General features: G+C 43.7%; 4 protein-coding genes across 4 annotated transcripts; all 4 read right to left on the bottom strand.

Moving 5' to 3' along the window:
- Window positions 1-2,793: 2,793 nt before the first annotated feature.
- On the bottom strand, window positions 2,794-4,421 carry LOC116358559 (C-C motif chemokine 20-like). The gene is made up of 4 exons (XM_031809715.1): window positions 4,155-4,421; window positions 3,919-4,030; window positions 3,562-3,639; window positions 2,794-3,411 (listed from the first exon to the last, which is right to left on the bottom strand). Exons 1-4 carry the CDS (start codon window positions 4,240-4,242, stop codon window positions 3,375-3,377), a joined length of 315 nt encoding a protein of 104 aa, XP_031665575.1. The 5' UTR covers window positions 4,243-4,421; the 3' UTR covers window positions 2,794-3,374.
- Window positions 4,422-11,543: 7,122 nt separating this feature from the next.
- Window positions 11,544-13,013, bottom strand: LOC109885582 (C-C motif chemokine 4). The gene is made up of 4 exons (XM_020477418.2): window positions 12,844-13,013; window positions 12,584-12,698; window positions 12,350-12,427; window positions 11,544-12,109 (listed from the first exon to the last, which is right to left on the bottom strand). The coding sequence occupies exons 1-4, from the start codon at window positions 12,929-12,931 to the stop codon at window positions 12,073-12,075; spliced, it is 318 nt and encodes a 105-aa protein (XP_020333007.2). The 5' UTR covers window positions 12,932-13,013; the 3' UTR covers window positions 11,544-12,072.
- A 7,304-nt stretch (window positions 13,014-20,317) lies between these two features.
- Window positions 20,318-21,815, bottom strand: LOC116358627 (C-C motif chemokine 4). The gene is made up of 4 exons (XM_031810531.1): window positions 21,635-21,815; window positions 21,375-21,489; window positions 21,136-21,213; window positions 20,318-20,895 (listed from the first exon to the last, which is right to left on the bottom strand). Exons 1-4 carry the CDS (start codon window positions 21,720-21,722, stop codon window positions 20,859-20,861), a joined length of 318 nt encoding a protein of 105 aa, XP_031666391.1. The 5' UTR covers window positions 21,723-21,815; the 3' UTR covers window positions 20,318-20,858.
- A 14,884-nt stretch (window positions 21,816-36,699) lies between these two features.
- On the bottom strand, window positions 36,700-43,726 carry chrng (cholinergic receptor, nicotinic, gamma). The gene is made up of 11 exons (XM_031810504.1): window positions 43,369-43,726; window positions 43,202-43,246; window positions 42,953-43,077; window positions 42,677-42,832; window positions 41,889-41,986; window positions 41,341-41,541; window positions 40,725-40,839; window positions 39,852-39,966; window positions 39,046-39,319; window positions 38,236-38,369; window positions 36,700-38,096 (listed from the first exon to the last, which is right to left on the bottom strand). Exons 1-11 carry the CDS (start codon window positions 43,462-43,464, stop codon window positions 37,872-37,874), a joined length of 1,584 nt encoding a protein of 527 aa, XP_031666364.1. The 5' UTR covers window positions 43,465-43,726; the 3' UTR covers window positions 36,700-37,871.
- Between the last annotated feature and the right edge of the window lie 28,363 nt (window positions 43,727-72,089).

Here is a 72,089-nt window from a genome sequence, read left to right on the forward strand (position 1 = left end):
AAATGGAGGGAAGGCATTCAATGGAACATGGAGCTTTCAAAATAGAGGCCACTTCCCGGTTGAATTTTCCTCAGGTTTTAGCCTGCAATATGGGTTCCGTTATACTCACAGACAATATTTTGACAGTTTTGGAAACTTTAGTGTTTTCTGTCCTAATCTGACAATTATATGCATATTCTAGATATTGGGCCTGAGAAATAGGCAGTTAAATTTGCATACGTTTTTCCTCCAAAAATCAAAATACTGCCCCCTTCACTCAACAGGTTAACTAAATCAGAGGACCGCCCATGAGCACAGTTAGGACCTGGCGCCATGAGACAGCTTTTTCTGCTCTTCTGAATATAACCCCCACCTTGAGAATTTCTCAACAGACCATGTTGTTCTCAATTACGAGAGGACAAAGGTTGCAGACCAGCTTACCTCGATAACGAGAGGGCCAAGGTTTGAGACCAGACTGCTGAATCTTTTAACCATTCCACGTGGTTAAACTCTTAGACTATCGATACCGACAGAATAAGAACAAGTCTTTGATATTAATTACTAGTCTGCACCTAGGAATTCGGTATCATTGAACGGGAAGATCGACAACGCCAAAACATCTAATCTATAACGACCTGAATGAATGTCACTCTGAACTATCCATTCTAACCACAACACACACAGAGAGAGAGAGAGAGAGAGAGAGAGAGAGAGAGAGAGAGAGAGAGAGAGGTCGGACACTCTCCAACAGAACAAACTTTTCAACAGAGATCCCGACGACACACTGAGCGGAAATATATATATTGATTGCAATTGTTCCTGAATGAGTGAGCGTTCATGTGCAAAGGATTAGCATTTCAATTGTTATAATCATCAACTCTGTAGTGACTTCTCAGCTGACCCCCACTCCCCTTTTGTCTAACAAGCCGCAATGCCTATTTAGCCCACTAGGGTACATTCCCCTATCATTTCTTGTAACCACATTTACTTTGTTTGTTTGTGTGTGCACTTCTGTGATTGTTTAGTTAGTTAATAAATAAATGATTTAAGACAATTGATGTATGGATGACTCATAGTGAAGACTGGGTTCGTGCAGATAACAAACCATTTACAACGTTTGGAATGAGACTAACGTAAAATAAATAAGTCATTAATCAGAAGACTAATTGATCAGATATTAAAATATCTGAAAAGTTATATTAGGAAAATTATAAGTTTGTAATCTGAATATTTTCCTTTCCCCCTGACTTCCTAGTTAATTCCATTTGCCTGATTAGTTAATCACGAAATGCTAATTACAGAGAATCTTTGATAAAAACTAAAACTTTTCAGTTAATGATAGTAAAAACACCACACCTCTCATTGTGTAGTGTCCTCTACAGTTACTACATCCACCCACTGGTGACCTGGTTTATGGTTTATTGTCCTCCACAGTTACTATACGATATTTTCTCTGTCTGTCTGCTTCATCAGTTAGTATCTGTCATTGTGCTGTCCCAAAAAAATTAACCTTTATTTAACTAGGCAAGTCAGTTAAACCACTTTGGGATAGGCGGGACGCAAATGTCTCAACTGGCCAATTGCCAGGGAAAATGCAGAGCGCCAGATTCAAATAAAATACTATACAATTCGAACTTTCATTAATCACACATGTAAGATACTCAATTAAAGCTACACTCGTGAATCCAGCCAACATGCCAGATTTTAAAAATGCTTTTCGGCGAAAGCATAAGAAGCTATTATCTGATAGCCTGCACCATCTGCACCAGCAGTAAACAAAGGAGTTAGCATATTTCAACCCTACAGGCGCTACACAAAACGCTGAAATAAAATATAAAACATGAATTACCTTTGACAAGCTTCTTTTGTTGGCACTCCAATATGTCCCATAAATATCAAAATTGGTCCTTTTGTTCGATTAATTCCATCCATATATATCCAAAATGTCCATTTATAAAGCACATTTGATCCAGAAAAAAACAGCTTACAAAAAACGCAACGTCACTACAAAATATTTCAAACGTTGCCTATAAACGTTGCCAAAATATTTCAAACTACTTTTGTAATACAAATTTTGCTATTTTTAAACGTTAATAATCGATCAAATTGTAGACGGGTCTTTCTGTGTTCAATACAGGAATGAAAACAAACCAGCGCTGCTTTTCACGTCTTGCACAACTCACAAAAGTGTCCCCAGTTCCTAGTTGGCCTACTTATTCATTGCACAAAGGAATAACCTCAACCAAATTCCAAAGACTGGTGAAATCCAGGGGAAGTGGTAGGAACTGTAAACAGGTTCCTATGAAATATCCCTTGGCAAAGACAACCCAGGGAACGGAGAGGGCTAAAAAAAATACTAATCTGAACAGTTAGTCCTCGGGATTTTGCCTGCTACATAAGTTCTGATATACTCACAGACATGATTCAACAGTTTTAGAAACTTCAGAGTGTTTTCTATCCAAATCTATGAATAATATGCATATCTTATATTCTTGGCATGAGTAGCAGGAAGTTGAAATTGGGCACGCTATTTATCCAAAAGTGAAAATTCTGCCCCCTAGCCCCAAGAGGTTTTAAGAACAAATTCTTATTTGTAATGACGGCCTAAACCGGCCAAACCTGGACGATGCTGGGCCAATTGTGCGCCGCCCTATGGGACTCCCAATCACGGCCGGTTGTGATACAGCCTGGATTCAAACCAGGGATGTCTGTAGTGACACCTCAAGCACTGAGATGCAGTGTCTTAGACCGCTGTGGCACTCAGGAGCCCCCCTCATACCACACAAGATGAATACACAAAAGAAGTGAGAATTCTTAGTAAAATATACATTATTTATTATAGATATAAAATGTAACAGTAACTGTTAAATATAACAGATGTGATCAATGATCTGATCATACACAAGACCTTTATGAATAAAAGGGTTAAAACGTGATTTCTGATGCTCATACAACAAGATTATACCATTAAACTCTGCCAACACAGATGATTTCATATACAAATAGGTTATGTAAAATAATAAACAGAGGTTCCAGCCCTGAATGCTGATTGGCTGACAGCTGTAGTATGTCAGACCATATACTATCGGTATGACAATAAATAATATGTTTACTGCTCTACTTATGTTTGTAACCAGTTTATAATAGCAATAAGGCTCCTCAGGGGTTTGTCATATGTGGCCAATATACAATGTCTCAGGGCTGTGTCCAGGTGCTCCGCGTTGTGTATATCCTTCATTTATTATACTTTTCAGCAGAGAGAAATGTCTGATAAAATTCAGGTAGTTGGATAAACTTAGAGATAGCAGGGTTCCAGCATGTTTGCATTCTCCTCCGTCATTGAAGATAGCAACACAAACTCTTCGTCCTGTGTACCCTTGTGATGACAACTATTCCTATGACCTTTTCTTGTTCAATTGTTCCGCTCTCTCCCTGTAGAGAAGAAATAAAATTATGTCATCCATTTCTTATACCATCATTTTACCTAATATCCTTATGATAAACCGTACACACACTGTCAGTATAATTCAATTCCATGGAACCAAATCATTTTATCCTGAATAAATATGAATGATTTCTTACCTCAGCTTGCGAACAGCTTTCATAACCCAGCCCTTGGTGGGATCCATACATGGGAATCTCCCTCTGACAGTGTGGAAACTGGAAGAGAACATGTTGAAGAGACAACATCAGTCAATCATCAGTGCTTTATAGGCTTACATCTCTATAATATCACAATGCAATATCACATCGCAAATGAATCAATGCAACTAACAACCAAGTTATCAAGTTATCAAATTGTTTTACTTCTGTTGTAAAGTTATTTTATACTTAATGATATACTTAAATTGAAGAAATACTACATGTGTTACAATTAACGTAATCATTTTACTTGCAATTTGTCCCAGTTCTACTGTTAGGCCTTCCAGAGTCACTCACATGATAGCATCAATGTTGCACCCGTCTTTCACTGTCTGTATGGAAAAGCCAAGGATGAGACGAATGTCCATCCTACCCTGGGAGTAACTCGTACAACAGCCTCTAGGAAAACCTATTGAGCAAAAAGACAAGAAACTTTATCTTGTATAGCAATTAAAAAACACCATTTGCAAAAAACAAAGAGGCAGGCAGACAGACAGACGGACTGAGACAAAACGTTCACATCCAATATTGACCTTGTTTAGCTGCAGAAACCTCGGCAGCAAACAGCCCCACAGCCAGGAGCACGAGCAGCACAATAACAGGGGCTCTGATCAGGGCCATCTCTTCTTCAGTGGTGCTGTGATGTGATGAGCTGCTGTCTTCAGACAAAGAGCTTCAGTGGCTGTGTGAGGTCCTATTCCTCACCAGAGCCATATATATACTCCTGGTGCAGGTAGAGGCTTATTCTCTGAGAGGGAGAAATGGGCTTTCCTACCCACGCCTTAAAACCAAAGTTCCACAGCAGAATTTCCCCATCACATTCCCCAATGAACAAAAAAGGGAAACAAGATTCTTGAACAGAACAAGAGGGAGGATGTTTGAACAGCTTTTACGTGTATATTTATATACAGCATTTATTCTGAGCTGATTGAAATGCATGACAATATTAGTGTACCTAAATTATTGTACCTTTGTTGAAGTCTCCTGGGTTAAGGAATACATTTTGGGATTATGTTAAGTGAGTTTGTGTTTTATATTATATCTCAGTATTTCATTATTCTGGTGCTGGGGACCCAAAGGGTTTAGTTTTGCCCCAAACGCTACACACCTGATTCCACTAATTACCTCATCATCAAAACCCTGCTCAGACGACGGATGCATCAACCAATGGTTGTGTGGGATGTCATCGACCGTGCTGTCAAGCACCAGATTGCTAATAGAACATTAGAACATACCTAAAATACCTATCCAGGCATTGTAAGATCTAGCATGCATCAGCAATTCCTTATATTACCTATCCAGGCATTGTAAGATCTAGCATGCATCAGCAACGCCTAGGCAGAGTAACACTCCCAATGTTTAGTGGAATCAGGTGTCTCGTGCTACGGCAATAACAGAAAAGTGCACACCTTTTGGGTCCCCATTAAGAAACACCGTTCTATCCTATGATCCCATATGAACTAGTTATAAATACAGTGTAGGGTGAATTACATGCCAACCACTGTACCTCAATTGAACAATATATCAATTCTACAGTATATTGTCCTTTAACCCTCATAACCAAAGGATGTGGGGATGTGTCAATCACATAAAAACCTTTGTATTTTGATTCAGACAGAGAATAACTGTGGTCTCAAATGAATAGCCTGTTTATGCACCCATTCATCAATCTAAGTGACAGTAAATACAATCCCCATCAAAATACGTCAGTTTAAATTAGAGATATCAGATTTTTGAATGAGCTGCTTCTCAATCCACCACATCCACATATGCAGTGAAAGATGTCAGACCATGAGAATTCCCCAAAATCTGTCTTCTCACAAAAACGTCTGTAGCGTCTGAATGGTTCTCCAGATCTCTGTTTTGATCTCCGTCCCCCACAAGTAACACTGATGTGTCAACTTCTGTCTGTAGTGTCTGAACCGTTTGGACTAGAAACTAATACTCCACTAATACCACACTGACTCTCACCAACACGATGGTGTTCTCCGTTTTTCTCTACGAGCCCCACAAGTGTCACGGGACTCGTCTGAAGGTCCCAACACAAATGAATAGACGTGGAGGTAGTTTTGTGCCACCAAAAACATGGGGATAAATATGTATCCCAAAAAACCTAAATATTTCCTGAGTTCTCTTATATGTCCTAGATATAGGACAGAAGCTTTTAGAGGTTTTAACATCTTTGCTGTGGTTATGTGTGTATGTGTAACCATGTACCCACATCAGTGAAACCACCACAGATCATATCATAGAACATACTGTATGTACAGTTATCAGATGTATCAGTTGGTCTAGGAGGAAACACAGTGCATTGTGCGCCACACAGAGGAGGCTGATGGAAGGAGCTATAGGAGGACGGGCTCATTCTAATGGCCAAAATGGAATTGATGAAATGGTCCCAAACACATCAAACACATGGAAACAACGTGTTTGACTCTTTTCCATTGATTCCATTCCAGCCATTACAATGAGCCTGTCCTCCTAAAGCCCCTCTCACCAGCCTCCTCTAGCGCCACAGTGATAAAGTCTATTGAGTCAAACCATGGAACTGCCCCTGTTTATGTCCTATGAAGCTGTGAAAGGGCACATTTGGGGTGGTGGTATTTTTTAAATTTAAATGTGATGAGTTAGATATCAACCAAACCAGAGAATCACCACAGAACCAGTAAAGAACTTTAATTTCACCACAGGGTGTTGCACTGAGGATGAGCAAGAACTTTTCTTACAAGACGTATTACAACTATGATGACATAGGCAGAGTGACTCCACCTCAAGTGTAGTATTTGGCGAAAGGCTTGGCATACGCATACTCAAGCTCACTGGCTATCATTCTGGCAAATGAGAAATAAGTGCACTCAGGCTATCCGGAAGGCCAAAGGTAGTTACTTTAAGGAGCAGTACTCTCTCTGTGGGTCTAACCCCAAAAAGTTCTGGAAAATGGTTCAAGACAAGGAGAATAAACCCTCCTCCTCCCAGCTGCCCATGTCCCTTAATATTGATAATGTGGCTGTTACTGACAAGAAGCACATGGCTGAGCTCTATAATCACCACTTCATTAAGTCAGGATTCCTCAATTTAATTCTCAATTTACTTCAACAACATAGCTCAGGCAGTAGGAAGCTCTCTCATCCATTTATATGCAGATGATACAGTCTTATACTCAGCTGGCCCCTCCCCGGATTTTGTGCAAAATGCTCTACAACAAAGCTTTCTTAGTGTCCAACAAGCTTTCTCTACCCTTAACCTTGTTCTGAACACCTCCAAAACAAAGGTCTTGTTTGGTAAGGGGAATGCCCTTCTTCCCACAGGTGTTATTACTACCTCTGAGGGTTTAGAGCTGGAGGTAGTCACCTCATACAAGCACTTGGGAGTATGGCTAGACTGTGCACTGTCCTTCTCTCAGCGCATATCAAAGCTGCAGGCTAAGGTTAAATCTAGACTTGGTTTCCTGTATTGTAATCGCTCCTCTTTTACCTCAGCTGCCAAACTAACCCTGATTCAGATGACCATCCTACCCATGCTAGATTACGGAGACATAATTTATAGATCGGCAGGTAAGGGTGCTCTCGAGCAACTAGACGTTCTTAACCATTCGGCCATCAGATTTGCCACCAATGCTCCTTATAGGACACATCACTGCACTTTATACTCCTCTGTAAACTGGTCATCTCTATATACACGTCGCAAGACCCACTGGTTGATGCTTATTAATTAAACCCTCTTAGGCCTCACTCCCCCCTATCTGAGATATCTACTGCAGCCCTCATCCTCCACATACAACACCCGTTCTGCCAGTCACATTCTGTTAAATGTCCCCAAAGCACACACATCCCTGGGTCGCTCCTCTTTTCAGTTCGCTGCAGCTAGCGACTGGAACGAGCTGCAACAAACACTCAAACTGGACTGATTTATCTCCATCTCTTCATTCAAAGTCTCAATCATGGACACTCTTACTGAGAGTTGTGGCTGCTTTGTGTGATGTTTTGTTGTCTCTACCTTCTTGCCCTTTGTGCTGTTGACTGTGACCAATAATGTTTGCACCATGTTTTGTGCTGCTGCCATGTTGTGTTGCTGCCATGTTGTGTTGCTACCATGCTGTGTTGTCATGTGTTGCTGCCTTGCTATGTTGTTGTCTTAGGTCTCTCTTTATGTAGTGTTGTGTTGTTTCTCTTGTTGTTGGTGTGATTTGTCCTATATTTATATTGTATTTATTTTATTTCTTTAATCCCAGGCCACCGTCCCAGGAGGCCTTTTGGTAGTCCGTCATTGAAAATAACTGAATTGCCTAGTTAAATAAAGGTTAAATAAATTACAGTTGGATTTTCTAAAGTTTGACAGGTTCTGCTGCCCTCTAGTTGCTAGAGTGAGACTTACAATAGATAGGATTGGGAACATCAGAGCCCTGTACTAAGAATCAGGTTTGAGGAGTTTGCGAGGTAACTTTGTTCAACTGTGAGTTCAAATCCTTAAAAGAAGAAGTTATTAAGAACCTGGTTCAAGGAGAACCCCTTTGGGTTCCATGTACAACCCTTTCCACAGAGGGTTCAACATGGAACCCAAAATGGATCTATGTGGAAATAATAAAAGGGTTCTCCCCGGAACCAAAAAGGGTCTCCTACGGGGACAGCCGATGAGCCATTTTGGAACCAATGTTTCTAAGAGGGTACTTACCCATCTAACTGCCTGTCAGATTGATTTAAGTGGGAAACACATCATGATCTACATCACACCTGGTCAATGAACAGCCCCCCTCCCCCCAAACCTCAAACCCCTGGCGGTTAGAGAGAGAGAGAGAGATAGGGCAGGGGAAGGAGGAGAGAGAGGCAGAGAGAGGGGGGAGAGAGAGAGAGGGGAGAGAGGGAGAGGGAGAGGGAGGAAGAAAGAGAGAGAGATTGAGAGAGAGAGGGAGTAGAGTTAGGGACACAGGGGGGAGAGAAAGAGAGACGGTTAGGGGGGTGAGAGCAGGGAGAGAAAGAGAGGGAGGAAGAGTGGGAGAGAGGGAAAAGGAGGTAGAGAGAGGGAAGGAGAGAGATGGTGATAGGGATGAAGAGAGAGAGAGGAAGAGAGCATTTCCATCAGCATGTTTGGCTGCATGTCTGTTATGGTTGAGTTGACACACCGGGTCAATAACAGTTGTAATTCGTTTTTTTTCATGTTTCTGAATTGATTTTGTGATTTCCATCTCAAATCAAATCAAATCAAATTTTATTTGTCACATACACATGGTTAGCAGATGTTAATGCGAGTGTAGCGAAATGCTTGTGCTTCTAGTTCCGACAATGCAGTAATACCAACAAGTAATCTAACTAACAATTCCAAAACTACTGTCTTATACACAGTGTAAGGGGATAAAGAATATGTACATAAGGATATATGAATGAGTGATGGTACAGAGCAGCATAGGCAAGATACAGTAGATGGTATCGAGTACAGTATATACATATGAGATGAATATGTAAACAAAGTGGCATAGTTAAAGTGGCTAGTGATACATGTATTACATAAGGATACAGTCGATGATATAGAGTTGTCACGCCCTGGTCTAAGTATTTTGTGTTTTTCTTCATGTATTGGGTCAGGCCAGGGTGTGGTATGGAGTTTTTGCATTGTGGTGTGTTTTGTCTTGGGGTTTTGGTGTGTATGTACTTGGGATTGTAGCTAGTGGGGTTATCTAGCAAAGTCTATGGCTGTCTGGAGTGGTTCTCAATCAGAGGCAGGTGCTTATCGTTGTCTCTGATTGGGAACCATATTTAGGCAGCCATATTCTTTGAGTTTGTCGTGGGTGATTGTCCTTAGTGTCTTTGTTCCTGTCTCTATGTTAGTTTACACTAGTATAGGCTGTTTTGGTTTAAAGTGGCTAAAGTGGCTGTTTTTGTTTAAAGTGGCTAGTGATATATTTACTCTACATCTCTATCTGAGATGCAGAGTACATGGTGTTTTCATACCTCAGACGTTTGATATTCCTATTTAATTGTCCAATGGACTTGGCCTAACAAATATATTTGGTTTAGCACATATGAAGATAACTATGTATTTACTTCCTGTAAATTGACCAATATATTAATACTAGCTGCACCCAGCCCTGTGGCAGTAAATCATTGCATCAGATTTTGCTATTCAATGCAATTGTCACGTCTGCTCCCGCTCCCCCTCCCTGGCGCTCGAAGGCACCAGGCTCCCCAGCATTACGCACTCCTGCCACCGTCAGTACGCACACCTGCCTTTCCCCATCATGTGCATCAGTGTATTATTGGACTCACCTGGACTCACCTGTTTATTACCTCCCCTATATTTGTCAGTTCCCCATCTCTGTTCCCGACTGCATTGTTTGTCGTCTGTCCATATATTTCCCGGGGCTGAGGCTGTTGCTTGTTCCTTGTCTGTTCCTATTAAATGTTGACTCCCGGTCGCTACTTCTCATCTCCAGCGTCGGCTCTTACAGCATTTGAATATTTCATGACTGTAACAACAGAATAATAACTGAATTATATGAATGAAATCACAACAACAAAGCATAAATACATGCTACTAATAATATATTGTCAACTTCCCATCTATTTGAAACATTTAGATTTCTTTATCACTGTTCATGTGTTGAGCTATTGAATTCTCACAAGAAAATAATTTGGTTAAAAATGCAGAATGAGAACTTCCAGAACTGGAATTTCACTGCTTTGGTAGCAGAGACAACAGTGTGTGTTGTGACACAGTTTGGATTTTGGGAATTTAACACTGATTGATGACTCAGTGCTGATGTCACTGGTTCCTCTTGGTTGTGCTACCTTAATAGATGATTATGAACAGCTCTTGTAAATAGTAATATATCTGAGTGTTTTGAATGAATATGCATTTGTCACAACATCAACTCTTTCCTAAAACCTCAAAAGGAACAAGAAGAAACAGTTGTATGAAACTCCTGTTGTTAGCCAGGTAGAAGTTATTGTACATGGTATACAACCATCAAGGCCGGGTCTATGTAGATTTCAATGTAATCCAAAAATAACAACTTGGAGCTTAAACACCATAGACATACAAAGTGAATATACTGTATGTCATCTCTACAAGGCCTTTGGAATAGGAGTGTTTTTTAAGAAACATTGTGAGAGTGATTCACCCTCTGCTGACCTCTCATGGTGTAGTGTCACCACGGTTACTACATCCACCCACTGGTGACCTCTCATGGTGTAGTGTCCTCTACAGTTACTACATCCACCCACTGGTGACCTCTCATGGTGTAGTGTCCTCTACAGTTACTTCATCCACCCACTGGTGACCTCTCATGGTGTAGTGTCCTCTACAGTTACTACATCAGTCCACTGGTGACCTCTCATGATGTAGTGTCCTCTACAGTTACTACATCCACCCACTGGTGACCTCTCATGGTATAGTGTCCTCTACAGTTACTTCATCAGTCCACTGGTTACCTCTCATGATGTAGTGTCCTCTACAGTTACTACATCAGTCCACTGGTGACCTCTCATGGTGTAGTGTCCTCTACAGTTACTACATCAGTCCACTGCTGACATCTCATGGTGTCGTGTCCTCTACAGTTACTACATCAGTCCACTGCTGACATCTCATGATGTAGTGTCCTCTACAGTTACTACATCCACCCACTGGTGACCTCTCATGATGTAGTGTCCTCCACAGTTACTACATCCACCCACTGGTGACCTCTCATGGTGTAGTGTCCTCCACAGTTACTACATCCACCCACTGGTGACCTCTCATGATGTAGTGTCCTCCACAGTTACTACATCCACCCACTGGTGACCTCTCATGATGTTGTCTCCTCCACAGTTACTATTTAATATCTTGTCTCTGTCTGCTTCATCAGTTAGTATCTGTCATTGTGCTGTCCAAGGTTCATCTTCCATTCACCACTCATACCACACAAGATGAACACACAAAACAAGTGAGAATTCTTAGGAAAATATATTTATTATAGACATAAAAAATTAAAGTAACAGTTTAAAGCAACAGATGTGATCAATGATATGATCATACACAATACTTTTATGAATAGAATGTTACAACGTGTACCATTTCTGATGCCCATAAAACGAGATCAAACCATTAAACTCTGCAATGACAAAGCCTATTTCATACACAAACAGGTTATAGTAAAATATATGACATTTATTATAGACATAAATTGTAACAGTGACAAAAAGTAACAAATGTTTTCATGAAAAAAAGTTTAAACATTTAGTTTCCTGTCTTACAACGAGATCTTAACCTTATTGCTCATGAAGTGTTATATTATAACTAATTTTTTTTTATTTGCTAAATATATTCATATAAAATCAGCCCAGAAAATATAGGACTAAGAAGTTATAGGTAGATGGATAGCAGATGAAACAGGATGGGATATACACTATATACACTGGGTATTAACATGTTCAGCTCCTGACTGTTACTGCTCCTCTGTATCCAGAACCCATCATCGGATTAGGACTGTGATTTACTGATGTGAACCGCCTTGTCCCTGAAATAGATTAGAAAAATTAATATTATTTTCTGTTGTTAAGGCCACTCTTATATTTCAATATCTCCAATTTAGAGGTGTATCTGTTGTAAAATCTGAAACAGGTTCAATGTGCCTACATTCAGGAGTACCATCTTTGTTTGTACCATTCATAATAAACAACTATATTCTAAATCCCTTTTAATATTCAAGTATAAATAGTATAACAGTTGTAATGTTATTTATGAGAGTCATTCTTACCTCAGTTGGTTGACATGTTGGATCACCGAGCTCTGGGAAGGGTCTGCACACACAGCTTTCCCATTTTTAGTGTGGAATCTAGAAGAGACACATACAAAACCTATAGTCTATATTCAACACATATTCAACACTTTTTACCCATATTTCTATTCAACTATAATTACACTATAATGTATTTTTTGCTGTAAAGAATCCTGAACCTCAATTCAAAAATAACTAATCAAAGATACTCACATGATGGCAGGGATTCTGCAGATTTCAGTCGTGGTCTGTAGGGTATATCCTACGATAATTGCAAAAGGTATTTCCCTACCAGTATAACTTTGACAGCAGAATCTTCTACGACGTGCTGTAAAAAATGAACAAATAAACAATTAAAGAGGACTCTTGATGAAGACTAAATATTACTCTAATTGTCCAACAGTTTAGTTCAGTGTTCCAGTAATAACACAGACAGACGGACCAAGACACAACTTTCACTGCAGAATATTGACCTTGTTTAGCTGCAGAAGCTTCAGTAGTGAACAGCCCCACAGCCAGGAGCACGAGCAGCACAATAACAGGGGCTCTGATCTGGGCCATCTCTTCTTCTGTGGTGCTGTGGTTAGTGATGTGATGAGCTGCTGTCTTGTCTTCAGACAGAAAGCTTCAGTGGCTGTGTGAGGTCCTACTCCTCACCAGAGCCATATATATACTCCTGGTGCAGGTGGAAACATTCTCTGAGAGGTGAAATGGGCTTTCCTACCCACACCTTAAAACCAAAGTTCCACAGCAGAATTTCCCCACCACTTTCGCCAATGAGCAACAAAAAGGAACAAGATTCTTCAACAGAACAAGAGGGAGAATGTTTTGGGCCCAATCTTTACTTGCTTTTTCATGATCGGCAATCATAGTATTAAGTAATAGTATTAAGTACTAAATATTTAAATGAAGAATTTGTGTTGATACTCTTTATATTTGGCCTTGTGTTTTAGAGTATTGTACTGCTGAAAGGTGAATTTGTCTCCCAGTGTCTGTTGGAAAGCAGACTAGACCAGGTTATTTTATAACGCTTCCTATTCAAGAAGTAAAGTTCATTTCTTTGAAGCATCTTTTGCAGTTTTACTTTGGTACCTTCTTGCAAACTGGATGCATGTTTGGAATATTTTTATTCTGTACAGGCTTCCTTCTTTTCATTCTGTCATGTAGGTTATGTCACGCCTGCTCCCGCTCCCCCTCTCTGGCACTCGAGGGCGCCAGGCGGTCCATCATTACGCACACCTGTCACCATCGTTACGTGCGTCAGCACTTCATGGGACTAACCTGGACTCTATTAACTTATTGACTGTCTCCCCTATATCTGTCACTTCCTCAGTTTCTTCCCCTTTCAGCATTGATGTGATTGTGTTCCTCTTGTCCAGACGCTGGCCTTGTTTTGTTTCATGTCCATTACTGATTAAATATTCACTCCCTGTACTTGCTTCCCGTCTCCCAGCGTCTGTCCTTACAGGTTAGTATTGTGGAGTAACTACAATGTTGATCCATCCTCAGTTTTCTTCTTTCACAGCCATTATTCAACTATTATTCACTATTGGCCTCATGGTGAAATCCCTGAGTGGTTTCCGTCCTCTCCGGAAACTGAGTTAGGAAGGACGCCTGTATCTCTGTGGTGACTGGGTGTATTGATACCACATCCAAAGTGTAATTAAAAACTTCACCATGCTCAAAGGGATATTCAATGTCTGCTTTTTATTTTATTTTGACCCATCCAGCAATAGGAGCTCTTCTTTGGGAGGCATTGGAAAACCTCCCTGGTCTTTGTAGTTGAATCTGTGTTTGAAAGTCACAATTCAACTGAGGGGCCTTAAGCATAATTGTATGTGTGGGGTACAGAGATGAGGTTGTCATTCAAAAATCATGTTGATCACTATTATTGCACACAGAGCGAGTCCATGCAACTTATTTTGTGAGTTGTTAAGCACAAACGTACTCCTGATCTTATTAAGGCTGGCCATAACAAAGGGGTTGAATACTTATTGACTCCTTTTCTATTCATTTGTTGAAAAAAAATCTGAAAACACAATTACACTTTGCCATTTTGGGGTATTGTGTGTAGGGCAGTGACACAAGATATCAATTTGATCCATTTTAAATGCAGGTTGTAACACAACAAAATGTGGTTAAAAATCAAGGGGGGTAGTTACTTTCTGAAGACACTGTACTTTCCATGTATCTAAGCTTACTGTAATAAGAGCTAATGATATGAAACATGAACTTCTGAATTGCAGGAATCCTTTGAGTTCCATATTATATTAAGCAAGTATCAGTGGGTGTGAGAGTTCAACTTTTACTCATCTCTTCAGCTCATTGAAGTGGTCTTCAATTGTTCTGTGAATGTAGAGGATCCTCCCACTTTGTCCCAGGTTTCACATGGTAGTTGTGTGAGGTTATACATTGCAAAAAAACAGCACCAATGTGTTAAATGTCTCAATATTCATATTAATGCATTGTGACAAACTCAAGGGGGAAAAGGTTGTGGTTGTAACAGGGACAGTTATGATGCAACAACTGAAGAGGAACAGTTAAAACCCCTTCATCATGACCTGTTTAGTTGTCACAGAAACACTTTTCCGCCTTTGACTTGACGGCATCAATACATTCTGTGTTCCTCTGACCTAGAAAATAACCATATTATCAAGACAACCTACACGTAACAGCCCACATCCATGTACTTCAGTGCACGATGTCTCAGTCACACACAAAGACACAGACACACACACACAGACATGACAATTAGATTGATCAGATAGGAGATTGAATTCCTCTTGTATTTCCCTGCTGTGTGTATTTACTACCCAAACAAAGTCACACCTGAAAGTTCCCCTTCACATTCGCCATTTGAAATTCCCTGCTCAACAGGTTAGACGAGTGTTCCTCTAGTATAGAATGTTGACCATCAGTCAGAGCTGTAGAATTACAACTAATCATGTCATTATGTCATCATTGTTGTCATACGTCTTGTAAGAAAAGTTCTTGCTCATCCTCAGTGCAACACCCTGTGGTGAAATTAAAGTTCTTTACTGGTTCTGTGGTGATTCTCTGGTTTGGTTGATCTAACTCATCACATTTAAATAAAAAAAATACCACCACCCCAAATGTGCCCTTTCACAGCTTCATAGGACATAAACAGGGGCAGTTCCATGGTTTGACTCAATATACTTTATCACTGTGGCGCTAGAGGAGGCTGGTGAGAGGGGCTTTAGGAGGACAGGCTCATTGTAATGGCTGGAATGGAATCAATGGAAAAGAGTCAAACACGTTGTTTCCATGTGTTTGATGTGTTTGGGACCATTTCATCAACTCCATTTTGGCCATTAGAATGAGCCCGTCCTCCTATAGCTCCTTCCATCAGCCTCCTTGTGTTGGTTGCCCCCCATCTATCTTCAGAGCTTGTGCTGCTAGGCGACCTAAACTGGAACATGCTTAACACCCCAGCTATCCTACAATCTAAGCATGATGCCCTCAATCTCACACAAATGATCAATGAACCTACCAGGTACCTCATCAAAGCCGTAAACACGGGCTCCCTCATAGCTATCATTCTAACCAACTTACCCTCTAAATACACCTCTGCTGTCTTGAACCAAGATCTCAGCGATCACTGCCTCTTTGCCTGCATCCGTAATGGGTCAGCGGTCAAACGACCTCCACTCATCACTGTCAAACGCTCCCTGAAACACTTCTCCGAGCAGGCCTTTCTAATCGACCTGGCCGGGGTATCCTGGAAGGATATTGATCTCATCCCGTCAGTAGTGGATGCCTGGTTATTTTTTTTCAAATGCCTTCCTAACCATCTTAAATAAGCATGCCCCATTCAAGAAATGTAGAACCAGGAAGAGATATAGCCCTAGGTTCTCCCCAGACCTGACTGCCCTTTAACAACACAAAAACATCCTATGGCGTTCTGCATTAGCATCGAACAGCCGCCGTGATATGCAGCTTTTCAGGGAAGCTAAAAACCATTATACACAGGCAGTTAGAACAGCCAAGGCTAGCTTTTTCAAGCAGAAATTTGCTTCCTGCAATACTAACTCAAAAAAGTTCTGGGACACTGTAAAGTCCATGGAGAATAAGAACACCTCCTCCCAGCTGCCCACTGCAGTGAAGATAGGAAACACTGTCACCACTGATAAATCCACTATAATTGAGAATTTCAATAATCATTTTTCTACGGCTGGCCATGCTTTCCACTTGGCTACCCCTACCCCGGTCAACAGCACTGCACCCCCCACAGCAACTCACCAAAGCCTTCCCCATTTCTCCTTCTCCCGAATCCAGTCAGGTGATGTTCTGAAAGAGCTGCAAAATCTGGACCCCAACAAATCAGCCGGGCTAGACAATCTGGACCCTTTCTTTCTAAAAGTATCTGCCCAAATTGTTGCCACCCCTATTACTAGCCTGTTCAACCTCTCTTTCGTGTCATCTGAGATTCACAAAGATTGGAAAGCAGCTGCGGTCATCCCCCCTCTTTAAGGGGGGGGGACACTCTTGACCCAAACTGCTACAGACCTATATCTATCCTACCCTGCCTTTCTAAGGTCTTCGAAAGCCAAGTCAACCAACAGATTACCGACCATTTCGAATCTCACCATACCCTCTCTGCTATGCAATCTGGTTTCAGAGCTGGTCATGGGTGCACCTCAGCCACGTTCAAGGTCCTAAACTATATCTTAACCACCATCGATAAGAAACATTACTGTGCAGCCGTATTCATTTATCTGGCCAAGGCTTTCGACTCTGTCAATCACCACATCCTCATCGGCAGACTCGACAGCCTTGGTTTCTCAAATGATTGCCCCGCCTGGTTCACCAACTACTTCTCTGAGAGAGTTCAGTGTGTCAAATCGGAGGGTCTGCTGTCTGGACCTCTGGCAGTCTCTATGGGGGTGCCACAGGATTCAATTCTCGGGCCGACTCTCTTCTCTGTATACATCAATGATGTCTCTCTTGCTGCTGGTGAGTCTCTGATCCACCTCTACGCAGACGACACCATTCTGTATACTTCTGGGCCTTCTTTGGTCACTGTGTTAACAACCCTCCAGGCAAGCTTCAATGCCATACAACTCTCCTTCCGTGGCCTCCAATTGCTCTTAAATACAAGTAAAACTAAATGCATGCTCTTCAACCGTTCGCTGCCGCACCTGCCCGCCTGTCCAACATAACTACTCTGGACGGCTCTGACTTAGAACACGTGGACAAATACCTAGGTGTCTGGTTAGACTGTAAACTCTCCTTCCAGACCCACATCAAACATCTCCAATCCAAAGTTAAATCTAGAATTGGCTTCCTATTTCGCAACAAAGCATCCTTCACTCATGCTGCCAAACATACCCTTGTAAAACTGACCATCCTACCAATCCTTGACTTCGGCGATGTCATTTACAAAATAATCTCCAACACTCTACTCAACAAATTGGATGTAGTCTATCACAGTGCAATCCGTTTTGTCACCAAAGCCCCATACACTACCCACCACTGCGACCTGTACGCTCTCGTTGGCTGGCCCTCGCTTCATACTCGTCGCAAAACCCACTGGCTCCAGGTCATCTACAAGACCCTGCTAGGTAAAGTCCCCCCTTATCTCAGCTCGCTGGTCACCATAGCATCACCCACCTGTAGCACGCGCTCCAGCAGGTATATCTCTCTAGTCACCCCCAAAACCAATTCTTTCTTTGGCCGCCTCTCCTTCCAGTTCTCTGCTGCCAATGACTGGAACAAACTACAAAAATCTCTGAAACTGGAAACACTTATCTCCCTCACTATCTTTAAGCACCAGCTGTCAGAGCAGCTCACAGATTACTGCACCTGTACATAGCCCACCTATAATTTAGCCCAAACAACTACCTCTTTCCCTACAGTATTTATTTTATTTTATTTATTTATTTATTTTGCTCCTTTGCACCCAATTATTTTTATGTCTACTTTGCATATTCTTCCACTGCAAATCTACCATTCCAGTGTTTTACTTGCTATATTGTATTTACTTTGCCACCATGGCCTTTTTTTGCCTTTACCTCCCTTAGCTCACCTCATTTGCTCACATCGTATATAGACTTGTTTCTACTGTATTATTGACTGTATGTTTGTTTTACTCCATGTGTAACTCTGTGTCGTTGTATGTGTCGAACTGCTTTGCTTTATCTTGGCCAGGTCGCAATTGTAATTGAGAACTGGTTGAATAAATGTGAAAAAAAGAAAGAAAAAGAAATGGAGGTAGTATGTACATGAATGTATAGTTAAAGTGACTATGCATATATGATAATCATTTAGATTTCTTTATCACTGTTCATGTGTTGAACTATTGAATTCTCACAAGAAAATTCTCACAAGAAAATGGTTAAAAATGCAGAATGAGAACTTCCAGAACTGGAATTTCACTGCTCTGGTGGCAGAGACAACAGTGTGTGTTGTGACACAGTTTGGAATTTGGGAATTTAACACTGATTGATGACTCAGTGCTGATGTCTTTGGTTCCTCTTGGTTGTGCTACCTTAATAAATTATTATGAACAGCTCTTGTAAATAGTCATATATCTGATTGTTTTGAATGAATATGCATTTGTCACAACATCAACTCTTTCCTAAAACCTCAAAAGGAACAAGAAGAAACAGTTGTATGAAACTCCTGTTGTTAGCCAGGTAGAAGTTATTGTACATGGTATACAACCATCAAGGCCGGGTCTATGTAGATTTCAATGTAATCCAAAATAACAACTTGGAGCTTAAACACCATAGACATACAAAGTGAATGTACTGTATGTCATCTCTACAAGGCCTTTGGAATAGGAGTGTTTTTTAAGAAACATTGTGAGAGTGATTCACCCTCTGCTGACCTCTCATGGTGTAGTGTCACCACGGTTACTACATCCACCCACTGGTGACCTCTCATGGTGTAGTGTCCTCTACAGTTACTACATCAGTCCACTGGTGACCTCTCATGGTGTAGTGTCCTCTACAGTTACTACATCAGTCCACTGGTGACCTCTCATGGTGTAGTGTCCTCTACAGTTACTACATCAGTCCACTGGTGACCTCTCATGATGTAGTGTCCTCTACAGTTACTACATCCACCCACTGGTGACCTCTCATGGTATAGTGTCCTCTACAGTTACTTCATCAGTCCACTGGTTACCTCTCATGATGTAGTGTCCTCTACAGTTACTACATCAGTCCACTGGTGACCTCTCATGGTGTAGTGTCCTCTACAGTTACTACATCAGTCCACTGGTGACCTCTCATGGTGTAGTGTCCTCTACAGTTACTACATCAGTCCACTGGTGACCTCTCATGATGTAGTGTCCTCTACAGTTACTACATCCACCCACTGGTGACCTCTCATGGTATAGTGTCCTCTACAGTTACTTCATCAGTCCACTGGTTACCTCTCATGATGTAGTGTCCTCTACAGTTACTACATCAGTCCACTGCTGACATCTCATGGTGTAGTGTCCTCTACAGTTACTACATCAGTCCACTGCTGACATCTCATGGTGTAGTGTCCTCTACAGTTACTACATCAGTCCACTGCTGACATCTCATGGTGTCGTGTCCTCTACAGTTACTACATCAGTCCACTGCTGACATCTCATGATGTAGTGTCCTCTACAGTTACTACATCCACCCACTGGTGACCTCTCATGATGTAGTGTCCTCCACAGTTACTACATCCACCCACTGGTGACCTCTCATGGTGTAGTGTCCTCCACAGTTACTACATCCACCCACTGGTGACCTCTCATGATGTAGTGTCCTCCACAGTTACTACATCCACCCACTGGTGACCTCTCATGATGTTGTCTCCTCCACAGTTACTATTTAATATCTTGTCTCTGTCTGCTTCATCAGTTAGTATCTGTCATTGTGCTGTCCAAGGTTCATCTTCCATTCACCACTCATACCACACAAGATGAACACACAAAACAAGTGAGAATTCTTAGGAAAATATATTTATTATAGACATAAAAAATTAAAGTAACAGTTTAAAGCAACAGATGTGATCAATGATATGATCATACACAATACTTTTATGAATAGAATGTTACAACGTGTACCATTTCTGATGCCCATAAAACGAGATCAAACCATTAAACTCTGCAATGACAAAGCCTATTTCATACACAAACAGGTTATAGTAAAATATATGACATTTATTATAGACATAAATTGTAACAGTGACAAAAAGTAACAAATGTTTTCATGAAAAAAAGTTTAAACATTTAGTTTCCTGTCTTACAACGAGATCTTAACCTTATTGCTCATGAAGTGTTATATTATAACTAATTTTTTTTTATTTGCTAAATATATTCATATAAAATCAGCCCAGAAAATATAGGACTAAGAAGTTATAGGTAGATGGATAGCAGATGAAACAGGATGGGATATACACTATATACACTGGGTATTAACATGTTCAGCTCCTGACTGTTACATACACATGTTCTGCTCCTCTGTATCCAGAACCCATCATCGGATTAGGACTGTGATTTACTGATGTGAACCGCCTTGTCCCTGAAATAGATTAGAAAAATTAATATTATTTTCTGTTGTTAAGGCCACTCTTATATTTCAATATCTCCAATTTAGAGGTGTATCTGTTGTAAAATCTGAAACAGGTTCAATGTGCCTACATTCAGGAGTACCATCTTTGTTTGTACCATTCATAATAAACAACTATATTCTAAATCCCTTTTAATATTCAAGTATAAATAGTATAACAGTTGTAATGTTATTTATGAGAGTCATTCTTACCTCAGTTGGTTGACATGTTGGATCACCGAGCTCTGGGAAGGGTCTGCACACACAGCTTTCCCATTTTTAGTGTGGAATCTAGAAGAGACACATACAAAACCGTAAGTCTATATTCAACACTCTGTTTTCACAGCATTTTTTACCCATATTTCTATTCAACTATAATTACACTATAATGTATTTTTTGCTGTAAAGAATCCTGAACCTCAATTCAAAAATAAATAATCAAAGATACTCACATGATGGCAGGGATTCTGCAGATTTCAGTCGTGGTCTGTAGGGTATATCCTACGATAACTGCAAAAGGTATTTCCCTACCAGTATAACTTTGACAGCAGAATCTTCTACGACGTGCTGTAAAAAATGAACAAATAAACAATTAAAGAGGACTCTTGATGAAGACTAAATATTACTCTAATTGTCCAACAGTTTAGTTCAGTGTTCCAGTAATAACACAGACAGACGGACCAAGACACAACTTTCACTGCAGAATATTGACCTTGTTTAGCTGCAGAAGCCTCAGTAGTGAACAGCCCCACAGCCAGGAGCACGAGCAGCACAATAACAGGGGCTCTGATCTGGGCCATCTCTTCTTCTGTGGTGCTGTGGTTAGTGATGTGATGAGCTGCTGTCTTGTCTTCAGACAGAAAGCTTCAGTGGCTGTGTGAGGTCCTACTCCTCACCAGAGCCATATATATACTCCTGGTGCAGGTAGAAACGTATTCTCTGAGAGGTGAAATGTGCTTTCCTACCCACGCCTTAAAACCAAAGTTCCACAGCAGAATTGTGTGTGTGTGTGTGTGTGTGTGTGTGTGTGTGTGTGTGTGTGTGTGTGTGTGTGTGTGTGTGTGTGTGTGTGTGTGTGTGTGTGTGTGTGTGTGTGTGTAGCCATGTACCCACGTCAGGGAATCCACTGCAGATCTTATCACCATTGAACATACTGTATTTACAGTTATCAGATTTATCAGTTAATTTAGGAGGAATCACAATACATTGTGAACCGCAGTGGGTAAGGTTGTACAGTCAAACCAAAGGATTGCCCCTGTTTGTAGCTTATGAAGCAGTTGACATATTTAAGATGGTGATATTGATGAGAAAATATGTGATTGGACTGTTAGATAGCAAACAAACCACAATAGCACCACAGAACAAGTAAAGAACTTTAATTTCACCACAGGGTGTTTCACTGAGGATGAGCAAGAACTTTTCTTACAAGACGTAAGACAACTATGATGACATAATGACCCCAGGGCTCTGAGTTGTAATTCCTAATTCTACAGCTCTGACTGATGGTCAACATTCTATACTAGAGGAACACTCCTCTAACCTGTTGAGAAGGGGAATATAAATGGGATTGATGTGTGTATTATTGATTTACAATTGCTAGGTATTACTGCACTGTTAGAGCTAGAAACACAAGCATAACATCTGCAAATCTGTGCGCTTGACCAATAAACGTTGATTTGATTTGTACTGAAATACAACAGAGGAATGCAATATCTTATCTGATAAATACAGTAGTCCCTTCTATGTGTGAGTGTGTGTGACTGCAACCTGGTCTCAGAGCATTTCATATGATTATGTCAATCTGAGACACTGTATTTCGTATGATATGTTTCAATTTCTAGCTAGGTGAATAGGTACTAACGTTAGGGGTTAGACTGAAGTTTAGGAGTTAGGATAAAGGGTTAAGGTTAGGGGACGGGTTCGCTAACATGCTAAGTACAGTGCCTTGCAAAAGTATTCACCCCCCTTGGCATTTTTCCTATTTTGTTGCATTACAACCTGTCATTTAAATTGACTTTCATTTGGATTTCATGTAATGGACATACACAAAATATTCAAAAAAAGTCAAATGGGAAAAAAATAACTTATTTCTAAACATTTTTTAAATGAAAAACGGGAAGATGGTGCATATGTATTCACACCCTTTGCTCTGAAGCCCCTAAATAAGATTTGGTGCAACCAATTACCTTAAGAAGTCACATAATTAGTTAAATAAAGATCACCTGTGTGCAATCTAAGTGTCACATGATCTGTCACATGATCTCAGTATATATATACACCTGTTCTGAAAGAGCCCAGAGTCTGCAACACCACCAAACAATGGGTATTATGAAGATGTGCAGCTGTAATTGCTGAAACAGGTGGCTCTACAAAGTATTGCCTTTGGGGGAGGGGGGTGAATAGTTAGGCACGCTCAAGTTTTCTGTTTTTTTTCTTGTTTGTTTCACAATAAATAAATAAAAAGATTTTTCAAAGTGGTAGGCATGTTGTGTATATCAAATGACACAACCTTCCCCCAAAAAAATGTAAGGCAACAATATAGGAAAAATGCCAAGGGGGTGAATACTGTCGCAAGCCACCTTAGTTCCAAAGCACCTAAAAAGTAGTAAGTAGTTGAACATTCGCTTATTTGCTCAAATTGTCCATGATGCAATTAGAACTTGAAACCTTTGGGTTGCTAGACGTTGGCGTTACATGCCTACCTGTCCACCCTGATCAACCACCCTCCTTTCATTGTTGCATTAGGTAACCATCTGTCTTATGTAACTATACCAAACTATACCAAACATAACCTATCATTCTAAATAGAGTGTCTGGGATTTACGTACAGAAAAATATGAAATGCTCTGAGATCAGGTTGGTGACTTAGACCTCGTGCACTGAAGTGCAGGGACGTGGGCTGTTACGTGTAGGTTATCTTGATAATATGGTTATTTTCTAGGTCAGAGGAACACAGAATGTATTGATGCCGTCAAGTCAAAGGCGGAAAAGTGTTTCTGTGACAACTAAACAGGTCAGAATGAAGGGGTTTTAACTGTTCCCCTTCAGTTGTTGCATCATAACTGTCCCTGTGACAACCACAACCTTTTCCCCCTTGAGTTTGTTACACGATGCGCTAATTTTTTATATGTTCATGCATATCAAGATGGGGACGTTAAACAATGACATAGAACTACTGTAGGTCTACCATTTCAAAACATGGTCTTAGCTTCACAATATTTGGCAGTGTATGGTTCTTCCACTTTGGAGAACGTTAAGATTGTTGGCTTTTTCTTGTTTTCTGCTATAGAAATACCCTTTGTAAATAAAATGACAAAAAGCCATTACTACTATTACTACTTACAGGTCATCTTTCAATCATGTACAACAGAGATCACAATACTGATTGAAAGACTACCTGAAATGAAGAATCATTTCCATTCACAGAGCCATTGAAGACCACTTCAATGAACTGAAGTGATGAGAAAAAGCTTCATTTTCACACACACTGCTACTTGTTTTATATTTAATATATCAAAGGATTCTTGCAGTCAAGTGTTCTCTTCTTGTAATATCAGTAGCTGATATTACAGTTGCGATACATGGAAAAGTATCTCCTACAGTACATACAGTAGGCCTACTAATCACAACGGTCAAGAGTTATTGTGTTTGAATTGAACACTCAAACTTATTTTTAAGGCTACTGTACATAACATCACATTATGTCACACGGTACCAACATTATGTAATGATCTACACTCTCAGAAAAAAGGCTTCCAAAAGGCTACTGTACATAACATCACATTATGTCACACGAGACCAACATTATGTAATGATCTACACTCTCAGAAAAAAGCCTTCCAAATGGCTTCTTTGGCTGTCCCCATACTGTAGGAACACCCTTTTTGGTTCCAGGTAGAACCTTTTGGGCTCCATGTAGAACCTTCTGTGGAAAGGGTTCTATATGGAACCCAAAGATTTTCTACCTGGAACAAAAAAGGTTCTAGATGGCAACTTTTTTTCAAAGCGTGTAGTACAACAATAACATCTTCCTTCATTTGTTGCTGACACGCACCAACATATAGTTGCTGTAAATTCTTGACGAGGCCAGAGAGTGGAAGTGGGTTTTGTACCAAGTTACAAACAATGGGCCTGTTTGTCACACTTCCCTCCCTGACCCAAATAAAAATCCACCTTGTTCCTCAACCGCTGGGTCTACGGTCTAGAAAAGGGCATCATATTTCCAACTGAGAAAGTATTTAAACTAGAATTCCAGATCATTGGATCAGATCATCTTGGAATCTCATTCTGAGGAGAGAGTTCCAGGTATCTGTTGAACTTCACTACCTGCCTCGACCTCTGAACCTGACAAGATGGCAAAGCTTGCTGTGACTCTCTCTACTCTGCTGCTGCTGTTGTTGGCACTGATGACTCTGGGTGAAACTAGTAAATAGGACAGGAACTGTCATCAAATGTGCTGTTCGCTACCATCAATGTTGGCTTAGTCATATTTTAGTTTCCCACCTAGTTTAACTTTTTAGTATTATCTTATCGTTTGTCTTAATATCTGTGATGTTTGTGTTGTGCAGGTCCTCTGAAAATAGGTATGCACAAGAATGCACAGAACACAACATGTTGCACACAATACCAAAAGGACCCCATCCCCAAGATGAGGCTGACTAAATAAAACTAAATACAACTAGGAAGAGAAGATGTTTTATTTAGCTATTTCCTATTTTCTAATATGTTTTAGAAGAGATTATTTTCTGAATGTTCAAGTTAACTATTTATGGCAGTGGCTACAGTAAATCAGGGTCACACAGAGTGTTTAGTGGTAGTCTTAAACAAATCTACTTTGATACAAAAGTATATACCTCACACATGGTTATGGGCTTAACAAAAAGAGGACACCTGTACCATGTCAGATATAGAGTTTAAATGTATTACATTCTGAGTTTGCCTCCCAATATTACACTTTATATACATCACAGAAGACTGAACTGTAACGTAACTGTTTGAATGAGAAACACCACATTTTTGTCAGATTTTCTAAAATAATTTGTATTAATTCTGAAATTCTGATAACATTCCACCCATGAGGCCACTATGTGATTTGACTGCAGGAAAGGGCTACCAGACACATGTTCAGATTGATTGTTGAAACTGATGTCAGGAATGTTTAATGTTTCTAAATCCTTCTCTCCTCTCTCTCGTAGATTCACCACTGTGAAAAGGGTTTTGGGACAAACCTGCCTGAACTCATCCCGTAAGATGAATTAGTTGTATTTTATTTTATGTCATAATATTATGTTACTGTAACTGAAGAATACAGAAAAACTCAAAGTACAATAAAATACATGCATTGTTCTCTCATTGTGAATGTAATGAATAGCACTGTAATACATTGTAGACTATGATTAACGATAATGTGCTCTATGAATTTTCTTTTAAGGATCAAAAGGATGGCAGCCTGAAGATGGTGGTGGCATCCACACGGACCTGACTTTGTCAACTATTTTCAGAGGGTGATTTGGGCTCCCGGGTGGCTTAGCAGCCTAAAACACTTCATCTCAGTGCTTAAGACATCACTACAGACACCCTGGTTCAATTCCAGGCTGTTGAGGGTGGTGCACAATTGGCCCAGTGTCGTCTGGGTTTGGCCGGTGTAGGCCGTCATTGTAAATAACAATTTATTCTTGACTAGTTAAATAAAGATTAAAATGTTTTAATTGTTAAGCACCAGCTGTCAGAGCAGCAGATCACTGCACCTGTCCACAGCCCATCTATCTACCTACCTCATCCCCATACAGTATTTATCTATTTATCTTGCTCCTTTGTATCTCTACTTGCACATTCATCTTCTGCACATCTACCATTCCAGTGTTTAATTGCTATATTGTAATTACTTCACCACCAAGGCCTATTTATTGCCTTAACTCCCTTATCTTACCTCATTTACACTCACTGTATATAGCATTTTTGTTTTCTTTTGTTCTACTGTATTATTGACTATGTTTTGTTTATTCCATGTGTAACTCTGTGTTGTTGTTTGTGTCGAATTGCTATGCTTTATCTTGGCAGTTATGCAATTATGCTTGCGGTACGTTACGGCATGACATGCCACGATGTAACGGAGGGTCTGTTTTTTAAACTTTTCTCCAATACTATAGAGCCATTAACATGTCGGTCAACGCTTGAATAGAAACCTAGTTCACACCCCCGATTTTGATGTAACTACAGTCCCATTAGTTTTCTTTGTAGCCTCGATTGAATGTTGCGGTTGCGCACATTTGTACGGATTGGGGTGAGTTTATGTTACTTTCAGGTATTTAGCTAACTGCTATGTTTCTTTGCAGAGTTTTCCTATAAGCGTAATAATCTGGGATTTCAGCATTTGAATAAGCTTTTCTAATTTTCTTATAGCGATCTAATAACATACCTAGTTTGCTAGCGAGCTAGCCATCATCCTCATATTTTCAAAACAAAAATTGTCAAGAGTTGGGAAAATAGTTCTGGTCCATCCAGCTTCATTGCTTTTTGGAACACCAGAAGTACATTAATTTCCTATGTAATGCTGTTGTTTGCCTTGCAATTACGCCTCGATCACACCGACAGCTTCATTGCGTTTTACCTTACCTTAAGTTGCAGTATGTTCAGTGTGGTGCATTGTGCATAGATTGGATTTATTCAACATATGCATCAAACTGTATGCATAGAGGGCTTGACAGAAATGGTAGTAGAAGGTGAATGTGTAACTAACACCTTGATCACACCGACAGAGCTTTGCGCATCTGGCGGACTAACTAAACACAAGTACTGCGTTATTGCTTAATATAAGGACATCGATGTATAGCATTTAATTGTACTTTTTACTTTTACGCGAGTGTTACATTTGAGTTATTTTCCACCACTGTCCTCAAGTACTTTTTAAACAAGATCCTTTTAGACTTTTACTAAGTAGCATTTTACTGGGTGACTTTCACTTTTACTTTAATCATTTTCTATTGAGGTACAGTATCTGAGTACTTTTTTCACCACTTGTTTGTTGTGAACAGTAAAACTACAACTTTGTTGCAGAAGCTGTACCTTTCTCACAGGGCCTCTTCAACCTCAGGAGGCTGAAGTAATTTGGCTTGGTCCCTAAGACTCTCACAAACTTTTACAGATGTACAATTGAGAGCATCCTGTCGGGCTGTATCACCGCCTGGTACTTCAACTGCACCGTCCGCAACCACAGGGCTCGCCAGAGAGGGGTGTGGTCTGCCCAACGCATCACCGGAGGCACACCGCCTGCCCTCCAGGCCACCTACAGCACCTGATGTCACAGGAAGGTCAAAAAGATCATCAAGGACATCAACCACCCGAGCAACAGCCTGTTCACCCCGCCCTGTAGCACTCACTTACGTCAACATGAAGTGCTTTGAGAGACTAGTCAAGGACCATATCACCTCCACCCTACTTGACACCCTAGACCCACTCCAATTTGCTTACCGCCCAAATAGGTCCACAGACAATGCAATCTCAACCACACTGCACACTACCCTAATCCATCTGGACAAGAGGAATACCTATGTGAGAATGCTGTTCATTGACTACAGCTCGCCATTTAACACCATAGTGCCCTCCAAGCTCGCCCTGTGTAACTGGGTACTGGACTTCCTGACGGGCCGCCCCCAGGTGGTGAGGGTAGGCAACAACATCTCCACCCCGCTGATCCTCAACACTGGGGCCCCACAAGGGTGCGTCCTGAGCCCTCTCCTGTACTCCCTGTTCACCCACGACTGCGTGGCCACGCACGCCTCCAACTCAATCATCAAGTTTGCGGACGACACAACAGTGGTAGGCTTGATTACCAACAACAACGAGACGGCCTACAGGGAGGCGGTGAGGGCCCTCGGAGTGTGGTGTCAGGTAAATAACCTCACACTCAACGTCAACAAAACTAAGGAAATGATTGTGGACTTCAGGAAACAGCAGAGGGAACACCCCCCTATCCACATCGATGGAACAGTAGGGGAGAGGGTAGTAAGTTTTAAGTTCCTCGGCGTACACATCACAGACAAACTGAATTGGTCCACCCACACAGACAGCATCATGAAGAAGGCGCAGCAGCGCCTCTTCAACCTCAGGAGGCTGAAGAAATTCGGCTTGTCACCAAAAGCACTCACAAACTTCTACAGATGCACAATCGAGAGCATCCTGTCGGGCTGTATCACCGCCTGGTACGGCAACTGCTCCGCCCACAACCGTAAGGCTCTCCAGAGGGTAGTGAGGTCTGCACAACGCATCACCGGGGGCAAACTACCTGCCCTCCAGGACACCTACACCACCCGATGTCACAGGAAGGCCATAAAGATCATCAAGGACAACAACCACCCGAGCCACTGCATGTTCACCCCGCTACCATCCAGAAGGCGAGGTCAGTACAGGTGCATCAAAGCTGGGACCGAGAGACTGAAAAACAGCTTCTATCTCAAGGCCATCAGACTGTTAAACAGCACCCACTAACATTGAGTGGCTGCTGCCAACACACTGACTCAACTCCAGCCACTTTAATAATGGGAATTGATGGGAAATGATGTAAAATATATCACTAGCCACTTTAAACAATGCTACCTAATATAATGTTTACATACCCTACATTATTCATCTCATATGTATACGGATATACTGTACTCTATATCATCTACTGCATCTTTAGGTAATACATGTATCACTAGCCACTTTAACTATGCCACTTTGTTTACATACTCATCTCATATGTATATACTGTACTCAATACCATCTACTGTATCTTGCCTATGCCGCTCTGTACCATCACTCATTCATTCAAAGAAAGAATGAAAGAGATTTAGAGAAAGCATACTTAAATTCATCGGATAAGACACATAAACTATTGCAGCATAAATACTGGAGACTGAGACAGGAGGGGTCGGGAGACACTGTGGCCCTGTCTGACAATACCCTCGGACAGAGCCAAACAGGCAGGATATAACCCCACCCACTTTTCCAAAGCACAGCCCCTACACCACAAGAGGGATATCTTCATCCACCAACTTACCATCCTGAGACAAGGCCGAGTATAGCCCACGAAGATCTTCCCCACGGCACAACCCAAGGGTGGGCACCAACCGGGACAGGAAGATCACGTTAGTGACTCAACCCACCCAAGTGACACACCCCTCCTAGGAACGGCATGGAAGAACACCAGTAAGCCAGTGATTCAGCCCCTGTAATAGGGTTTGAGGCAGAGAATCCCAGTGGAGAGAGGGGAACCGGCCAGGCAGAGACAGAGAGGGCGGTTCGTTGCTAAAGTGCCTTTCCGTTCACCTTCACACTCCTGGGCCAGAATACACTCAATCATAGGACCTACTGAAGAGATGAGTCTTCAATAAAAACTTACAGGTCGAGAGTGAGTCTGCGTCTCTCACATGGATAGGCAGCCCATTCCATAAAAATAGAGCTCTATAGGAGAAAGCCCTGTCTCCAGCTGTTTGCTTAGAAATTCTAGGGACAATAAGGATGTACGGCAGGACCAAATCGGAAAGATTGGTAGGAGCAAGCCCATGTAATGCTTTGTAGGTTAACAGTAAAACCTTGAAATCAGCCCTTGCCTTAACAGGAAGCCAGTGTAGAGAGGTTACACTGATAAATGGGTATGTGCCTGAACAACAACATGTTTCCCTGTACCCTCTCTCTTTACCAGGTGGTGCCCCCTGCCTAGCCCCAGTGGGGGGAGAGGGGGGTACAGGGGCTCCATCCTTTTCTGCCTCTGGCTGTTGACGATCATCTGCCCTGCCTCAGTGTCAAGATTTTCCCGCTGCCAGTCCCCCACTGCCTTCTGGGTAGCTCTACTGGAGGTCTACTCTTTTTTTTTTTACCAATGTTTCTCCCCAATTTCGTGGTATCCAATTTTGTCTCATCGCTGCACCGCTGTACGGACCCGGGAGAGGCGATGGTCGTGAGCCGTGCGTCCTCCAAAACACAACCCAACCAAGCCGCACTGCTTCTTGACACATTAGGGCCGATTTCGAGTTTTCATAACAATCGGAAATCAGTATTTTTGGACACCAATTTGGCCGATTTTTTACAAATTTAAATTTAAAAAATGTACACCTTTATTTATTTATAATATTTATTTAACTAGGCAAGTCAGTTAAGAACACATTCTTATTTTCAATGACGGCCTAGGAACGGTGGGTTAACTGCCTCGTTCAGGGGCAAAACGACAGATTTTCACCTTGTCAGCTCGGGGGATCAATCTTGCAACCTTACAGTTAACTAGTCCAACGCTCTAACCACCTGCCTCTCGTTGCACTCCACAAGGAGACTGCCTGTTACGTGAATGCAGTAAGCCAAGGTAAGTTGCTAGCTAACATTAAACTTATCTTGTAAAAAACAATCAATTAATCATAATCACTAGTTAACTACACATGGTTGATGATATTACTAGTTTATCTTGCATGTCCTGCGTTGCATATAATCTGACTGAGCATACAAGCATACAAGTATCTGACTGAGCGGTTGTAGTCAGCAGCAGGATCGTAAGCATTCATTCAAACAGCACTTTTGTGCGTTTTGCCAGCAGCTCTTCGTTGTGCGTCAAGCATTGCGCTGTTTATCTCATCCCCAGATGAGGCTGGTGTAACTGATGTGAAATGGCTGGCGGGGTGCGCGCTAATAGTGTTTCAAACGTCACTCGCTCTGAGACTTGGAGTGGTTGTTCCCCTTGCTCTGCATGGGTAACGCTGCTTCGAGGGTGGCTGTTGTCGTTCTGTTCCTGGTTCAAGCCCAGGGAGGAGCGAGGAGAGGGACGGAAGCTATACTGTTACACTGGCAATACTAAAGTGCCTATGAGAACATCCAATAGTCAAAGGTTAATGAAATACAAATGGTATAGAGGGAAATAGTCCTATAATTCCTATAATAACTACAACCTAAAACGTCTTACCTGGGAATATTGAAGACTGATGTTAAAAGGAATCACCAGCTTTCATATGTTCTCATGTTCTGAGCAAGGAACTTAAACGTTAGCTTTCTTACATGGCACATATTGCACTTTTAGTTTCTTCTCCAACACTTTGTTTTTGCATAATTTAAACCAAATTGAACATGTTTCATTATTTATTTTAGGCTAAATTGATTTTATTGATGTATTATATTAAGTTAAAATAAGTGTTCATTCAGTATTGTTGCAATTGTCATTATTACAAATACATTTAAAAAATTGTCCGATTAATCGGTATCGGCCTTTTTGGTCCTCCAATAATCGGTATCGCGTTGAAAAATCATAATCAGTCGACCTCTAGTTGAAAGTGACCTCCAAAAATTGTGTGCAAATGAACTCAAGTTTACGAACGATGTCAAATATGATATAGCGAAGTTTTTACCGTTTTTACAGTCATTTTCTTAATGGATGTGTGCTTATTAGTAACTGGAATAAGTAGTTTCATAAATGTGTCAAGTGCAGGCTCTGGTTGCTCCTCATTACACCACAGACCAGCAACTATTCTTTACATCATCAACATATGAATCACTACAAAACTTATTGTATGACCTCTTATACACTATATTAGGCCCAGCCTTTGGAACTGTGGTTTTCCTAGATATGGATATTATATTGTGATCAATACATCCTATGGATGTGGATACGGCTTTAAAGCAAATATCTGCAGTGTTAGTAAAGATGTGATCAATACATGTTGATGATTTCATTCCTGTGCTGTTTATAAATACCCTGGTAGGTTGACTGACAACCTGAATCAGGTTGCAGCCACTGGTTACAGTTTGAAGTTTTTTCCTGAGTGGGCAGCTTGATGATAGCCAGTCAATATTTAAATCACCCAGAAAATATACTTTATCAAGCATTTCACACATGTTATCCAGATACTGACTGTTAGCACTTGGTGGTCTATAGAAGCTTCCCACCAGAATGGGCTTTAGGTGAGGCATCCGTTGGCATTTCCGTCTTTTCAGTAGATGTTATAACCATGTATTGCTACCACTGTATCATCAAAGGTATTATCTAAGTGAGTTTCAGAGATAGTCAGAATATGAATGCCATCTGTTACAAGCAAGTTATTGACTTCATGGACCGTGTTTCTTAGGCTACGTATGTTAATATGGGCTCTTTTTAGCACTTTTCTGGGTTGCTTGATTGGTTTTAATGCTTTACTGAGAAGCTTATCAGAGGTAGACTTACTCATGTTATTTACATTAGAGCTGGATGAGCTGCATAATGTTGTCTTCCTACTATTGCACACCGCCTCAGTGCTAACAGCGTAACTCTGGTTTATAGGCTCATGATTACTGCTTACAATAGCTGTAGGATAAACAGATGTTTTCGGTGCAATTAGGGGTACATAAATTAAATGTACCCCTAATGGTAATGCCAGGCGCTAATGGTAATGAATGTAGCGGAATCAGTGGAATGGTATTAAATACTTCAAACACATGGTTTCCAGGTTTTTGATACCATTCCATTCGCTCTGTTCCACCCATTATTATGAGCCGTTCTCCCCTCACCAGCCTCCACTGCTCTCTGTGTATCCAGGGCCTCTCTCTCTCTCTCTCTCTCTCTCTCTCTCTCTCTCTCTCTCTCTCTCTCTCTCTCTCTCTCTCTCTCTCTCTCTCTCTCTCTCTCTCTCTCTCTCTCTCTCTCTCTCTCTCTCTCTCTCTCTCTCTCTCTCTCTCTCTCTCTCTCTCTCTCTCTCTCTCTCTCTCTCTCTCTCTCTCTCTCTCTCTCTCTCTCTCTCTCTCTCTCTCTCTCTCTCTCTCTCTCTCTCTCTCTCTGAAAGGATCTGGGAGCCGATCGACATCTATCCACTCTCTCTCTCTCTCTCTCCCTCCCTCCCTCCCTCACGACGGCGGTGATTAGCACATCAGAGGTTGTCGATGTGACGGGCGCTAATGGGAGCTGACAGGGCTGTAAACAAACATCCGCCATTGAAGAGGCCCGCTCCCGCTTTGGCCCGCTGGACCAGGACAAAGGGCCCACTCATGGAGCTCCTCGCTGGGGCCGAAAGGGCAGGAGCAAGGGTTCGGACGCCAGCAGACTGCACCCAACCCAGGGCTACCTGTGCCTGAACTTTGCCCTCATCCGTGCACCTAGAGTAAGCAGAAGTAGGGTTGAAGAATTCCGGGAACTTTCAATAAATTCCCTGGTTTTCCATAAATATTCCCTCCTGATTTGGGGAATCTTCCAACAGGAATTTTTGGAAAGCCCTGGAATTTTGCAACCCCTGCCCAACCCCTGCTCATACATACCCCTAATGATTTAGGATGAGGGGTGGGGTAAAGGGTAAGGACAGCTTCAACATCAAGCCTTACCCAAAACAGTCCCCCCACACACACCTCAGACTCTGCTGCAGCTCCCATACCCCTCCCTTTCAATGACGAAGATAATGACCAGAACCCTGCTAAGAAGAAGGTGTGTGTTGCCCGAACACCATGCTAGAGTATGTATTATTGGGTAGGCTTTCTCAATGATATGCATTATAGATGTGATGGCTCACAGTTTGTTGCAGCACAGTGTTAATAACTGAACTCCAAGGTTTAGGAGTAAAATTCCTCCACAGGCCTTGAAAAGTGTACATCGCTTCAGGATAAAAGTGCCGGCTGTGGTCCCTTGTAGTTTAGTTGGTAGAGCATGGTGCTTGCAATGCAGGATAGTGTGTTTGATTCGTCAGATAAAAGTGTCTGCTAAATGGCATATATTATTATTTTGTATTAAATTATCATATTGACACCTTTCTGTTGATCAGATTGTGGCTCCAGGGGTAAGTGAGAACCCCCTCCAGTTTAATGACTTCTTCTGGTATTCCAGACGCACCTCTGGCCGGCTCGCCAGAACCCAAAGCTACTAATCCAATATCAAACAGATCAGCAGCTTAGCCTCGGTCAGTCTCCATTGGGAACCATTGTTATTTGCCTTCCACGCCGGCAGGTTCTAGACTCAGAAATAGGTTCTAGACTCTGCTGATCTATGGTTCTAGGATTCTAGACTAAATCTGTCCTCTTGTCCACCAGGTATTACAGTTCTGACCTTTCTACAGTCACATGATCAGACCACGCAACCTGATGGGCCACAGTCACTTCCACCTTTTTAAGTAGGGCATCAAACCCATGTGAGAGGTGGGCACTGAATGCTCTGAACTAGGGTTGCAAAATTCCGGTAGTTTTCCAGAAATCCTTTAGTTAGATTCCTGAAATTTTGAGAATAGAAATCCAACCAATTTTGCAACTCTGAGCCTATCATTAACTTTATGAGCCGTCATAGTGTTATACCAGGGTCATATTTACATAGTTTACATACACTCAATTAGTATTTGGCAGCATTGCCTTTAAATTGTTTAACTTGGGACAAATGTTTCGGGTAGCCTTCCACAAGCTTCCCACAATAAGTTGGATGAATTTTGTCCCATTCCTCCTGACAGAGCTGGTGTAACTGAGTCAGGATTGTAGGCCTCCTTGCTCGCACACGCTTTTACGGTTCTGCCCACAAATTTTCTATAGGATTGAGCTCAGAGCTTTGTCATGGCCACTCCAATACCTTGACTTTTTTGTCCTTAAGCCATTTTGCCACAACTTTGGAAGTATGCTTGGGGTCATTGTCCATTTGGAAGACCCATTTGCAACCAAGCTTTAACTTCCTGACTGATGTCTTGAGATATTGCTTCTATATATCCACATAATTTTCCTTGCTCATGATGCCATCTACTTTGTGAAGTGCACCAATCCTTCCAACAGCAAAGCACCCCCACAACATGATGCTGCCACCCCTGTGCTTCACGGTTTGGATGGTGTTCTTCTTGCAAGCCTCCCCCATTTTCCTCCAAACATAACGATGGTCATTATGGAAAAACAGTTATATTTTTGTTTCATCAGACTAGAGGACATTTCGCCAAAAAGTACAATCTTTGTCCCCATGTGCAGTTGCCAACCGTAGTCTGTCTTTTTTATGGCGGTTTTGGAGCAGTGGCTTTTTCCTTGCTGAGCGGCCTTTCAGGTTATGTCGATATAGGACTCATTTTACTGTGGATATAGATACTTTTGTACCTGTTTCCTCCAGCATCTTCACACGGTCCTTTGCTGTTGTTCTGGGATTGATTTGCACTTTTTGCACCAAAGTACGTTCATCTCTAGGAGACAGAACACATCTCCTTCCTGAGCAGTACGGCGGTTGCGTGGTCCCATGGTGTTTATACTTGCGTACTATTCTTTGTGCAGATTAACGTGGTACCTTTGTTTGGAAATTGCTCCCAAGGATGAACCAGACTTGTGGAGATCAACAGCCATGACAACAGCCATGACATCATTTTATGGAATTTTCCAAGCTGTTTAAAGGCACAGTCAACTTTGTGTATGTAAACTTCTGACCCACTGGAATTGTGATACAGTGAAGTATACGTGAAATAATCTGTCTGTTACCAAGTGTTGGAAAAATTACTTGTGTCATGCACAAAGTAGATGTCCTAACCAACTTGCCAAAACTATAGTTTGTTAACAAGACATTTGTGTAGTGGTTGAAAAAACGAGGTTTAATGACTCCAACCTATGTGTATGTAAACTTCCGACTTCAACTGTATATGTTATACCTAAAGGGGTCCTCAAATAGCTAAATGATTCATGGTATGACCATCTTAAAACATTTCCAGCTTTTTAAATGTTGCCATTTGTCAAGCACTTACCCTCTGAGGTCCACTCCCTGGCATCTCTTGATTGAAGTTAGTGGCTAGCAAGCAAGCAGCTGTGGTTTTCAAACAGGGGGGCTCTGCCTCACACCCATACTACCAAAAGTTGCTATACCTTTACTTTTAATGAAACAAAGTTCATCTTCGAACAAAACAAAAACAACATGTGTATGATCAACAATCTGGAAAAGAGAACACTGTGTTTGCTGATTAATATCAAAATCAAAATTAACTATCTTACAAAAAACATGATGGATGATGTTTGCCCAGCCTGGTCTCATAGACTAGAGGTAACATAGTAAATGTAAATCCGGGACACTCAAATGAATATGATATGTTATGTTCGGTATGTTACATAAGATTGAAAGTAACTTAAGTAGGATGGTTGGTTGGGGTGGATGAGTAGACGTATAATGTGAAGGTCTAGCAAACTAAAGGTTGTGTGTTTGAATCTTATCACATACAACTTTAGCATTTTGTCTAATTAGCATCTTTACAACTACTTACTACCTTTTAGCTACTGTGTAACTACGTAGCACGTTAGCTTAACTTTAATCCTAACCTTAACCCTAACCTTAACCCTTAACCCTAGCACCTAGCCAAGCTAACATTGGCCACCTAGCTAACATTAGCCACCTAGCTAACGTTAACATTTGCCACCTAGCCAACGTTAGCGTTAGCCACCTAGCTAATGTTAGTAACAACAAATTGTAATTCGTAACATATATGTTTTGAAATCCGTAACATATTGTACAAATTGTAATTCGTAACATATTATATAAAATGGATGATGGACATCCACAAATGAATTCATACCTTAAGAAACGTAACATATCATACTAATTGGAGTGTACCGGATTTACATTTATTAGGTTACATCTACCCCTGAGTCCGGGTTGGGTTGCCTTAAAGAAAGTAAACATAACAGTGTGATAAAACTTTAGCATATTACTCAGTGGTAATATCTATGTTCAAAAATACCACCTTCAACCATTTCTCTGAAACACACATATCATACAAGGCATCAGTGCGTATGGTCAAGCATATCCCTTTGTAATTCGTATGGACATCTATAATCCACTGTCAAAATCTTTGTTGTCTCACTGAATGAGTCAACTCATAAACTGCAAGACCTGTGACAGACCCACTTGGTTTAGTTTCAGTCTCAGACCACCAATACATACATAATCAAAGCTTTCTGCAGCCACAATAACCTGTGCTAAAACCCATTCCTTTCTAGGGCCATTTTCAGGCCTCTTCCTGGTTTATGGACATTTCTCAACCCAGTAGATTTTCACCAGTGTCATTCCCAGTGGGATCTGTGATGTTATTCCCTAACGGAGGAAGGTACTTCCTGGGATCACCAGGGAAAGGTACGGAGGGGGGCTGGTTGAAATGCCCCATCAGGAAGATTCCGATGGTGCCCATGAAGAACGACAGCGCCATGGCGATGAAGCACACCCTGTCAATCACCCGGCCAACCAGGAACCACTCCTCATTCTCCTGTTGTGACATCAGAGGTACAGGTCAGAGGGGAGACTCACTCTAAATGTTGGGAAATCAGTTTCCTTTCAGTAATGTTCTGGCACAAAATGGTAACTGTGCATCACCCAGGTGGGTGAAACACATTTGGGAGACTCACACTCTCAAAGTTGTTTTGTTGCCTGGCACTCTTGGCAATATGTTTGCAGGATTCCACACACTGGCGTACCTCCGGTGAGGCCTGGGCCAGGCTGGTCCCCAGGTCTTGTGCCGTACTCCCCTCAAGACTGTTATCTAGGGTCAAAGGTTAAAACAGAGAATTAACCTATATACATTTCTTGCAATTTTCTCGCAGCTAAGATTGAAAATATGGTAACACTTTACATTAAACTGCCCTTATTATTGTGTAATTACACTGTACTTACAGCAGCAAACCTAACCCTAGCTTCATGTCCATCTGCTGGTTCAAACCTATCCCTAGCTTCATGTCCAGCTGCTGGTTCAAACCTAACCCTAGCTTCATGTCCAGCTGCTGGTTCAAACCTAACCCTAGCTTCATGTCCAGCTGCTGGTTCAAACCTATCCCTAGCTTCATGTCCATCTGCTGGTTCAAACCTAACCCTAGCTTCATGTCCATCTGCTGGTTCAAACCTAACCCTAGCTTCATGTCCAGCTGCTGGTTCAAACCTAACCCTAGCTTCATGTCCATCTGCTGGTTCAAACCTAACCCTAGCTTCATGTCCAGCTGCTGGTTCAAACCTATCCCTAGCTTCATGTCCAGCTGCTGGTTCAAACCTATCCCTAGCTTCATGTCCAGCTGCTGGTTCAAACCTAACCCTAGCTTCATGTCCAGCTGCTGGTTCAAACCTAACCTTTATCCTAACCCTTATCCTAAGTGGAGGGTAAGTACAGTGTGAACAAAAAATCCCAGCAATTCCCATTGTAATATTCTATGTGTAACCCTACTCACAGATCTTCTCCAGTGCAGATTTCATGAGGCCGTCTCTCTCTCTAAGCCTGGAGAACATGAGTTCAGACCGGGCCGTCTTCATGACGTATTCCTCTGCCTTGATGATGAGTCCTAGGGAGCTGCGCCGCCGACAGGGGACTAGAAATATGTTACTCCCACTGTCGGTACTGTGACTGTGACCATTACCGGTTCCATCACTGAGGTCACAGTCCTCAGACGGTGTCCACGGTCGCATCTGCATCCTCAGCAGCCGAGGCAGGATGTTCAGCAGGACCTGAGGTCAACATTGTCAAGGGTCAAAGGTCAACACCAGAGTTGGGGTAGGTAGCGTAGCGGTTAAGAGCATTGTTGCCAATAACTAAAGGTTGCTGGTTCGAATCCCCTAGCATAAACTTTTGATGTGACCTTGAGCAAGGCACATAAACCCAATTGCTCCTGTAACTGGCTCTGGATAAGAGCGTCTGCTAAATTACCAAAATGTAAATATGGGGCCAATTCGAATGGAAGATACTCAATTCAGGAAGTCTATATATATATATATATATATACATAGATTACTTGTCCTTAGTTTATTGATAAATCATTCAAATTAGATTTTAAAAAATCTATTAGTGAATTAGAATTTCAGTTTAATTCCTGAATTGACCCCATGACCCCATCCCTGGTCAACACTACCAGTCCAGTATCAGCCAAATTTTCCCTTATGGCCTAACAAGCCATCCGGTAATGCAGAGGACCATGTAAAACCACATTAGAGGCGTGGGACGCTTCTGACAAACTGGTTGGTCACAGTTTTACAGTCTTACCTTCCTGACTTTATTGTTCATGATGTGTGTATTGGGGGATCTTAGAGACAGGTTCAGCACGATGACACAGTTCATTACTATGATGGTGGTCACGGACATGACAAACATCAGGTACCTACAAAACACATGAAGCCATTAAAGCTAACGGTTACAGAAGTCAGGACTGCAGACAGGCTCTATAGATCTCTGTTACAGACCTCTATATAAGTGACCTGTTGTTATGTTGGACACCTACTGACAAAAAAATACGTTATTAAATATTTTGACATTTTTTGCAAAAATAAATATTTAAGAAAATACAGGCAGGCACCACATTACTACAAGACAAAACAGCTCACTCAATCAAATATGATGGTCTGTATAAGCCAGCTTTGATATAATGAAACAAATATTGAAAAGGTAGTGAAATGGGGTAATGTCTTAGTGTGATGTGTGATCCAATACTCTGCCTTGTATGTGGTACAAATCATATTATTGTGGGAACATCTCCTCTAAGAGAATGAATTAAGCGGTTTGAGAAGGTTTGAATACTAAACAACCTGCCAACACATAGTTTGAATTACAAAACCAACACTGTAGTAGGTCAAAGCTGTGTGCTGGAAAACCTTGGTAGAGCATGGGTAAAGTACAGTAGGCATTGTGTGAATTTGCTTTCTTTTTATCGACTTGGACCAATGGCTACTTCTCACTTAAAACATTTTTAATAGAATAACGTATTAGAACTAGAAGGTCGTTTTCCATTAAGAAAATTGTGTGACTTGCTTCCACTCTTTATAAGTATTTTTGTGGTTCTTGAAGAAATGTAAACATTTCACTTAAAGGGAAGCAGGAAAATGTAGTCTAAGTAAATGATATTAAAATAAGTGGTCCTACTTTCCGATAAGAGGAACAGTCTGGGAGGTTTCTGGGACCTTGTTGGCTATGAGGATGAGGAAGACAGTCTGGGCCAGGAGAATCATGATGGACACGGTGCACTTCTGACCCCCAGCTGACCAAAACCAAAATCAGATCACAGAGAGTGAGAGTCACAGAGAGTCAATCAGCTGATGAAAATCTACATTTACATTGATATTTTACATCTACATTTACATTGATATTTTATATCTACATTTACATTGATATTTTACATCTACATTTACATTGATATTTTATATCTACGTTTACATTGATATTTCAGTAATTTATGCAGAGCGACATGCAGTTCATCATACTGTATGTACTGGGTTTCACAGGCATCTATAGGTGTATCAGAAGTGTTACCGGGTAGGTTAGGTAAATGTCTTGAGTGCGGACTGTGAGTATGTGAGTGTGTGTGTGTGTGTGTGTGTGTGTGTGTGTGTGTGTGTGTGTGTGTGTGTGTGTGTGTGTGTGTGTGTGTGTGTGTGTGTGTGTGTGTGTGTGTGTGTGTGTGTGTGAACGTGGGTGTGCATACGCGTGTACATGTGTATGCGTCTGTGTGTGGGTGTGTGTGTGTCCATGCAGTCATCACCTTTGGCAGGCAGGAAGTAGACGAGCAGGCCCAGGGATGAGATGAGGACACAGGGAACGATGATGTTGATGACGTAGAACAGAGGTTTCCTCTGGATCATCAGGAAGAACACCACTTCCTGGTACTCTAACTCATCTTTAGTGTAGCGCTGGTTAATCATCTTCTTAGCAGGCCTGTGTTTGATGATCCACTCTCCATTCTCTGACAACAGACGAGAGCTAGAGTTAATATGAATAGTGTCATGGCTCCCATGTATGCTGCTTAGAACATTATCCAATTCTGTCTAGAATGAGATAACGAGAGAACAAGAGAAGGTTTTAAATCCTCTTCAGTTCCCAGATGATGCAATAACTTTGTATTTGTTTTTAAGAAACAGAACCCAAATTGAATTGAACGTTTATTGACGATTCTATGATTTTTTTTTGGTCTTGTTGTAAAATGCTCTCATGTTATCCTCTGTTCCCTAATGTTCCTTGTATTTTTCATACGCTCACAAAAAAACCACATAAATCAATCAAGGTGTTTGCGGCGCAGGGTTACTACAATACCAGTAAAAGCCTCGGGGTCGATCACCACCCACTCCACAGGCTGGTTGTCCTCCTCTGTGAGAACTAGTTCTATCTCGTTAGCGTTGTAGGTCTGGGAACTGAACACAGGGAGAGAGGAAACAGTCATCCATAACCGTGAAACTAAAAACAGAACACACTCCACTGACACACCAATAAGCTGCGTCTCATATTGACTAACTTGATGTTTTTTTGTATTTGTGGTTTAATTGATTGGTTTCCCAGACCATTTTGCGTGGGTTGGGTTGGATTAAATCCCTATTGTGGAAGATCCATGTTATAGCTAAATTTAAAAGGCAATGTTCCTGCGTTCGCAGAGACTGCATTCACAGTAAATGCTGCATGTGTCAGCAGAATCGGAAATGAACTTTACATTTTAACAGAGCTTTGCGATGCGGATTGAATCCAGCCTCTACTCAATTCTTTCAGATCTGCTGAAGAGGTACACAGTATAACGGCACAGGGAGGTTCAGGGCGAACTAGTCAGTTGCAACCAAAATGTCTAGTCTGCATTTAACCCAAACCCACTGAATCAAAGAAGTGTTGGGGCTGCCTTAATCAACATCATCAGCACCCGGGAAGCAGTTGTTGTCAGGGGGTTAACTGCCTTGCTCAAGGGCAGAACGGCATTTTCCGTCTTGGGGATTCGAACCAGCAACCTTTTCAGGTAACTGGCTCAAGGCTCTTAACCGCTAGGCTACCTGCAGCTGGTGGTTATATTCAGTTGAGATTAGTCATTAGTGGGGTGTGTGTGACTGTGACGCCCATACCGGAACACCATGGTGCAGTTCTGCCAGTCGAAGGGGAAGTAGTTGACGGTGATGGAGCAGGCGCTGCGATAGATGGCAGGAGGCAACCAGTACACACAGCCACCAGGAGACACCAGGGCATTACAGTACATGGCTATCTCAAACTTTCCGTCTACACTTTGGAGAGAGAGAGAGAGAGAGAAAGGAGGGAGGTTATGTATGGGATCACATGAATCTGCAGTGTTCCCTTGGCCAGCTCGTTAAGTGATGATTTTACTTCATGCTTTCTAGACTCACTTGTTCTCCAGGATGATGTCAGGCAGCCAGATGCTCTTGGATGGGATCCTCATCTGGGAGGTGAGGTTTCCGTACAGGATAGACCTGGGAGATTGGTCCCACCTCAGCCTGTAGTCACACCATTTCTAACAATGGAAAAAGCAGATAACAAATAGAATATGAAAGGAAACGAAGACAAAGAGTCGAGTGACATGGTGTGGTACTAAGCCACTGTGTGAGTGTTTAACCTGAGTCAACAAGGGATTTTACCATTTCAATCCAGACGCTGGTTGTAAGGGCTTCTTCCTTTTCATTCTAGGGATGGAAAGCAAGATGATCACACACACACACACACACACACACACACACACACACACACACACACACACACACACACACACACACACACACACACACACACACACACACACACTGACCAGGGAAATAAGGTTGGTGAGGGTCATCTTGACGGTGACCTGTGTGATGTCACCACTCTTCTCCATGGGCCGGACGTTCTTGTTGTAGCCTCTCATCAGGTCCTTGAACAGCTCCCCCTCCAGGTTCACCCCTGCTACTGCTGAGATACCATCAGAGACAAAATGATTGAGTGAGATAGTATCTCACATGGTGAGATACAATGAGAAACACCAAGTGGGTTACAGTGAGAGAGACAAATAGTGAGATAGAGGGAGATAAGGTGAGATAGATGGAGATAGAAGGAGATAGAGGGAGATAGAGTGAGTTATTAATACTTCAATAGGGGAACACACAGCTAAAACAATTTTTTTATTTTACTAGGCAAGTCAGTTAAGAACAAATTCTTATTTTCAATGACGGCCTAGGAACAGTGGGTTAACTGCCTGTTCAGGGGCAGAACGACAGAATTTGTACCTTGTCAGCTCGGGGATTTGAACTTGAAACCTTTTGGTTACTAGTCCAATGCTCTAACCACTAGGCTACCACTAGGCTACCCTGCCTACATGATATATACATAAAAATGTGGACACCCCTTCAAATGAGTGGATTCAGCTTTTTCAGCCACACCCGTTGATGACAGGTGTATAAAATGAAGCACACCGCCATGCAATCTCCATAGACAAACATTGGCAGTAGAATGGCTTTACTGAAGAGCTCAGTGGCTTTTAATGTGGCACCGTCATAGGATGCCACCTTTCCAACAAGTCAGTTTGTCAAATTTCTGCCATGCTCTAGCTTCCCCGGTCAACTGTAAGTGTTGTTATTGTGAAGTGGACATGTCTAGGAGCACCAACGGCTCATCCCCAAAGTGGTAGGCCCCTCAAGCTCACAGTACAGGACAGCCGAGTGCGTGGCATGTAAAAATCACCTGTCCTCGGTTGCAAGACTCACTACCGAGTTTCAAACTGCCTCTGGAAGCAACATCAGCACAATAATTGTTAGTCGGGAGCTTCAATAAATGGGTTTCCATGGCAGAGCAATGCCAAGCGTCGGCTGGTGTAAAGCTCGACGCCATTGGACTCTGGAGAAGTGGAAACGTGTTCTCTGGAGTGATGAATCCCACTTCACCATCTGGCAGCAAATTTCCTGCAGCAAATTATTATTTCAATGTGATATACAAACAGCTAAAATATGTATTTTATTTCCAGCTTCAAAGACATAAAAAACAAACATTGTCAGGATATGCATATAATTGGTACCATTGGAAAGAAAACACTTTGAAGTTTGTATAAATGTTAAAATAATGTAGGAGAATATAACACAATAGATATGGTAGGAGAAAATCCAAAGAAAAACCAATCAGAATTTAAATTTTTTGAGAGACCGTGCTCTTACAATGGAAAGTATAGGGGCATACTGAATTCTAGCTCCCAGGATGCAATTCATATGGTTTCCACAGGGGGTCAGCAGTCTATGTTCAATGTTTCAGGCTTGTAACTTCCAAAACGAATAAGAAATATCAGTTTTAGTACAGGGACACAGTCTTGGAAATTTGTGTTTTGGCACGCCATGAAGACAAGACGCACCTGCTAAAATCCTATTGTACATACTTCTTTCCGCAAGAAACATTATAGTTTGATTACATTTTAGAGTATCTGATGAGTAAATAGAAACGTATTTTGACTTGTTGAAACAAAGTTTAGGGGTAGATTTTTGGATGTTGAACGATTGGATTACTCAAATCGATGGCGCCAACTAAACATACTTTTTTTTTTATCTAACAAAACAACACTACATGTTATAGCTGGAACCCTTTGGATGACAAATCAGAGGAAGATATTCCAAAAGTACGTGAATATTTTATCTCTATTTGTGAATTTATGATACCTTTGCCGGTGGAAAAATATTTTGATGTGGGGTGCCATCCTCAAACAATCACATGGCATGTTTTCGCTGTCATAGATACGGTAAATCGGACGGTACTGTTATATTAACAATGGTTTAAGCTTTCAACCGATATAAGACACTTATATGTACCTAAATGTTTAATATCCATCATTTTTATGATAATTTATTTGAATTGCACACCCTCCAGTTTCACCCGGAAGTTGTCCCGCTAGCGGGAGGACTAGGCTTAAGAAGTTTTTAATAAAAGAGAGCTTCCCTAAGGGCCTTCTTTTTTTTGATCATACAAAAACAGCTCAACTATTTTTAATAGTTTATTCTGTTCTCTAGTGACACTTTTAAATCATGCAAAACATTTGTGCCATTTTGAAGTGTATGTATAAAGCTTTACACTCATTGTCATAATGCTTCTGCCAACCGCTCAGAAATATAAGTATAAGCTACACATCCCATACCCTGACATTCCACCAAATACCAATAAAATACCAATTGAAATACCTCTAGAAACTAGCCATGCTTATACAGTAAAGTGGAAGCTAATATTCTTACCAGTAGTGAAGATGAAGAGAAATATCCATAGACCGAGTGGTAGAAAGCGTTGAGATCCTGCGTCGAGATTCATCTCTGGGACTGAGATTATTGTTTCACACTGACACTACTCTTTAGGTTTGCCTGCCACCTGGACATGTGTGTGTGTGTGTGTGTGTGGGGTGGGGTGGGGTGTGTGTGTGTGTGTGTGTGTGTGTGTGTGTGTGTGTGTGTGTGAGGTGGTCAGGGTTGTGTCAGTTTCAGGGGAGGGTTTACTGTCTTATGGCCCTAAGAGTATTTCTGGAGCGCTACACTCCTGCTGTCCAACCCAGGACTGCATTGTCAGCTGTCACAACGCACGCACGCACGCACGCACAAAAACACACACACACGGCACTGGAATGTGTAGCGACCCTTTTACGTGCTCCTTACCCATTATTTAATTTTGTGTTTTTTTACACTGATCGTAACTTTTTTTGTACATAATGTTATCGCCATCGTTTCCTATGACCGAAAAGAACAGTGATCACTAACCTCGATTTGTATGAAGATTTCCACTTCAAAGATTCGGAGGCACAGGATGTACTGCTCACCCCGGACCAGGCCCTCATCCCCGAAACTCGGAAGAGAAAGATACGGCGATATAGAGGTCAACGTGAGGGCACCCTGATGAAACTACAATATAGAGGTCAATGTGAGGGCACCCTGATGAAACTACAATATAGAGGTCAATGTGAGGGCACCCTGATGAAACTACAATATAGAGGTCAACATAGGTGATCCCGGATGAAACTACGATATAGAGGTCGACGTGGGGGCACCCTGATGAAACTACGATATAGAGGTCAACGTGGAGGCACCCTGATGAAACTACGATATAGAGGTCAACATAGGGGATCCCTGATGAAACTACGATATAGAGGTCAACGTGGAGGCACCCTGATGAAACTACGATATAGAGGTCAACGTGGAGGCACCCTGATGAAACTACGATATAGAGGTCAACGGGGAGGCACCCCGATGAAACTACGATATAGAGGTCAACGTGGAGGCACCCTGATGAAACTACGATATAGAGGTCAACATAGAGGATCCCTGATGAAACTACGATATAGAGGTCAACGTGGAGGCACCCTGATGAAACTACGATATAGAGGTCAATGTGGAGGCACCCTGATGAAACTATGATATAGAGGTCAACGTGGGGGCACCCTGATGAAACTATGATATAGAGGTCAATGTGGGGGCACCCTGATGAAACTATGATATAGAGGTCAATGTGGGGGCACCCTGATGAAACTATGATATAGAGTTCGACGTGGGGGCACCCTGATGAAACTACGATATAGAGGTCAACGTGGGGGCACCCTGATTAAACTACGATATAGAGGTCAACGTGGGGGCACCCTGATGAAACTACGATATAGAGGTCAACATGGGGGCACCCTGATGAAACTACGATATAGAGGTCAATGTGGGGGCACCCTGAGAAACTACGATATAGAGGTCAACATAGGGGATCCCTGATGAAACTACGATATAGAGGTCAACGTGGAGGCACCCTGATGAAACTACAATATAGAGGTCAAGGTGGGGGCACCCTGATGAAACTACGATATAGAGGTCAACGTGGGGGCACCCTGATGAAACTACGATATAGAGGTCAACGTGGGGGCACCCTGATTAAACTACGATATAGAGGTCAATGTGGGGGCACCCGTAAATAAACCGTCTCTACCCTCTGTTCTACTGGTGAATCGACAATCACTGGAGAACTAACTGGATGAGCTCTGTTCGAGACTATCCTGTCAACGGGACCTGAAAACTGTAATATTCTATGCTTCTCGGAAACTTGGCTGAACAAGGACATGGATAATATACAACTAGTTGTTTTTTCTATGCATCGGCAGGATAGAACGACAGTGTCAGGTACGCTCAATGGGGTAGTGTGTGTCTCCTTAGGAACAACAGCTGATGTGCGATCTTTAATATTAAGGAGTTCTCGAGGTTCTGCTCACCCGAGTTAGAATACCTCATGTTAAGCTGTAGAACATAATTTTTACCCTGTGAGTTTTCATAGCTGCCTGTTTACCAGACCATTTCTAAATCCATTAAATGTATTTGTAAAACCCTTTTTAAGGTGCTTATACAGAAACCGAGCCTAAAACCCCAGAGAGCAAGCAATGCAGATGTAGAAGCACGGTGGCTAGGAAAAACTGATAGCACCTAGCCATCATGAGGCGACCGACAGCAACTAGCCATCATGAGGTGACAGCAGCTAGCCATCATGAGGCAACAGCAGCTAGCTGTCATGAGGTGACAGCAACTAGCCGTCATGAGGCGACAGGAACTAGCTGTCATGAGGTGACAGCAACTACTGTAGCCGTCATGAGATGACAGCAACTAGCCGTCATGAGGTGACAGCAACTAGCCGTCACGAGATGACAGAAACTAGCCGTCATGAGGCGACAGCAACTAGCCGTCACGAGATGACAGAAACTAGCCGTCATGAGGCGACAGGAACTAGCCATCATGAGGTGACAGCAACTAGCCGTCATGAGGCGACAGCAACTAGCCGTCATGAGGCGACCGACAGCAGCTAACCCTCATGAGGTGTCAGCAAGTACTGTAGCCATCATGAGATGACAGCAGCTAGCCATGAGGCAACAGCAACTAGCAGTCATGAGACAACAGCAGCTAGCCGTCATGAGGCGAGAACAACTATCCGTTATAAGGCGACAGCAGCTAGCCCTCATGAGGTGTCAGCAACTACTGTAGCCTTCATGAGGTGACAGCAGCTAGCCATCATGAGGTGACAGCAACTACTGTAGCCGTCATGAGGCGACAGCAGCTAGCCATCATGAGGCGACAGCAACAAGCCATCATGAGGCAACAGCAGCTAGCTGTCATGAGGTGACAGCAACTAGCCGTCATGAGGTCACAACAACTAGCCGTCATGAGGTGACAGCAACTACTGTAGCCGTCATGAGATGACAGCAACTAGCCATCATGTGGCGACAGCAACTAGCCGTCATGAGGCGACCGACAGCAGCTAGCCGTCATGAGGCAACAGCAATTAGCCGTCACGAGATGACAGAAACTAGCCGTCATGAGGCGACAGCAACTAGCCGTCACGAGATGACAGAAACTAGCCGTCATGAGGCGACAGGAACTAGCCATCATGAGGTGACAGCAACTAGCCGTCATGAGGCGACAGCAACTAGCCGTCATGAGGCGACAGCAGCTAGCTGTCATGAGCCGACAGCAACTACTGTAGCCGTCATGAGATGACAGCAACTAGCCATCATGTGGCGACAGCAGCTAGCCATCATGAGGCGACAGCAGCTAGCCATCATGAGGCAACAGCAGCTAGCTGTCATGAGGTGAAAGCAACTAGCCGTCATGAGGCGACAGGAACTAGCTGTCATGAGGTGACAGCAACTACTGTAGCCGTCATGAGATGACAGCAACTAGCCGTCATGAGGTGACAGCAACTAGCCGTCACGAGATGACAGAAACTAGCCGTCATGAGGCGACAGCAACTAGCCGTCACGAGATGACAGAAACTAGCCGTCATGAGGTGACAGGAACTAGCCATCATGAGGTGACAGCAACTAGCCGTCATGAGGCGACAGCAACTAGCCGTCATGAGGCGACCGACAGCAGCTAACCCTCATGAGGTGTCAGCAAGTACTGTAGCCATCATGAGATGACAGAAGCTAGCCATGAGGCAACAGCAACTAGCAGTCATGAGACAACAGCAGCTAGCCGTCATGAGGCGAGAACAACTAGCCGTTATAAGGCGACAGCAGCTAGCCCTCATGAGGTGTCAGCAACTACTGTAGCCTTCATGAGGTGACAGCAGCTAGCCATCATGAGGTGACAGCAACTACTGTAGCCGTCATGAGGCGACAGCAGCTAGCCATCATGAGGCGACAGCAACAAGCCATCATGAGGCAACAGCAGCTAGCTGTCATGAGGTGACAGCAACTAGCCGTCATGAGGTCACAGCAACTAGCCGTCATGAGGTGACAGCAACTACTGTAGCCGTCATGAGATGACAGCAACTAGCCATCATGTGGCGACAGCAACTAGCCGTCATGAGGCGACCGACAGCAGCTAGCCGTCATGAGGCAACAGCAATTAGCCGTCACGAGATGACAGAAACTAGCCGTCATGAGGCGACAGCAACTAGCCGTCACGAGATGACAGAAACTAGCCGTCATGAGGCGACAGGAACTAGCCATCATGAGGTGACAGCAACTAGCCGTCATGAGGCGACAGCAACTAGCCGTCATGAGGCGACAGCAGCTAGCTGTCATGAGCCGACAGCAACTACTGTAGCCGTCATGAGATGACAGCAACTAGCCATCATGTGGCGACAGCAGCTAGCCATCATGAGGCGACAGCAGCTAGCCATCATGAGGCAACAGCAGCTAGCTGTCATGAGGTGACAGCAACTAGCCGTCATGAGGCGACAGGAACTAGCTGTCATGAGGTGACAGCAACTACTGTAGCCGTCATGAGATGACAGCAACTAGCCGTCATGAGGTGACAGCAACTAGCCGTCACGAGATGACAGAAACTAGCCGTCATGAGGCGATAGCAACTAGCCGTCACGAGATGACAGAAACTAGCCGTCATGAGGCGACAGGAACTAGCCATCATGAGGTGACAGCAACTAGCCGTCATGAGGCGACAGCAACTAGCCGTCATGAGGCGACCGACAGCAGCTAACCCTCATGAGGTGTCAGCAAGTACTGTAGCCATCATGAGATGACAGCAACTAGCCATGAGGCAACAGCAACTAGCAGTCATGAGACAACAGCAGCTAGCCGTCATGAGGCGAGAACAACTAGCCGTTATAAGGCGACAGCAGCTAGCCCTCATGAGGTGTCAGCAACTACTGTAGCCTTCATGAGGTGACAGCAGCTAGCCATCATGAGGTGACAGCAACTACTGTAGCCGTCATGAGGCGACAGCAGCTAGCCATCATGAGGCGACAGCAACAAGCCATCATGAGGCAACAGCAGCTAGCTGTCATGAGGTGACAGCAACTAGCCGTCATGAGGTCACAGCAACTAGCCGTCATGAGGTGACAGCAACTACTGTAGCCGTCATGAGATGACAGCAACTAGCCATCATGTGGCGACAGCAACTAGCCGTCATGAGGCGACCGACAGCAGCTAGCCGTCATGAGGCGACAGCAACTAGCCGTCACGAGATGACAGAAACTAGCCGTCATGAGGCGACAGGAACTAGCCATCATGAGGTGACAGCAACTAGCCGTCATGAGGCGACAGCAACTAGCCGTCATGAGGCGACAGCAGCTAGCTGTCATGAGCCGACAGCAACTACTGTAGCCGTCATGAGATGACAGCAACTAGCCATCATGTGGCGACAGCAACTAGCCGTCATGAGGCGACCGACAGCAGCTAGCCGTCATGAGGCAACAGCAATTAGCCGTCATGAGACGACAGCAGCTAGCCGTCATGAGGCGCAGGCAACTAGCCGTCATAAGGCGACAGCAACTAGCCGTCATGAGCCGACAGCAGCTAGCTGTCATGAGCCGACAGCAACTACTGTAGCCGTCATGAGGCGACAGCAGCTAGCTGTCATGAGGTGACAGCAGCTAGCCATCATGAGGCGACCGACAGCAGCTAGCCGTCATGAGGCAACAGCAAGTAGCCGTCATGAGGCGACAGCAGCTAGCCGTCATGAGGTGACAGCAACTAGCCGTCATGAGGCGACCGACAGCAGCTAGCCGTCATGAGGCGACCGACAGCAGCTAGCCATCATGAGGTGACAGCAACTACTGTAGCCGTCATGAGATGACAGCAACTAGCCGTCATGAGGTGACAGCAACTAGCCGTCATGAGGTGACAGCAACTAGCCGTCATGAGGCGACCGACAGCAGCTAACCCTCATGAGGTGTCAGCAAGTACTGTAGCCATCATGAGATGACAGCAGCTAGCCATGAGGCGACAGCAACTAACCGTCATGAGACGACAGCAGCTAGCCGCCATGAGGCGACAACAACTAGCCGTCATAAGGCGACAGCAACTAGCTGTAGCCTTCATGAGATAACAGCAGCTAGCTGTCATGAGGCGACAGCAACTTTCCTTCATGAGGTGACAGCAGCTAGCCGTCATGAGGTGACAGCAACTACTGTAGCCGTCATGAGATGACAGCAACTAGCCATCATGTGGCGACAGCAACTAGCCGTCATGAGGCGACCGACAGCAGCTAGCCGTCATGAGGCAACAGCAATTAGCCGTCACGAGATGACAGAAACTAGCCGTCATGAGGCGACAGCAACTAGCCGTCACGAGATGACAGAAACTAGCCGTCATGAGGCGACAGGAACTAGCCATCATGAGGTGACAGCAACTAGCCGTCATGAGGCGACAGCAACTAGCCGTCATGAGGCGACAGCAGCTAGCTGTCATGAGCCGACAGCAACTACTGTAGCCGTCATGAGATGACAGCAACTAGCCATCATGTGGCGACAGCAGCTAGCCATCATGAGGCGACAGCAGCTAGCCATCATGAGGCAACAGCAGCTAGCTGTCATGAGGTGAAAGCAACTAGCCGTCATGAGGCGACAGGAACTAGCTGTCATGAGGTGACAGCAACTACTGTAGCCGTCATGAGATGACAGCAACTAGCCGTCATGAGGTGACAGCAACTAGCCGTCACGAGATGACAGAAACTAGCCGTCATGAGGCGACAGCAACTAGCCGTCACGAGATGACAGAAACTAGCCGTCATGAGGTGACAGGAACTAGCCATCATGAGGTGACAGCAACTAGCCGTCATGAGGCGACAGCAACTAGCCGTCATGAGGCGACCGACAGCAGCTAACCCTCATGAGGTGTCAGCAAGTACTGTAGCCATCATGAGATGACAGAAGCTAGCCATGAGGCAACAGCAACTAGCAGTCATGAGACAACAGCAGCTAGCCGTCATGAGGCGAGAACAACTAGCCGTTATAAGGCGACAGCAGCTAGCCCTCATGAGGTGTCAGCAACTACTGTAGCCTTCATGAGGTGACAGCAGCTAGCCATCATGAGGTGACAGCAACTACTGTAGCCGTCATGAGGCGACAGCAGCTAGCCATCATGAGGCGACAGCAACAAGCCATCATGAGGCAACAGCAGCTAGCTGTCATGAGGTGACAGCAACTAGCCGTCATGAGGTCACAGCAACTAGCCGTCATGAGGTGACAGCAACTACTGTAGCCGTCATGAGATGACAGCAACTAGCCATCATGTGGCGACAGCAACTAGCCGTCATGAGGCGACCGACAGCAGCTAGCCGTCATGAGGCAACAGCAATTAGCCGTCACGAGATGACAGAAACTAGCCGTCATGAGGCGACAGCAACTAGCCGTCACGAGATGACAGAAACTAGCCGTCATGAGGCGACAGGAACTAGCCATCATGAGGTGACAGCAACTAGCCGTCATGAGGCGACAGCAACTAGCCGTCATGAGGCGACAGCAGCTAGCTGTCATGAGCCGACAGCAACTACTGTAGCCGTCATGAGATGACAGCAACTAGCCATCATGTGGCGACAGCAGCTAGCCATCATGAGGCGACAGCAGCTAGCCATCATGAGGCAACAGCAGCTAGCTGTCATGAGGTGACAGCAACTAGCCGTCATGAGGCGACAGGAACTAGCTGTCATGAGGTGACAGCAACTACTGTAGCCGTCATGAGATGACAGCAACTAGCCGTCATGAGGTGACAGCAACTAGCCGTCACGAGATGACAGAAACTAGCCGTCATGAGGCGATAGCAACTAGCCGTCACGAGATGACAGAAACTAGCCGTCATGAGGCGACAGGAACTAGCCATCATGAGGTGACAGCAACTAGCCGTCATGAGGCGACAGCAACTAGCCGTCATGAGGCGACAGCAACTAGCCGTCATGAGGCGACAGCAGCTAGCTGTCATGAGCCGACAGCAACTACTGTAGCCGTCATGAGATGACAGCAACTAGCCATCATGTGGCGACAGCAACTAGCCGTCATGAGGCGACCGACAGCAGCTAGCCGTCATGAGGCAACAGCAATTAGCCGTCATGAGACGACAGCAGCTAGCCGTCATGAGGCGCAGGCAACTAGCCGTCATAAGGCGACAGCAACTAGCCGTCATGAGCCGACAGCAGCTAGCTGTCATGAGCCGACAGCAACTACTGTAGCCGTCATGAGGCGACAGCAGCTAGCTGTCATGAGGTGACAGCAGCTAGCCATCATGAGGCGACCGACAGCAGCTAGCCGTCATGAGGCAACAGCAAGTAGCCGTCATGAGGCGACAGCAGCTAGCCGTCATGAGGTGACAGCAACTAGCCGTCATGAGGCGACCGACAGCAGCTAGCCGTCATGAGGCGACCGACAGCAGCTAGCCATCATGAGGTGACAGCAACTACTGTAGCCGTCATGAGATGACAGCAACTAGCCGTCATGAGGTGACAGCAACTAGCCGTCATGAGGTGACAGCAACTAGCCGTCATGAGGCGACCGACAGCAGCTAACCCTCATGAGGTGTCAGCAAGTACTGTAGCCATCATGAGATGACAGCAGCTAGCCATGAGGCGACAGCAACTAACCGTCATGAGACGACAGCAGCTAGCCGCCATGAGGCGACAACAACTAGCCGTCATAAGGCGACAGCAACTAGCTGTAGCCTTCATGAGATAACAGCAGCTAGCTGTCATGAGGCGACAGCAACTTTCCTTCATGAGGTGACAGCAGCTAGCCGTCATGAGGTGACAGCAACTACTGTAGCCGTCATGAGGCGACATCAACTAGCCATCATGAGGCGACAGCAACTAGCCGTCATGAGGTGACAGCAACTAGCCGTCATGAGGCGACCGACAGCAGCTAGCCGTCATGAGGCGACTGACAGCAGCTAGCCATCATGAGGTGACAGCAGCTACTGTAGCCGTCATGAGATGACAGCAACTAGCCGTCATGAGGTGACAGCAACTAGCCGTCATGAGGTGACAGCAACTAGCCGTCATGTGGTGACAGCAACTAGCCGTCATGAGGCGACCGACAGCAGCTAGCCCTCATGAGGTGTCAGCAAGTACTGTAGCCATCTTGAGATGACAGCAGCTAGCCATGAGGCGACAGCAACTAACCGTCATGAGGCGACAACAGCAACTAGCTGTAGCCTTCATGAGATAACAGCAGCTAGCCGTCATGAGGCGACAGCAACTAGCTGTCATGAGGTGACAGCAACTTTCCTTCGTGAGGTGACAGCAGCTAGCCGTCATGAGGTGACAGCAACTACTGTAGCCGTCATGAGGCGACATCAACTAGCCATCATGAGGTGACAGCAACTAGCCGTCATGAGGAGACCGACAGCAGCTAGCCGTCATGAGGCGACTGACAGCAGCTAGCCATCATGAGGTGACAGCAACTACTGTAGCCGTCATGAGATGACAGCAACTAGCCGTCATGAGGTGACAGCAACTAGCCGTCATGAGGTGACAGCAACTAGCCGTCATGTGGTGACAGCAACTAGCCGTCATGAGGTGACAGCAACTAGCCGTCATGAGGCGACCGACAGCAACTAGCCGTCATGAGGCGACTGACAGCAGCTAGCCATCATGAGGTGACAGCAACTACTGTAGCCGTCATGAGATGACAGCAACTAGCCGTCATGAGGTGACAGCAACTAGCCGTCATGAGGTGACAGCAACTAGCCGTCATGTGGTGACAGCAACTAGCCGTCATGAGGCGACCGACAGCAGCTAGCCCTCATGAGGTGTCAGCAAGTACTGTAGCCATCTTGAGATGACAGCAGCTAGCCATGAGGCGACAGCAACTAACCGTCATGAGACGACAGCAGCTAGCCGCCATGAGGCGACAACAACTAGCCGTCATAATGCGACAGCAACTAGCTGTAGCCTTCATGAGATAACAGCAGCTAGCCGTCATGAGGCAACAGCAACTAGCTGTCATGAGGTGACAGCAACTTTCCTTCATGAGGTGACAGCAGCTAGCCGTCATGAGGTGACAGCAACTACTGTAGCCGTCATGAGGCGACATCAACTAGCCATCATGAGGCGACAGCAACTAGCCGTCATGAGGTGACAGCAACTAGCCGTCATGAGGCGACCGACAGCAGCTAGCCGTCATGAGGCGACTGACAGCAGCTAGCCATCATGAGGTGACAGCAACTACTGTAGCCGTCATGAGATGACAGCAACTAGCCGTCATGAGGTGACAGCAACTAGCCGTCATGAGGTGACAGCAACTAGCCGTCATGTGGTGACAGCAACTAGCCGTCATGAGGCGACCGACAGCAGCTAGCCGTCATGAGGCGACCAACAGCAGCTAGCCATCATGAGGTGACAGCAACTACTGTAGCCGTCATGAGGCGACAGCAACTACTGTAGCCGTCATGAGGTGACAGGAACTAGCTGTCATGAGGCGACAGCAACTACTGTAGCCGTCATGAGATGACAGCAACTAGCCATCACGAGATGACAGAAACTAGCCGTCATGAGGCGACAGGAACTAGCCATCATGAGGTGACAGCAACTAGCCATCATGAGGCGACAGCAACTAGCCGTCATGAGGCAACAGCAACTAGCCGTCATGAGGCGACCGACAGCAGCTAGCCGTCATGAGGCGACAGCAGCTAGCCATCATGAGGCGACAGCAAGTATCCGTCATGAGCCGACAGCAACTAGCCGTCATGAGGCGACCGACAGCAGCTAGCCGTCATGAGGCGACAGCAACTAGCCGTCATGAGGCGACCGACAGCAGCTAGCCGTCATGAGGCGATAGCAGCTAGCTGTCATGAGGTGACAGCAGCTAACCATCATGAGGCGACCGATAGCAGCTAGCCGTCATGAGGCAACAGCAATTAGCCGTCATGAGATGACAGCAGCTAGCCGTCATGAGGTGACAGCAGCTAGCCATCATGAGGCGACCGACAGCAGCTAGCCGTCATGAGGCAACAGCAATTAACCGTCATGAGATGACAGCAGCTAGCCGTCATGAGGTGACAGCAACTAGCCGTCATGAGGCGACCGACAGCAGCTAGCCGTCATGAGGCGACCGACAGCAGCTAGCCGTCATGAGGCGACCGACAGCAGCTAGCCGTCATGAGGCGACCGACAGCAGCTAGCCATCATGAGGTGACAGCAACTACTGTAGCCGTCATGAGATGACAGCAACTAGCCGTCATGAGGTGACAGCAACTAGCTGTCATGAGGCGACAGCTTCTTGCTATCATGAGAAGACAGCAACTCGCACCCTGATGGAAAAATCCCTCTAATATTGCTCCTGTAATTCACAGCCAGGCTCAGTTTACAGAGTCCCTAGGGAGATTGTTTGTGTATGGGACATATTTGGAATGATTTAGTGATAATAGCTTTGCTTACTGGCATGGAGAGCATTTGCTGTGGTGTCTGTGATGTGTGTCTGTCAGTCTGTTGGCCAGACAAAACATTTTCGCCATCGTCCTATATTTGTATTTACCACTTCTTAGAATATATTATTGCAGTTTTGCTTGAATATTAGCATTGATTTCCAGATTTCAGGACTGATATGGGATCAGCAAGAAAAATCATTATTCTACTGGTTTATAGCACATAAAACTCATAATATGATATAGTACAGCGGTCCTCAAACTCAGTCCTGGGGACCACAAACATAATTTTTTCCCCCCTAGCACTACACAGCTGATTCCAACAATCAACTCATCATCAAGCTTTAATTATGTGAATCAGCTGTATAGCGCAAGGGTGAAAAACTAAATGTGCACCGGAGTTTGGAGAACGCTGACATAATATAATAACATGACAGACCTCTTAACGTCTGATGTAAGCTTAACTACTACTGACTACTACTGACTGTCATCATGTGATTATTCATTTTAAGAGATCCCACTGTCGAAAGTTTCAGCTCAGATCCAAACCTTGAGGCCAAAGCCCTCTAATGCCATATGAAAGAAACTGTAGGCTAGCTAGGCTGGGTGGATAACTTGATGTTGTGGAACAGATGTATAGGCTTACAGTGTGTTTATACAGCTGTTGCCCTGTTGCCTATTCTCCCTTCTCCCGAGTCCCAACCTGGCTAGCTCTTTTTAGGAGCCCCATACTTCTCATGCTTTCCCTCTGGGGCAGTGATGGGCATGGGATCTGTAGTGTGTGTCGGCTTTTTTCCTCAGCCCAGCTTCAATAGATCTGATTCAATAATTATGGTCTTCATAATAGATGACTAGTTGAATCTTAAATGGCTCAACTTCCATTTTGAGCCCTGAGTCAACTTCTTCACAAAAGCTAGTCTGAGACAGACATTCCCTTCTTTTCCCCAACTCTGACCACCATCATCACCCAAATAACTTTTCCTATCAGGGTGAGATCTGATCTGTGAACTGTAGGTCTGTCAACACAGCTGCAGTTGTTTCTGGTAGATCAAGCCAATTGTTTGTTGATAGTGTGTACACAAACCATCCAAATCATGTCAGACCTGAAAGACAATCCCATATCTATGACCAGGGTCTGGGAATAGGGATAAGGGCTATGGAGATGAGGGGTAGGGGGTTGATGGTTCCCTTCCCCCTATCATTCCTCCAGCCTGGATCACAGCAGCTGCTGTGTTGACAGGAAAGCTAATGTTAAAGAGTCAACATTATGCTTATTCTGGTCCACTGTAGACGATGGACAAAACAAATGAGACCTTGATTCAACCTCTTATTTGAGGTTGAATTAAGAAGGACCATGATTGATTAATTGATAGATTTAAAAAAAAAAAATTATAACGGAATGAGATCAGAGTTTAAACGAGGACAAGCGTTCACTGCTGTGCACTTCACATTACCTTACAGCATACTGTATCACCACTTCACATGACCTTACAGCATACTGTATCACCACTTCACATGACCTTACAGCATACTGTATCACCACTTCACATGACCTTACAGCATACTATATCACCACTTCACATGACCTTACAGCATACTGTATCACCACTTCACATGACCTTACAGCATACTGTATCACCACTTCACATGACCTTACAGCATACTGTATCACCACTTCACATGACCTTACAGCATACTGTATCACCACTTCACATGACCTTACAGCATACTGTATCACCACTTCACATGACCTTACAGCATACTGTATCACCACTTCACATGACCTTACAGCATACTGTATCACCACTTCACATGACCTTACAGCATACTGTATCACCACTTCACATGACCTTACAGCATACTGTATCACCACTTCACATGACCTTACAGCATACTGTATCACCACTTCACATGACCTTACAGCATACTGTATCACCACTTCACATGACCTTACAGCATACTGTATCACCACTTCACATGACCTTACAGCATACTGTATCACCACTTCACATTACCTTACAGCATACTGTATCACCAAGCACAGAAGATGGGATAATAATTTTACAGAGATTTTTTACAAAAATACAAAGCATGTCTCTCTATACAAATAAATATAGCAAAACGAGGATACCAACGTACAGCATGTACAATCAATGCTTTAGGACTGTTTTCAAAAGACAGACATTTTTGATTAACTTATTTTTTTATACCGGCTCATAGAATGGGCTGCGTCTCACTGCATTATGCCAGCCATGGAGAACAACAAGCTATCTCCATGAACAGTTGCAAGGCATACATTCAAGGCTGTGTGTACAGATTTTTTTATTTTTTTATTTTTATTTTACCTTTATTTAACCAGGTAGGCAAGTTGAGAACAAGTTCTCATTTACAATTGCGACCTGGCCAAGATAAAGCAAAGCAGTTCGACAGATAAAACGACACAGAGTTACACATGGAGTAAAAACAAACATACAGTCAATAATGCAGTATAAACAAGTCTATATACAATGTGAGCAAATGAGGTGAGAAGGGAGGTAAAGGCAAAAAAGGCCATGATGGCAAAGTAAATACAATATAGCAAGTAAAATACTGGAATGGTAGTTTTGCAATGGAAGAATGTGCAAAGTAGAAATAAAAAATAATGGGGTGCAAAGGAGCAAAATAAATAAATAAATAAAAATTAAATACAGTTGGGAAAGAGGTAGTTGTTTGGGCTAAATTATAGGTGGGCTATGTACAGGTGCAGTAATCTGTGAGCTGCTCTGACAGTTGGTGCTTAAAGCTAGTGAGGGAGATAAGTGTTTCCAGTTTCAGAGATTTTTGTAGTTCGTTCCAGTCATTGGCAGCAGAGAACTGGAAGGAGAGGCGGCCAAAGAAAGAATTGGTTTTGGGGGTGACTAGAGAGATATACCTGCTGGAGCGTGTGCTACAGGTGGGAGATGCTATGGTGACCAGCGAGCTGAGATAAGGGGGGACTTTACCTAGCAGGGTCTTGTAGATGACATGGAGCCAGTGGGTTTGGCGACGAGTATGAAGCGAGGGCCAGCCAACGAGAGCGTACAGGTCGCAATGGTGGGTAGTATATGGGGCTTTGGTGATAAAACGGATTGCACTGTGATAGACTGCATCCAATTTGTTGAGTAGGGTATTGGAGGCTATTTTGTAAATGACATCGCCAAAGTCGAGGATTGGTAGGATGGTCAGTTTTACAAGGGTATGTTTGGCAGCATGAGTGAAGGATGCTTTGTTGCGAAATAGGAAGCCAATTCTAGATTTAACTTTGGATTGGAGATGTTTGATATGGGTCTGGAAGGAGAGTTTACAGTCTAACCAGACACCTAAGTATTTGTAGTTGTCCACGTATTCTAAGTCAGAGCCGTCCAGAGTAGTGATGTTGGACAGGCGGGTAGGTGCAGGTAGCGATCGGTTGAAGAGCATGCATTTAGTTTTACTTGTATTTAAGAGCAATTGGAGGCCACGGAAGGAGAGTTGTATGGCATTGAAGCTTGCCTGGAGGGTTGTTAACACAGTGTCCAAAGAAGGGCCGGAAGTATACAGAATGGTGTCGTCTGCGTAGAGGTGGATCAGGGACTCACCAGCAGCAAGAGCGACCTCATTGATGTATACAGAGAAGAGAGTCGGTCCAAGAATTGAACCCTGTGGCACCCCCATAGAGACTGCCAGAGGTCCGGACAGCAGACCCTCCGATTTGACACACTGAACTCTATCAGAGAAGTAGTTGGTGAACCAGGCGAGGCAATCATTTGAGAAACCAAGGCTGTCGAGTCTGCCGATGAGGATATGGTGATTGACAGAGTCGAAAGCCTTGGCCAGATCAATGAATACGGCTGCACAGTAATGTTTCTTATCGATGGCGGTTAAGATATCGTTTAGGACCTTGAGCGTGGCTGAGGTGCACCCATGACCAGCTCTGAAACCGGATTGCATAGCAGAGAAGGTATGGTGAGATTCGAAATGGTCGGTAATCTGTTTGTTGACTTGGCTTTCGAAGACCTTAGAAAGGCACGGTAGGATAGATATAGGTCTGTAGCAGTTTGGGTCAAGAGTGTCCCCCCCTTTGAAGAGGGGGATGACCGCAGCTGCTTTCCAATCTTTGGGAATCTCAGACGACACGAAAGAGAGGTTGAACAGGCTAGTAATAGGGGTGGCAACAATTTCGGCAGATAATTTTAGAAAGAAAGGGTCCAGATTGTCTAGCCCGGCTGATTTGTAGGGGTCCAGATTTTGCAGCTCTTTCAGAACATCAGCTGAATGGATTTTGGAGAAGGAGAAATGGGGAAGGCTTGGGCGAGTTGGGGGTGCAGTGCTGTTGTCCGGGGTAGGAGTAGCCAGGTGGAAAGCATGGCCAGCTGTAGAAAAATGCTTATTGAAATTCTCAATTATGGTGGATTTATCAGTGGTGACAGTGTTTCCTATCTTCAGTGCAGTGGGCAGCTGGGAGGAGGTGTTCTTATTCTCCATGGACTTTACAGTGTCCCAGAACTTTTTTGAGTTAGTGTTGCAGGAAGCAAATTTCTGCTTGAAAAAGCTAGCCTTGGCTTTTCTAACTGCCTGTGTATAATGATTTCTAGCTTCCCTGAACAGCTGCATATCACGGGGGCTGTTCGATGCTAATGCAGAACGCCATAGAATATTTTTGTGTTGGTTAAGGGCAGTCAGGTCTGGGGAGAACCAAGGGCTATATCTGTTCCTGGTTCTAAATTTCTTAAATGGGGCATGTTTATTTAAGATGGTTAGGAAGGCATTTAAAAAAAATATCCAGGCATCCTCTACTGACGGGATGAGATCAATATCCTTCCAGGATACCCCGGCCAGGTCGATTAGAAAGGCCTGCTCGCAGAAGTGTTTCAGGGAGCGTTTTACAGTGATGAGTGGAGGTCGTTTGACCGCTGACCCATTACGGATGCAGGCAATGAGGCAGTGATCGCTGAGATCTTGGTTGAAGACAGCAGAGGTGTATTTAGAGGGGAAGTTGGTTAGGATGATATCTATGAGGGTGCCCGTGTTTAAGGTTTTGGGGAGGTACCTGGTAGGTTCATTGATTATTTGTGTGAGATTGAGGGCATCAAGTTTAGATTGTAGGATGGCTGGGGTGTTAAGCATGTTCCAGTTTAGGTCGCCTAGCAGCACGAACTCTGAAGATAGATGGGGGGCAATCAGTTCACATATGGTGTCCAGAGCACAGCTGGGGGCAGAGGGTGGTCTATAGCAGGCGGCAACGGTGAGAGACTTGTTTTTAGAGAGGTGGATTTTTAAAAGTAGAAGTTCAAATTGTTTGGGTACAGACCTGGATAGTAGGACAGAACTCTGCAGGCTATCTTTGCAGTAGATTGCAACACCGCCCCCTTTGGCAGTTCTATCTTGTCTGAAAATGTTGTAGTTTGGAATTAAAATGTCTTAGTTTTTGGTGGTCTTCCTAAGCCAGGATTCAGACACAGCTAGAACATCCGGGTTGGCAGAGTGTGCTAAAGCAGTGAATAGAACAAACTTAGGGAGGAGGCTTCTAATGTTAACATGCATGAAACCAAGGCTATTACGGTTACAGAAGTCGTCAAAAGAGAGCGCCTGGGGAATAGGAGTGGAGCTAGGCACTGCAGGGCCTGGATTCACCTCTACATCGCCAGAGGAACATAGGAGGAGTAGAATAAGGGTACGGCTAAAAGCTATGAGAATTGGTCGTCTAGAACGTCTGGAACATAGAGTAAAAGGAGGTTTCTGGGGGCGATAAAATAGCATCAAGGTATAATGTACAGACAAATGTATGGTAGGATGTGAATACAGTGGAGGTAAACCTAGGTATTGAGTGATGAAGAGAGAGATATTGTCTCTAGAAACATCGTTGAAACCAGGAGATGTCATTGCATGTGTGGGTGGTGGAACTAATAGGTTGGATAAGGTATAGTGAGCAGGACTAGAGGCTCTACAGTGAAATAAGCCAATAAACACTAACCAGAACAGAAATGGACAAGACATATTGACATTAAGGAGAGGCATGCTTAGTCGAGTGATCAAAAGGGTCCGGTGAGTGGAGAGGTTGGTTGGTGATTTAGACAGCTAGCCAGGGCATCGGTAGCAAGCTAGCATAGGATGGAGGTCTGTTGTTAGCCACCTCCTGCGCTCCGTCAGTAGATTAGTGGGGTTCCGTGTGGTAGAGGGGATCAATCCAAATCACACAACAACAACAAAAATAAAAACAATAGATATAGTTATAGAGGCCCAAGAAGAAAACATAATAATAATAAAAAAATAATAAAAAAATAGTCCGATTGTCTATTCAGATAGCAGCCGGTAAGACAGCTAACGGTTAGCAGGCCGCAGATGGGCGTTCAGGTAACGTCGCGACGGAGGAGCCAGCCGAATAACTCCTTCGGGTAGATAACGTCGGCAGTCCAGTTGTGAAGGCCCGGTGGGGCTCCGCGAAGGCAGCAAAACGGGTCCGGATAGGCGACTGCAGCCCAGGTGCGATTGATGGAACTCAGGAGTGATTGACGGAGCTTGCTAGCTCCGGAACAATTGATGTTTGCTCCGGAATCGACGAAGGCCGATAGTCACACGGATAGCAGCTAGCTAGCTGTGAGATCCGGGCATGAATGTCCAGAGAGCAGTCGAAATCCAGGGACATGGAGAGAAAAATTGGTCCGGTATGCTCCGCTCTGAGCCGCGCTGCGCCGTACAGAACTGGCGATAGACTTTCGAGCCAAAGGATAGCCGATGACCACAAACCGTGGTTAGCTGAACACCAACGACTTGCCAGTAAAGGAGCCAACTAGCTTCTGAACTAGCTTCTGGATTAGCTTCTGGCTAGTTTCAGGCCAGCCTCCTGGAGTTTCTGGCTAGCTTCTTGGAGGATTACAGATCTGAGGTAAATAATACTTTTTTATAAATATACATTGGTGAGGCGGGTTGCAGGAGAGTGTTTTGAAGATGAGTTGATGGAAAATAAAAATAAAATGTATGTGAAAAAGTTGTAAATATATATATATACAGGACACGACGAGGACAAAAGACATCTGAACTGCTATGCCACCTTGGAGATAAAGGAGGTCAGAGGTCAGGCTCTCCAGTGGGCTAAAATGATATCATATTGTAATGTCCCACTCCTGTCCGTGTTCTTTAGAGAGTACAAGCAGAGTTGCTTGGAGAGAATCACAGGTGATATACTGACACAGATATGGCAGCTCTATGTGTGTGTGTGTGTGTGTGTGTGTGTGTGTTATGTTTAGGTCTCCTAGAATGCCCACCGCCTGCCCTCTCTCCTCCCATCTGAATAAGTAGTCTCCAGTCTCCTGTTCACATCTGGGTTCATTTCCCCAGCAGATAATGTCTATGGTCTCTGCCGCCACAAGCTGACTCCAGACCACTTCTTCACTGAATCTTTGACGCGTGTTTGTTCTGTTGTTGATAGTGTTTACATTTTGAGAGCGCCCAGCGCCAGAGCGATGATGCGTGGCATGCTATGGTAGAAGGACCCGTTCTCCAAACCCACCAGGCTGTAAAAGGTCAGAGGTCGACCCCCCACCACCGCCTTGACCCGTGCCTCGTACAGACCCCGAACGTTCTTAGAGCTCAGGTCTACTAGCACCTGAGAGGAGAGGAGAGGAGAGGAGAGGAGAGGAGAGGAGAGGAGGAGAGGAGAGGAGAGGAGAGGAGAGGAGAGGAGAGGAGAGGAGAGGAGAGGAGAGGAGAGGAGAGGAGAGGAGAGGAGAGGAGAGGAGAGGAGAGGAGAGGAGAGGAGAGGAGAGGAGAGAGATAATGGAATGAAACAGTTATACAGTGACACATCAATTGAAGGAAGAACAAGTGATAAAGTCTGAGTGGTTTGAGTTTACTTGTATTTGACATTATATACCAGGGTTTGGAATTGGCTCGCATTCAACTCATTAACATTTGTTAATTGAATTGGACACCCCCACAGTATGTACAATTAGAATTTGAGTTTGAGTGACATTAAATATAATTTAATTCAGTGCATTTCAAATCAATTCCACTCAGTCATAGAACATGAGTGTTTCATTGAATCTGAGAGGTCACACTTCCAAATAACAAAGAATATCACTTTTCTCTGGAAACAATGATCATATATTCTTTTAACCTTAGTGTATAGAATAGCCAATTATATTTCCACTAACGTTTTCATTGTTTTGGCTTCCTTTTGAAGGCCTCAGGGTCAACTTGAGGGTTAAACTAATGCATTCTAGGAAATGTAGCATTTTCCCTATATTGAACCAAATGTAAGTGATTCATGAAATATAATAATATTTGCATCCAGGTTTTGTTTTGATCATTCATTTTAAGAGAGTTTGTCCTGAAAATCAATTGTTTCAACAATATAGTATATGCACGTACAGTTGAAGTCAGAAGATCACATTCACTTAGGTTGGAGTCATTAAAACTCGTTTTTCAACCACTCCACAAATGTCTTGTTAACAAACTATAGGTTTGGCAAGTCAGGTAGGACATCTACTTTGTGCATGACGCAAGTAATTTTTCCAACAACTGTTTACAGACAGATGATTTCACTTATAATTCACTGTATCACAATTCCAGTGGGTCAGAAGTTTACATACACTAAGATGACTGTGCCTTTAAACAGCTTGGAAAATTCCAGAAAAGTATGTCACGGCTTTAGAAGCTTCTGATACGCTAATTGACATAATTTGAGTCAATTGGAAGTGTACCTGTGGATGTATTTCAAGGCCTACCTTCAAACTCAGTAACTTTTTGCTTGAACTTCAAGGGAAAATCAAAAGAAATCAGCCAAGAACTCAGAGAAAAAAATTGTAGACCTCCACAAGTCTGGTTCAATCTCTACATAATATGTCCCTTGTAAATAGACCCCGTAAATACTGAAGTGTAACTCACTTCCTGGAGGTTCATGTGGAGGTTCTTGGTGGGGATGCCCAGGACCCACTTGTACGTGTCTCTGATTCCACTCACATGCTGGGTAGGCTCTGCTACTCCTGGACAAGCTGTCAAACATGCACATCCAAACTGTTATTATGCTGCTAATATCCAGTACTACTGATGCTAACACACACACGCATACATAGATTATATGAATGGGCTAGGAGTTTAAGACCTGGGGCTACAGAGACCTGGAGCTATAGGAGACCTGGGGCTATAGGAGACCTAGCCAGGAAAAACTCCAAGCCTTATGTTTAGTCTCTCTCTATCTAGGGACCAGAGTTGGTCCTAGTCATGTCACATGATCAGGAACAACTCAGGGTGCTAATAATGTGACATTGTTGATTAGAGGCTGTTCCATCTCACAATAACAAGACACATACAGCACAGAGACATACGATATATTATGACATTATATCACAGAGACATACGATATATTATGACATTATATCACAGAGACATACGATATATTATGACATTATATCACAGAGACATACGATATATTATGACATTATATCACAGAGACATACAGTGCCATCGGAAAGTATTCAGACCCCTTGACTTTTTCCACATTTTGTTACGTTACAGCCTTATTCTAAAATTAATTTCTCCCCTTCATCAATCTACACACAATACCCCATAATCACAAAGCAAAAACAGGGTTTTAGACCTTTTTACTTATTTATAAAAATAAATATTTAAAAAATACCCTTTACTCAGTACTTTGTTGAAGCACCTTTGGCAGCGATTACAGCCTCAAGTCTTCTTGGGTATGACGCTACAAGCTTGGCACACCTTGGCCAAACACGACTCCATCATTAAGTTTGCTGACGACACAACAGTGTTAGGCCTGATCACCGACAATGATGAGACAGCCTATAGGTAAGAGTTCAGAGACCTGGCAATGTTGTGCCAGAGCAACAACCTCTCCCTCAATGTGAGCAAGACAAAGAAGCTGATCGTGGACTACAAGAAAAGGTGGGCCGAACAGGCCCCCATTAACATCAACGGGGGCTGTAGTGGAGTTGGTCGAGAGTTTCAAATTCCTTGGTGTCCACATCACCAACGATATATTATGGTCCAAACACACAAAGACAGTCGTGAGGAGGGCACGATAAAACTTTTTCCTACTCAGGAGACTGAAAAGATTTGGCATTGGTCCCCAGATCCTCAAAAAATTCTACAGCTTCACCATTGAGAGCATCCTGACCGGTTGCATCACCGCCTGATATGGCAACTGCTCGGCATCTGACCATAAGGTGCTACAGAGGGTAGTGCGTAATGCCCTGTACATCACTGGGGCCAAGCTTCCTGCCATCCAGGATGGAAGCTTCCTGCCATCCCCCCTCCATTTGTTTTGTACACTGCTGCTACTCACTGTTTATTATCTATGCATAGTCACTTCACCCCTACCTACATGTACAAATGACCTCAGCTAACCTGTACACTGACTCGGAACCGGTACCCCCTGTATATAGCCTTGTTATTGTTATTGTGTTACTTTTTTATTACTTTTTACTTTAGTTTATTTGGTAAATATTTTCGTAGCTCTTCTTGAATTTCAATGTTGGTTAAGGGCTTGTAAGTAAGCATTTCACGGTAAGGACTACACTTGTTGTATTTGGCGCATGTGACAAAAGTTTGATTTGACACCTGTATTTGGGGAGTTTCTCCCATTCTTCTCTGCAGATCCTGTAAAGCTCTGTCAGGTTGGATGGGGAGCTTTGCACAGGAATTTTCAGATCTCTCCAGAGATGTTAGATTGGGTTGAAGTCCGGGCTCTGGCTGGGCCACTCAAGGACATTCAGAGACTCGTCCTGAAGCCACTCCTGCATTGTCTTGGCTGTGTGCTTAGGGTCATTGTCCTCTTGGAGGGTGAACCTCTGCCCCAGTCTGAGGTCCTGAGCGCTCTGGAGCAGGTTTTCATCAAGGATCTCACCTCCCTGAACAAGGCCCTTCTCCACCGATTGCTCAGTTTGGCCGGGCGGCCAGCTTTAGGAAGAGTCTTGATGGTTTCAAACTTCTTCCATTTAAGAATGATGGGAGGCCACTGTGTTCTTGAGGACCTTCAATGCTTCAGAAATATCTTGGTACAATTCTCCAGATCTGTGCCTGGACACAATCCTGTCTCGGAAGTCTACGGACAGCTCATGGCTTGGTTGTTGCTACCTCATGGCTTGGTAGTTGCTCTGACATGCACTGTTGGACCTTCCATAGACAGGTGTGTGCTTTTCCAAATCATGTCCAATCAATTAACTGTACCGCAGGTGGACTCCAGTCAAGTTATAGAAACATCACAAGTATGATCAATGGAAACAGGATGCACCTGAGCTCAAGTTCGAGTCTCAAAGCAAAGGGTTTAATTACTTACTTTTATTTTTTATATATTTGTAAAAATGTCTAAAAACCTGTTTTCACTTTGTCATTATAGGGTATTACAGTGGCTTGCAAAAGTATTCACCCCCCTTGGCATTTTTCCTATTTTGTTGCCTTACAACCTGGAATTAAAATAGATTTTAAGAGCTCTTTGGCCTTCATGGTGCTGTTTGCTTGGTGGTGCCCCTTGCTTAGTAGTGTTGCAGACTTTGGGGCCTTTCAGAACAAGTGTATATATACTGAGATCAAGTGACGCTTAGATTGCGCACAGCTGGACTTTATTTAATTAATTATGTGACTTCTGAAGGTAGTTGGTTGCACCAGATCATATTTAGGGGCTTCATAGCAAAGGGGGTGAATACATATACACACACCACTTTTCCGTTTTTTTATTTTTTAGAGTTTTTTTAAACAAGTAATTTTTTTCATTTCACTTCACCAATTTGGATTATTTTGTTTGTTTTTGTAATTGGGCAGTCATTTTGGACCAGGAACACAGAATTAATTAACATGAAAAAAACACAACAGGAGGGTTAATCAATTTTAGAATAAGGTTGTAACGTAACAAAATGTAACTTTCCGAATGCACTGTATAGACCTTACTGTGATACGTACCGTTAACCCTAGGTATCTGCCTCTTGTGGAGACTCCTGCGTCTCCTGTGGTTGAGGGAAACACGGAGGGAGGGAGAACCAGGGAGTAGAGTTTGTCTGGAGTCAGAGGTTGTTGCTATGGGAGACTTTGTGCTGCTGACAGTGGACAGAGATGGGAATTGACGCTGTAACGTTGTGTGTTCTGTCACAGCTTTGTCAAGCCAATCAGAAGGGTCTACTGAGCTGACTTATGCTGGATCAGAAAACGTCTCCTCTTCAAAAGACGTCACATTAATTTCTACATCTTCTGTCGTCATTTCAGTCTGTGTCCCGAATTTACGGATTTCACTGATGAGGGCTGTGAAGAGAGATTCTGGAGGGGGGAATGAGGTGGGTGACTCTCTGGTGGGAAAAGCAGGAATGTGGGGGGAGTCTTGCTGTAAGGGGGCTGTATCCAGGTGCAGGATTGGAGGAGTGAGTCTGGAGCCCAGTTTGGAGCGTAAGGCCCAGATCATGGTCTGGTACTTCCCCTCCAAATGACGGAGAGAGCGGTCCTCTGCCTAGAAATTACATCAGAAACATGGTTAAAAACTGGTATAGTAAAGCACAGACTAACATATATGCTACAGTATAGCATAGTACAACAGTAAAACAAACTATAATGCTACTATAGCTACTGAATATACAGTAAAATAGTACAATATGGGGTCCTATAAGTAGTGTTGCTATAGCTACTGAATATACAGTAAAATAGTACAACACGGGGTCCTATAAGTAGTGTTGCTATAGCTACTGAATATACAGTAAAATAGTACAACTCAGGGTCCTCATGGGAGACGATCATTACTGTAGCAGACAGACAAAGTGACCCTGGCAAACCTTTTAAAGTGTGAAAGAAACGTTGAGTTCACTATAGTCTACCTGGAGGAAAAGTCTCCCTTCTTGGCTCAGTGGTTTGGAGTCGTGTGTCTGTCCATGTGTCTGCGTGTCCAACTCCTCAGCAATGCCCCTGAGGCAGTTCTCCCAGTCGGCCACCAGGGGGCCAACCTTCTGGAACAGCCCAGGACCCGTCTCCACTGGCCCTGACCGGACAGTACCCCCTACCTGTTCTTTAACAAATACTATCCCAGTTACACACATGCAACCATGGGACACACACTTCTGTATTTATAATAATAACAACAATAATACTTCATAATAATACTATTACTGATGATAATAATAATCATTCAAATAAATACAGAATAATAAATGCATATTAATAATAATAAATATAGTTAATAAATGGGATTCTTATCTATACAGAGGGGTAAAGTATGAGTGTTTTTGACATGGTGTTGAGGAGGAATGGGGGTGGGAGTAGCAGAGGTGGTGGGGGAGTTACAGTACTAGGATAGTAAGTAGTAGGGTGGTAGGGTAGTAGTAGTCGGGTGTGTGGTGGGGGATAAGACGAATGTAGGAGAGTAACAGAGCCAGGGTGGGGAGGGATAGATGGTACGAGGAGGTTAGAAGGGGCGCAGTAGTGGGGAGCCGGTGCCATACCTGTTCCCCGTGGATTCTCCCTCCTCTCCCTTTCCTTGGCGGTCAGGGCTGAGCTGTAGATGTGTTCGACCAGCTGAGGCAGGGTTTGGGTGAAGAAGGTCAGGTCTACCTTGTCTTTAATGTAGTCATCTGCTCTCTGGAGAAGGTTCAGCAGGGTCTGCAGGAACGAATGCAGCTCTGAGGAGGAGAGAGGACAAATGAAAGATACATGATTAAGAGAGAGAAAGACATATTTTGAGTAATCTGCAGATAAATAGCTCATTATAATACCCAATATCCATCTGCGTCACAACAATATTATCATCATTACATATTGCTGCATACAATACAGCGATTGTATCATTAATTGTATCATTTTTATTCACTCCACATAGGGCAGTCGAGAGTTCATGGTCCTCATACTAACTTCAGGTTTCTTCGTGAATGTCATAATAAAACAGCCAAATATCTGTGAGTGTTACGGCTCAAACACTTATGGCACTTCTTGAAGCGGCTGAGACACTTCTCCTCGGCCAGAAGGCTGCAGGCAGCAGTCCCCTGGCTGGGGGGGCAGGACTGGACGTAGAAGCGACACAGAGAGCTGAACTCTGACTTCTGCTGCTCCTCCGACAGCTCCGACGTCTTCAGCAGCTCAGGACATGTCGGCTCCCGGCTCCCAAAGGACACTAGGTAAACCAAGAAGAAGGGATAGTGGATATTAGAATGCTGATTAGGCAAAACAGTAGAGAAACTAGTTTTTCTATCTCTGTTTTTATTTGGTTGAGTACAATATCAACTAAAAATATATATATATCACAGGATAGAAATGTTCCATATTTATGGCCAGACAACCGGAGCTAACGTTTACTACATAAGGAAGTAATATGTCTATGCCGATCTCCACAAGTCTATGGCTATCGGTGTTACTGTTAATGTGACTCACTCAGTATCTCAGCCAGTATCCAGTCGGAGAAGGCACTGACCCGTGCGTAGACCCCAGGCTTGCCCTTCTCTCCACAGCAGTCTCCCCAGGACGTGATGCCCTGCAGCTGAAAGCGACCTGACACGTGGTCCTGGTAGATCAGAGGGCCTCCAGAATCCCCCTACAGGACACACACAGTATTCAAGCTATGAAGTACTAGTCTACTGTACCTAGTCACAGTATAACTCATCACAGTATAACTCATCACAGTATATCTCATCACAGTGTAACTCATCACAGTCTAACTCATCACAGTGTAACTCATCACAGTGTAACTCATCACAGTGTAACTCATCACAGTATAACTCATCACAGTATAACTCATCACAGTATAACTCATCATAGCTCATCACAGTGTAACTCATCACAGTATAACTCATCACAGTGTAACTCATCACAGTGTAACTCATCACAGTGTAACTCATCACAGTATAACTCATCACAGTATAACTCATCACAGTATAACTCATCACAGTATAACTCATCATAGCTCATCACAGTGTAACTCATCACATGAGCAC

The sequence above is a fragment of the Oncorhynchus kisutch genome, linkage group LG30 (assembly GCF_002021735.2).
Source record: "Oncorhynchus kisutch isolate 150728-3 linkage group LG30, Okis_V2, whole genome shotgun sequence".
In the NCBI taxonomy this organism is placed as follows: domain Eukaryota; kingdom Metazoa; phylum Chordata; class Actinopteri; order Salmoniformes; family Salmonidae; genus Oncorhynchus; species Oncorhynchus kisutch.

Excerpts from the sequence above, each read along its gene's own strand:
- LOC116358627 (XM_031810531.1), bottom strand. The coding sequence starts at position 21,722 with ATGGCCCAGATCAGAGCCCCTGTTATTGTGCTGCTCGTGCTCCTGGCT. Across the intron at positions 21,490-21,634 it reads GGCTTCTGCAGCTAAACAAG|CACGTCGTAGAAGATTCTGC; the intron begins GTCAATATTCTG and ends CATTTTTTACAG. Across the intron at positions 20,896-21,135 it reads CAACATGTCAACCAACTGAG|GGACAAGGCGGTTCACATCA; the intron begins GTAAGAATGACT and ends AATCTATTTCAG.
- chrng (XM_031810504.1), bottom strand. The coding sequence starts at position 43,464 with ATGAGAGGCTACAACAAGAACGTCCGGCCCATGGAGAAGAGTGGTGAC. Across the intron at positions 41,987-42,676 it reads AACTGCACCATGGTGTTCCG|TTCCCAGACCTACAACGCTA; the intron begins GTATGGGCGTCA and ends CCCTGTGTTCAG. Across the intron at positions 39,320-39,851 it reads TGAACAATAAAGTCAGGAAG|GTCCTGCTGAACATCCTGCC; the intron begins GTAAGACTGTAA and ends TGTTGACCTCAG.
- LOC109885582 (XM_020477418.2), bottom strand. The coding sequence starts at position 12,931 with ATGGCCCAGATCAGAGCCCCTGTTATTGTGCTGCTCGTGCTCCTGGCT. Across the intron at positions 12,699-12,843 it reads AGCTTCTGCAGCTAAACAAG|CACGTCGTAGAAGATTCTGC; the intron begins GTCAATATTCTG and ends CATTTTTTACAG. Across the intron at positions 12,428-12,583 it reads TGCAGAATCCCTGCCATCAT|ATTCCACACTAAAAATGGGA; the intron begins GTGAGTATCTTT and ends TGTCTCTTCTAG.
- LOC116358559 (XM_031809715.1), bottom strand. The coding sequence starts at position 4,242 with ATGGCCCTGATCAGAGCCCCTGTTATTGTGCTGCTCGTGCTCCTGGCT. Across the intron at positions 4,031-4,154 it reads GGTTTCTGCAGCTAAACAAG|GTTTTCCTAGAGGCTGTTGT; the intron begins GTCAATATTGGA and ends TTTGCTCAATAG. Across the intron at positions 3,640-3,918 it reads TGCAACATTGATGCTATCAT|TTTCCACACTGTCAGAGGGA; the intron begins GTGAGTGACTCT and ends GTTCTCTTCCAG.